Below are 50,465 nucleotides of genomic sequence, written 5' to 3' on the forward strand. Positions count from 1 at the left end.
AAACACAAAAGTGTACATTTTCCAATTATTTTGTATTGTTTATACTCACTTAAATACACAGTTTTACTTCAAAACTTTACATTTAAGCAGAATTATCTATTAATTCAGCAGTGAGCAGTAAATACAGTTGATTCTGAATTAATTAATTATGAAAATTAAAAAATGTAAAAAAAAATTTACTAATTTGTGATATAAATTTGACAGATTATAAATTAAGATATAACCTACCTTCTCTCTCCCTTCCTCCCTCTCTCTCTCCCTCTTTCTTTTTTCTCTCTTCCTCTCTCTCAGCGACTTTTCTCTCACTCACTCCTTCCTTCTCTCTGCCACACTCTCCCACTCCCTTTCTATCTCTCCCCCTCTCTTTCTTTTTCTCTCTATCTCCCTCTCTATCAGCGACATTCTCTCTCACTCTCTCCTTCTTTCTCTCTGCCACACTCTCCCTTTCTCTTTCTCTCTCTCCCACTCTCTCTCAGCCACCTTTCTTTCTGCCACACTCTCCCTCTCCCTTTCTCTCACTCTCTCTCTCTCTCTCTCTCTCTCTCTCTCCCACTTTCTCTGTCAATCTCTTTCCTTCGTTCTCTATGCCACTCTGTCTTTCTTTCTCCCACACTGTCTTCTCCCTCCCTCCCTTTCATTCACTCTCTTTCCCTCTCTCTCCATCTCTCTCTCTCGTTCTATATCTCTCTCTCTCTGTCTCTCTCTCTCTCTCTCTCTCTCTCCCTCTCCCACTCTTTCTGTCACTTTCTCTGTCAATCTCTCTCCTTCGTTCTCTATACCACTCTGTCTTTCTTTCTCACACTCTCTCTTCTCCCTCTCTCTCTCTCTGCCACATTTTTTTCTCTACCTCTCATTTTCTCTTTTACCCCTATGTATCTATCTATTAATTCAGCAGTGAGCAGTAAATACAGTTGATTCTGAATTAATTAATTATGAAAATTAAAAAATGTAAAAAAAATATTTACTAATTTGTGATATAAATTTTACAGATTATAAATTAAGATATAACCTACCTTCTCTCTCCCTCCCTCTCTTTCTCTCTCTCTCTCTCGCTTTCTTTCTTTCTCTCTCTCCCTTTTTCTTTTTCTATCTCTCTCCCTCTCTCCTTCTTTCTCTCTGCCACACACTCTCTCTCCCTTTCTCTCTCTCTCTCTCTCTCTCTCTTTTTCCCACTCTTTCTGCCACTTTTTCTGTCAATCTCCTTCCTCCATTCTCTCTGCCACTCTCTCTCTCTCTCTCTCTCTCTCTCTCTCTCTCTCTCTCTCTCTCTCTCTCTCTCTCTCTCTTTCTTTCACACACACTCTCAAAATAAAATGATGCCTCATATATCAATCTTTTTTGTTAGAAGTGTTTGATATCTTGTCTTGCTCTCCTGTGTTTGTACATATTTTGTAAATAATTCTCAAAGTAAGGAGAAATTAACTTTTTAATTTTTATTTATTTTTTGTCAAATTAATCTTATATACGTGGTTTTATTTATTAATGATTTATGAAAAAAAATTGTTTTGTTAGGATTGAGTAGTCATTGAAATCTACCATTGTATTTCAGATTTTGGGTGATGTATCCAGTATAAATAAAATGGAAATCAATCAATCTCTCCCTCTTACTCTTTCTTTCTCTTTACCACTCTCTAGCTATCTGTCTATCTCTATCTATTTATCTATCTGCCTCTATTTATTTATTTATCTATATTTACCTCTCTCTCTCTCTCTCACATTCTCTCTATCTCTCTCTTTCTACCTCCCTCCCTCCTTCCCTTACATACTGTATTTATCTATCTACATCTCCTTTCTGTTTTTCTGCCTGCTTGTGTCTATATCTATTTCTTTCTCTGTGTATTTATCTGAAATATTAATAATTTTTCACTCAGCTGTTAAGAATGGAACCAGGCTCTTTTACTTCAAATAACTCTTATGTACAAGGAACATTGTCTTAAACAAATAAGTGATCGGACTCTAAGCAAACAGAATCGTTTGTTTTGGAGGTGGGAACAATGTGAACACAATCCTACGGCACAGGCAATAAGTACAACATTAAAAAAAAAAAAATATTTGTAAAGTGGATAATTTGATTTTTGTATTTTGTGTTCTGTATTGCATACATATGAAAGCTTAAGTTGAAATTTTGATGTTTTATTTTATAGTAGACAATAATATTTAATAAACAAAATTTAATTATTTCCTCAATTTTTTTCAGGGTGTCCAAACTATATATTTAACGCTTATGGTGTTTGCACATTTTTTGAATATATTCAGATTTGGGCAAAAATCAGCCAGCAAGCTCTACTCGGTGGCGGATTATTTATTTACATCTGTAGCCACACCGATGGCATTTGTAAGTATCTCATTCAATACAACTGTTTGAACTGTTTTTGTAAATTTTTACCATTATCTGGCCCCTTTTTTTAGTGAATACCTACAATATCAATTACTCTGATAAGCTCAGGGTTATCACGTATAAAAGTGACACGGATTGTAGATAAAATACTAATTTTTACAAATCTGTTGTTTTCTGTTTGTTTTTATATCGGAGACTTTTGTTTTAATTTAAAAATTCAAATTTCAAACTTTATATTACTTTTTCCTTGATCTTCCATTCTTAGTTTTTACATAACATAAATATATATATTTTTTTATATGGATTCTCATTTTGAATTTATTTTTTCCAGCTAGTAAGTATAGTATTTTGGGTTCTTTTCACCATTGACCGAGAGCTTGTGTTTCCTAAAGTTTTGGATATGGTAATACCAGTTTGGGTGAACCACTCTATCCATACTTTTAACTCGCTTATTGCGATAGTGGACATGGCCTTAGTCAATCACAAATTCTCGAGCTGGACTAGCTCTTTGAAAGGAACGTTTACTTATTTAGCACTCTACGCCGTATGGTATGCTTTTTATTTCTTAATAATATTTTTTTTGAAACAAAAGTCCTATTTATTTTCAATTGTATTTCTTTAGTTTGTACGGGACTTATTTTCAAACTGGGATTTGGCTCTATCCCGTCCTTAAGGAAATGGACTGGCCAATGAGATTCGCCTTTTCTTTAAGCAATCTTTTCATTGCAGTCTTTATGTTTGCACTTACAAAAGGCGTACATAAAGTATTCTGGGGTAAGTTTAATCTAATAAAACTTTTAAAAAAAAGTTTTCTGTTATGATAATAATTTTTGCAATATTTATTGTAGGAAGTGTAGCTCCAGAGAAAACCAAACGGAGTGGAAAACAGAAGAAAAAGTAGATACGAGTTTGAGTAAATTTTTTAACTTTTTTTAAATTATTTTTTTATTTGTTTAAATTTAAACAATTGTTGGTTGAATATCGAGTTTTTAAATTGTGCTATTTGTTTCTATTTTCATTTTCTACGGTAATGTTTACTAGAAAACTATTTTGCATAATACCTTCATCTTCTTGTAATTTATCAACTTGCTATGAGGAATATTAATCTTTGTGATAATACAAAATTGTTGAAGTCTTGAAATAAAACAGGAAAATAAGGATGTGAACTTTATTCCATGTAGCCAGATTTTTCATCACAGATCAATGTTAAACAACTGTACACTTTTCATTACGAGAGGACAGTTTGTTTAATAATTTGAAAATCTCATTTGTGTGAATTCCATTATTCTAGAACATACACATTCATTATGTAGTAGGTGTATAAAGATTACTGTGTATAGATCAGAAATAAATCATAAACACAAGGTTGTAAGCGTAAAAAGCTATTAAATTATAATCTTTTATGAAACAGGATGTGTACAAACTCCATTATTTAGTTTTGGAGAAAAAAATCTACCTATCAAAAATGATAATGTAAAGATAAAGTTTGGCATGTCTAAGTTTTTTTTAAGCTACAATTGTCATTCATGTGTTTTTCTTGAGTCTGTTTTTATTTTCAAATGAAAACTCAAAAGTGTACATTTTCCAATTATTTTGTATTGTTTATACTCACTTAAATACACAGTTTTACTTCAAAACTTTACATTTAAGCAGAATTAGCTTTACCTAGACCAATTTAGTTCAATTTTTTTTCAAAATTATTCACTGATTTTCTGAAAAATTATTCGATTTTATTGTTCTGCTCTTACAGAATAAAATTTATTTTTTAAAAATTGAATTTTTTTTTAGTTGAAAAATATATGATGTTACTTTTATTTAATGGAGAACTAAATTAAATTATACATCTAAATAAAAATAGCTTTTTCTAGAATAATAGCCAAAGGTTTTGGGTTCGAGTTCCGCTCATGGCAATGTTTTTTCTTCTCAACCACACTTTATATAAAAATTATAAATCACTTTGAATAATTGCTATTTGGTCAGATAAGACCAACTAAATGATATTAATTTTTATATATAGTTATTAGCGCCAGTGGCTCCGTATTTTTTTAATTTGTAAATACAGATGATTGNGTGCCAGCAATAGCCCAGGCAGCTAACCGGCCGGGGGGGGGGAGAAAAAAATCTATTAAAGGCCATTGATAAAAATGAGACACATACTCAACCACTTAATTCGATTAAATGCTGAAACGTTGGAAAAGATCAGAAGATTAAACTACACAATTTTCAAATTAGAATTTTTTTTAAATTAACTTTTCATCAAGGTTTTATCATTGAAATGAACATAAATGCCACTATGTACACAATTTAATTATTAAAACAGCAGATCTATGCAATGAACTTTATCATGGATGGAACAGTACATACATACCATACACAGACACCAGTACATACAGATGCACAGACAACAGTAAAAAATTTATATTCACATTTAGCTCCTATGTTGCCTGTCAAACACTCAACAAAATAAAGCTCAACTGTATGCTGAATTTAAACTAAACATGCAGAAAAAAAAAATTTTTTGGCTGAAATATCAGGTCTAAAACAATTAAAATGCTTTTACTATTTGCATATCAAATTCGATTCTTCCCATCACTCCTATTTTCTCACGCAACCCTTTTCCCCCGACTATTTATAATGAAATAATCAACATAATCAAACTCTGGTTAATCTGCTAGCTCATAAGACAAAAAAAATCACATTCAATCTTTCATTGAGAAGATTTAGATTGATTATCAATTTCCCAAGAACCCTACAAAGTGTTAACTACCTTAAGGATGGTAAATTTTTTTCAGGCTTGGTTATAAAAATGGGTGGACTCCACAATAAATTTTTTACTGTAAGAAAGACAGGCAGGTCACCAGTGACATCGAAAAAAGAATCTCCTGTTATTTTTTGGGCAAAAACCAGGGGTGTTTAGTAAAAATGAGAAAAGACTTTTTGACTTTGGTGACATTCGGTACTATGTTAATACCTTCCTCAGGCTTCTACACCCACAAAATAACGCAGGATGCAACTAAGGCAAAGAAAGTATGTAAATGCCTAAGATCAGTGCTCTTGCCATAGTATTGGACTACATTAGATCTGCTTACATCAAATTGGACAAGGAAATTTTTAAGAATGGTCAATAAACTCCCAAGTGAGACATTATTGACATGACTAACATTTAACAAGAAACCTGTTAGTTTTAACTTGTAATAAATCAATTACTGCAACATGAGGCTTAATTTTCTCTTGAGGAATGCAGTATGAAAGACCTGAATATGGCAAAACAGTCCATAGCAGAGGTATGCAGAACAAAAATTACAATCCTTGCTCATTAAGCAACATCAAGTATCACACTCAATACAATTCATTTTAATCCATATATGTTTAGTTGTCATAATTGACATTATACTTTTTACCTAAGGTGGTTGAGATGAAAAAACCACTATCACGAGGGGATTCGAACCCACCTTGAAAATATGAAAAAAAGAGGGAAAATTCAAAAGGTTGTAGGTTGAGATGAGGAGTTGGTGTCTGAACAGAAAGTGATTAGAGCAGCGGCATAGCATATTCAGCAGAAGGTCGTGGGTTTGAATCCCTCTTGACACTGATTTTCTCATCTCAACCAAGTTCTTAGATAAAAAGTATAATCAATTATAATAATTCATTTGTTCAGGAAGATGGTGGTAAGGTGATATCTGACAAGCCAAGACAGCAAGAATAGACGAACCAAAGGGGCGTCGGTGGCAACGGTTTAGGCATTGACACTGCGCTCATCACTGTAAGGTAAAGGTCCCGGGTTCGAACCCAGTGGCCTTGCATTCAAGCCTGATATACTTACAAATGGGCTTTTTTCAAAAACACCGGCACCCCAAGGGTTGGAAAAAAAAGCCAATCATCAGGACTTTGATACAAAGTATATAAATATGAACATCTACAAAATTGAATTCTACATCGTGGTTGGTGTTTCTATCTTATTTCAAACTGGCCTTCTCTGATATTTTAAAAATCTAAATTTGTTACAAGTTCCTCCTCGGACCGTTGACAATCCACCCTGGCTATCTGGGGTTGTGGAGATTTTTTTTTTCCATGGCTGCTTCATCTCCAAAAATAAAATAGTCAGGTACCACACTGTTTTTTCCTTTCCTTTTCAGAAAACAGTGAACCCTCAGGTGAAATAAAAAAAATAAAAAAAAATAAAATAAAATATCAATGTCCTCTGTATTGTGACTAAAATGTAAAAAAAAAGAAACTGTGCACGCGCTGGTTGGTCGCAATAAAAATAAAATAAAATACTATCTTGTTAACTGTTGCTTGATTTTCTCGACAACCATGGAGGAGAGCCATTTATAGCTAAAACCTGCAATAACTCTGGCCAAAGGTAAAACAGAATCCTAGTCTATTAATTACCTTCGGGGCTCTGTCCAAACCCTGGATGATGTGTCGCATTAAGGATGTGGGGGGAGACACTCGCGTTATTTTGAACGTGATAATTAACAAAACGGGAAAAAAAAATGTTTCTTGAAAATAAGAGAAAAACTGAAAGAAAACCACTCTTGGAGGCTAATTAATAGTGGACTGATTGGAAGCAACACGGAAGCGCACAGGACAGGATTGTGGGGAGGGAACAGAGCTACGATAAATTCTAGATTAGCGGCATTTCGGAAATAAAATAAACAATTATAATTTGTGATATTTGGCGCGAACAGAAACAGTCAGAAAACAAAATTGCATAAAAGTTAATGAAAGTTTAAACCTTGTCCCGGTCATTTTCCTTCTCGTTCCAGGGCATTTTTTTTAATAGAATGTAGAATTTTGGGGTATAACCATACCATTCATATGCTATTTATACGTACTTTCTTTGGATGAAATGATTATTTACTCGACGGTTGTCAGAAAATGAATTATCGCTTCTGCACCTGCAGTACCTAAACGTCGAGACCAATCTTCTTCAGAGGTATTTTGAGTTTGCACTCTCACAGAAGTATGAGTGTGTTTCTTCCTTCTTTCAAGTACGTACTTTGTGTTTTATTTTTTACCTTCTACTTTGATGTATTATTTTTGTAAATTCCTGTCCTGAAGAATGGGTCTTTGTGTCTACCAGATTCTATCGGGTCTTAAAATAAGTCTGTGATCTGTGATTTTTTATGATAGATTAAATAAAAATTTCAGATATTTGTGAACAGATTAATCAATGATATATGATGACTATATGTTACCATCTTCAATGGAATCTTGTAATTCCCTCCTTCCAGTTTTTCAGGTTTTTGAAAAATGAACACCTTAGTGTGTTTTCTGCAATGCTCAAGTGAGGTAATTTTTTTTCTTTTTAATTGTTTTGCAGACCTGAAACAAGTGCAGTGTTCCTGTATGACAGGTCGAAAAATTGCAATCAAATATATTAAGAAAATTACACAAATTCTTCATCCACATAGACAATTGACATGTTTGATAAAATAAAACTATAATTGGTAAAGAAGAAACAATAAAAAAAAAAAAGAACAATTATAATTTTATGATTTATTTTACAACTAAAATATGAAGCTTTTATTCTTTTTTTAAACAGAATATCCAGTATAATTCTGGCAATGAAATTTATACAAAAGGAAAGATGTATTCTAAAACCCTAAATTTGATTAATTAAAGACAGACAACTTTTAAGGCACTTGACACAGCAGGGGACCAGAAAAAGCATACCTTCTGGTTCCTCTTCATATGGAATTGACGTTTACAAAAGCTCAATATTAATGTTTCAAGTCATAGTCTTTGATATCAAATCAATTTATTCCTAATCTGTAATAAATGCGAGTGAACTCACAAAAATTATTAAAATTGGACTCCAATTTTGGTGCAAAAAAAAAAATTAAAACAAAAAGAAAGAAAACTATATACAATATGCTAAATACAAAGAAAGCATTGGTTATCAAATCAGTAACTGCTTTCACAAGCTTATATGATTTCATATAACTTTAAATAATGAATAGGATAAGCAATTAAGTAGGTAAAACTACTCGAGGTACTTTAGTTACAATAACTTATATGCAGTAAGTACTAAATTTCTCATGGTACGGATTTCATATTCAAGTGTATATAAAATAAAGTTATATATAATTACTTCAAAGCAGTAATCATAAAGGTGAACAAGAAACTCATAAATAATTATAACAGGTAAGTTATGGCAATAATTTACACAATAAATAGTGTTAAGGAAAAAACTTTCAAATATTTATTTTTTTATGTGGTTAGCTATAGTTGTCCACATAGCGTTTTTATTCTTCGATAGACACTCCTATTGGAATGGATGTTGTAAATGTTGGGGTTTCGAGTTCTTCATGCTTTTTCAGTTTCATTCCCTAAAAACGATGAAAAATTGAATAAAAATGAATAATCCAGGCTTCTATGATTATAGGGATAAATTAATACCTGTTGGTGTTTGTAGTGGTTTATTATATCTTGATCAGCGGGGCAGCTCTCAGTAAACGCATCCAGCTGATACATATTCAGCATATAACGCCATAAGTGGTTCAATTCAATTGGAATTTCAAAATCCATGAAATATTTTCCTAGAAGGACAAGTCAATTTTATACATTTCTCTAAGATACACAACACCAGATAAAAATTAATAAGATGAAAAAAGTTTAAAAAATATAAATAAAGATGTTTTTAGATGGCTCATTGTCATAACAGAATGCCACTTAAATGATTCAATAATATTTTATCTTTTTTTTTTTTTTTTTTTTTTTTCAATTTTATCTAACCTGCCACTCTAATATGCTGTAGCCTTGGCATGAGCTCACAATCGAAACAACACATGGTGTCTCCAGTCAAAAATCTTGTCGCTTTTTTTCCAAGGTGATCGTTTATTTTGCGTAGGTGACTAAGAAGATTGTTTGTCGTGACATCGTTTTTGTTTAAAAGCATTAGTTTGAGTTTCTAAAAGGAAAATTCATAACTGATTTTTATTGAAAAAATTAATTACACTAGTTAATACTTACGCTGTATAAGTTCTCGATCAAAGAAGCTACTTCTTTATCTTGGACGAAAAGATTGTGACCTCCAGGGACGTTCTTCATGATGTGCCTTTCAATTTTCTCATTTTCGAGCACTGCTAGTCCGTTATCGATCAAAATCGGCGGAGGCGTTGCTTCAAAATTAGTTCTAAAAATGATTATTAGGAAATTATACAGGGAACTATATAAGGAAATAATGAAAATTAATAATGCTTTACCTAAAATCCGGTGGTGGTTTTTGCATATCTACCGTTGTGACTTTTAAGGAGATAGTCTTCAGTTCAGCCAAAAGGTAAAGATCCATAAAATACTCCTGGCAGAATAGGCATGCTCCTTTCCTTCTTCCATCAATCGTGGAAGCCTGAAAACGAAAATATTTTTAAAAATACTAGAATAAAATTAATTCAAAAGTTTTACACAAGAAATTTAAATTTTTTTAAAAATTGGGAAATATTTCAATGAAGTGTGTGAGAGGTTGATCATATTTCGATATTTTATCGCCCTCTATTTTGCATTTTTATGCTATATTTCACAATCTTCAATGGTTGGTTTGTGCATTACTTTGTCAACTGTTTTTCCGATCAGATTTTTAAAATGTGAAGGAGAGCCTTAGATCTTTTAATGTTTTTGATGGACTAGACTCATTTGTTCCTGGTTGTGTTATTAAACTATCAGTGTTTGTCAGTTCATTTTCTTTTCGTATCTGAATTTAACTTTATATAATGCTAAACCAATAAGAACAGGCAGATAATGATGATCAAAGAAGTTCAAGAGGGAGTTTTTAATTACGTAAAGTAATTCCTGCCATATTGGAGGACTTAATGTCCAAATACCCATTGGGTTTTGCAGGTTCCAGAAACTGCAATATTTTTTTCCAAATTAACCCAAATAACATTCCAAGAGCTATGTTGAGATTCAAACCAAGAACCGCTAGCATGGCAAATATGAGTTGAAGACAAACCACTTGGCCACCACAGTATTTTAAAGTTCTTAATATGTTATAGATTTTATACAAAAAATAAATAAATAAATAAAAAATATGGCTGACAAACTACATAGATCATTACTGGTCCTCTTTTTTTCCCTTGCCTTTCTTGTATTTCAATCCAACTAATTTATTTTCCTGTTTTTCCAGCCAAGTTATGATCAGACCGATTAGGTAACATGTTCCTTTGCATTAGTTTAAATCAGGCTGGTGACCAACTCTCCCTTTTCTTTATTCTATTGCTTGCTTGCTCTGTATCTCAGGGCTCTGTCAAATTGTGTAAAAGATAGCAAACACAAATAAACATAAAAATGGAAACAGGATAAAACATGACAGTCTGGTTAGCATTCACCCCTGAGTACTCGATATTCCTCGAGGGGAGGACAAGCCGTTTCATTTGCGCTAATAAATTATATTCACACTACCCCCATTGTTTTCGTTATTCCTTGAATTGGGGATAAGCATCTCCATTTGCGATAATAAATCACACTGACAATAACCCAGAGTACTCAATAATCCTCGAGGCAAGTGGGGGATAATTCCATTCACGCTAATAAATACATTCTTTACAATTAATAACACATATCACAAACATAAAGGTACAAATATCTAAGCAGGTAAAATTATTTGTGGGCCTGAGATATATCAAGTTGAGTATGACCTTATAACTTTACAACACGTAAGCATGAATAGAACAAACCAATGTTCAAAAATATATTTTTTGAATCAACTTATTCAATTTATTACTTGTGTAATGTAAACCCAATTCAAAGTCTTACTTTTTTCATTTTCTAGTGATATCTGCTTATTTTCAAAACCATCAGAGGTTGATTTTATTAATTAATATTATTGGGAATATATTTTAATCGAATTTAAGCTTTTATTATATAATTACTCAATTAATTATACACAATTTTTTCTAAATGAAAAATTTGTATCACAGGTGTGGTTCTAACCCATGACTTTCAGCTAAAGTTGCTGCTGCTCTATCACTTGAGCGACCATGACTTCGATCATCCATGCCACAATCTTCCCATTTCGAAAAAAATTGTGTATAATTAATTGAGTAATTATATAATTGAAAATAAGTTGATAAGTTAGTATTAAGCTTTTATTGTTCATTTCTAGTGTTAATTTATCTTTTTAACACTTAGACCACCATGTTTGAGACATACATAGATAATGATCTGTACAGCTAGTAACTTTTTTTTTGATGGTGGGATAAAAATCAAGTTTATATTTAAAGAAATATGTAATCAATACACAAATTTAATAAAAATATCATAAAATTAATCAGGAATCAATAAAGAAAAAGACAGGAAAAAGAAAAGTTGGATAAACAAGTATACAAAATTACTCAATTAATTATACACAATTTTTCAAAATGAAAAATTGTGTATAATTATTGAGTAATTATATAAGTAAACATAAACTGATCAAATTATTAAAAAGTTAGTATTATACAAAATGTTATAAAATGTCTCTCCTTGCTTTTAGGAGGGTTTTTCTTTCAGGTTCCGAAAAAAAAAAAACACTGAATAAAAATATACTAGTTGGAACATAGTTGTTACCCGATATATGGACACCTATGAGGGGACATAGGCTGACTGAAGACAAATTGAGCCTTGAAAACTCTGGTCACCAGCAGATATTTGATTCAGGATTTGTTGCCCCGAAGATTCAAGTTTTAAGCTAAAAAAAATAAAGCTGGATTGACAGTGAACGATCCAACGAACGATCCACCAATACCAACATCTTTTGGGTCAATAAACTTTCACGATTACAAAGCCCTGAACACATTTTCCAGATAATAAATAATCTATTATGCAACACACAATGATATGTTTCATAAAAAGCTGTAATAACTTAGAAGATATCCACTCGGTACATTGAGCTTTACTTCTTATATTCTCGAGGCCATGGTTATCAATTATTTTTATCAATCAAGGATCTAAGAAATTTTATAAAAGTCGAAAAAAAAGTTGAATGTTTAAAAGGTTGCTGTTTCAAAGGCAATAGAGGAGGAATGGCAAGAAGAGATTATTTTTCACGGATCCATTAAGTTATTCAACATGAGTCATGTCTAACAATATAACTGTCCTTGGATCGGAAAGCAAACAGACCTGCAGATGGGCCTGAATGTTTGAACCACTGTCATGCGCTATCACCGGGTGAATTTTATGGGCTGCGGTCTTTTCACACGTTATGAAATTCTATGTTCCGACCCGACGGACGACACTTCAATAAGGGGTTTTTCAACCGGCACGCAAAACATCGTGGTGTACTACGTTCCAAGAAACACCCCCCTCGCTACGAAATTCTATACACGAATTGTAAAAACGTGAAACAAGATCGATTTTTACAAAGGGGAAAACGCTAAAAATCTCTGGCCGTAAACAGATAATGAACAACCTCGCATACCGAAAGGCGATTGCTTTAAATTGATGAAGCATTCTTAGAAACGGCTGCGAGCAAGCGTATGCAATCTTAACTTCGATTTGAATAGCTTTCATCCATCGTGAGATCATCGCTTAGACAAATTTTCAACAAAATTGTTTGAACGTCAATCAAATTATAAAGTTTACATGTTGAAAAAAGAAAAAACCTAAGGAAATCTCTCGCCATGAAATAAAAAGGATTTCACAAAATGAAAAAACAAGATTTTGCTTGGAAAATTGATAATTAAGGATAACTGATATCAGACTCTTCTGATTGACAGCCGTGCGAGCAGAAAGAGAAAAATTGAAATCGGATAAATAAATTTATAAGAGGACAAAGACTGAAAGAAAGAAAAAAGAAAGAAAGAGAGAATGAGAGTGTGAGAAAGAAAGAGGAGAGAGAGAGAAAGAAAAGTGAGTGGCAGTGAGTGAGAGATAGAAAGGGAGAGGGTGAGAAAGATAAAGGAAGAATGAGAAAGTGACAGTGAATGGGAGAGAGAGAAAAAGAGCGCGAGAATGGGAGTATGAAAGGGAGAAAGAGAAAGAGAAAGAGAGAGAGAGAGCGGAATTGTAAGAATGAGTGATAAGATAATTAAATTTAGAGAAATAGTACATTGATAAAGAAAGAAAGAGTGATATGAAAAGATAAAGAAAAAAAGAAAGGCAGACAGAGAGAAGAGGGAGAGAGAGGAATTGTAAGAATGAGTGTTAGATAATTAAATATAGACAAATCGTGGCATTGATAAAGAAAGAGAGAGGGAAAAAGGGAAAAAGAGAAAATGAGAGAGAGAGAGGGGGAGAGAGAGAGGGGAGAGAGAGAGAGAGAGAGAGAGAGAGAGAGAGAGAGAGAAATTGTAAGAATGAGTGATAAGATAATTAAATATAGAGAAATAGTGCATTGATAAAGAAAGAAAGAGTGAGATGAAAAGATAAAGAAAGAAAGAAAGAAAGGCAGACAGAGAGGAGGGGGAGAGAAAGAGGAACTGTAAGAATGAGTGATAGATAATTAAATGTAGAGAAATCGTGGCATTGATAAAGAAAGAGAGAGGGAAAAAGAGAAAATGAGAGAGAGAGAGAGAGAAAATGAGAGAGAGAGAGAAAGAGAGAGAGAGAGAAAGAGAAAGAGAGAGAGAGAGAGATTGTGATTGTGAATGAGGGAGAGTGAGAGAGAGAACTCAACCACCGACAAAACGCACACAAATAAAAATTCAAATTCAAATTACGGTAGAAAAACACAGTCGTGAGAACTGGGTTTATAAAAGAAGCAATTCACTTGATTCAGCTTAAGAATGAAAAATTGCTTCTAAAACCTATTAAACTGTTTCATCCTAGTTGAAAACCCGCAGTTCTGCACAAAAATATGACACATGTTAGCATAAAATGATCAGTTTTTGTTATTAGCACCACTCGAAATGTGCAACGCCGTGTCAGTAGAATTTTACCCTGAAGTCATCACTATTGTTAGACGTTCTTACAAGTTCTAAATATAAATCTACAAGTATTAATTTTGTTTCTGTTTTTATTAATCCGACCTGTAAAGCAAAACGAAATATGTAAAGCTATACATAAAACAAATAAATAATAAAATTCTTATGAACTCAGATTTCATTGATATTTCGATTTCAGAAATTCATTATTCTCCTGTTACATTGTATCACGTAACTTCGAGTGACTGAACAAAATCTAAAACAAATCGATGGGAAAAAAAGGATGTTGTTTAAATTACATTTTTCAAGCTTAAACATTGTTGTTGTTTTTTTACAAAACACTAATTAAAAAAGGAATTGTTGCAAATTATAAATTGGCAAACAAATCGGTACCAAATTAAATAAAGTTTATTGTATTTGATATATATAACAAAAACCATAACCTTATTAGACTCAGGGTATAAACCAAATCAAGCGAATTGTGAAATTATACCGGGTTGAAAAGAAAACTAGGATCGTCAGCAATTTGATCAGGAATAGCGGAATAGGCTGACCATGGTCAGTTTTGACCACACTGAAAAATACGCGCGTGAAAAAATTAAGTTTACATTTCGTAAGGTTTCTTTCCCAATTCGTTTATCTCGCATCTTTAAACAATTAAAGCAAATCGATTTTTTTCCCTTCAGAAAATCTTCAATTGTGCTTTTATCTATTTTAGTTGTCGACTAGGAGAGCGGGATTAGAATCTATCACAGCACTCACGTTTATGGTAATGAAGGATGATGGAGAAAGTTTAAGAAAATAATGTTTATATAATGCTAGTCTTATAAGAATGTTAATTTTTCTTTTCTTTGGCCCAATAGTAGAAAATTACTTGTACATACTTATAAACTCGGGGAAAACATATTCATGCAAAAATTTCTATTGTAACTTTCTTCTTTCAATAAAATTAACTATTGTAAGATTTCCTATTCCGGTCTTCTGGGTTAAACGTGAAGTTTGCTACTGTGGCCCAGCATGACCAGAAACTGCCAAACTACAAATGGACTGAATAGAATAGGTTGCAGAACCCACCACTGATGATACGAGTAGCTGAAACGCGACTGACAAAGAGCGAGGATATGCGGAACAAAATGATTGGAAACGACTAAACTACAAAGAGACCGGGGTTTAAGCAGGAGAGACACCGGCAAACTGCCCAATGAAATTAGGAAGAAGTTTAAACGTATCTAGCAGGCCAAAACAGCGAGCAGGACCAAAATGTTTGGGAACTACCAAACTACTAATAGACAGGGTTGTACTGAAGGTGAAGCACCGATAAACCCACCACTGATGATAGCAGAAAGCTATTTGTCCGACTGACCTAATTGATTGGGAACGACCAAACTACAAATAGTCTGAGTTGTAAGCAGGGTGAAGCACCAACGAACCTACAACTGAAGCTAGTGAGAAGCTTAAACGTGTCTGACAGACAAAAACAGAGAGGATATGCGTACTAAAAAGATCTGGAACGACCCAAACCTACAACTGAAGCTAGTGAGAAGCTTAAACGTGTCTGACATACAAAAACAGAGAGGATATGCGTACCAAAAAGATCGGAAATGACCAAACTACTAATGGACGGCGTTATACACAGGGTGAAGCACCGAAAACCCCACCACTGAAACGAGAGAGAAGCTTAAACGTGTGACAGACCAAAACAGCGAGGATATGCGGATCAAAATGATCGGGAACTACCAAACTACTATTGTACAGGGTTGTACTGAAGGTGAAGCACCGAAAAACCCACCACTGATGACAGCAAAAAGCTATTTGTCCGACAGACCTAACTGATCGGGAACGCCCAAACTACAAATAGTGTGAGTTATAAGCAGGGAGAAGCACCAACAAACCTACACCTGAAGCTATGGAGAAGCTTAAATGTGTTTGATAGACAAAAACAGCGATGACTTGCGGACCAAAATGATCGGAAACAGACCAAATTGATCGGGAATGACCAAACTACAAATAGTCTTGAGTTGTAAGCAGGGTGAAGCACCAACGTACCTACAACTGAAGCTATTGAGAAGGTTAAATGTGTCTGACAGACAAAAACAGCGAAGACAAGCGGACCAAAATCATCGGAAACGACCAAATTACTAATAGTCTGAGTTATAAGTAGAGTGAAGCACCAACAAACCTACCACTGAAGCTAGTAAGAAGCAGAAACGTGTCTGATGCGTTTAATATACCAAAAACAACGAAAATAGGCAGACCAAAACCCCACAAAAGGAGAAATGCCTGAATGTCCCTTTTTTAATTTATATATGCGACCACCTTGCTTATATCCCTGACCAAGTGTGATCAGAAATAAACAAAGTGCAAATAGTTAGGAATATAAGCCGGGCAAAGCACCACACAATCATTTATAATTTGGCCGTTTCAGATCATTTTGTATCTGTCAGATGTGTTTCGGTATTTCGCTATCTGAGATGGGGCATAAGAAGGACGAAGTACCGACTAAGCTAAAGACTAGTCAAAGACTTGCTTGACTAGCTAAAAAAGCCTCTCACAGACCAAAACTACATTAATTCTTATTAATTTGTCTAGGAAATCCAGTTAATAAGTATCATCAAGCTTCTCGGAATAGATCTGCAGCAGCTTTATTTTCTATTAAACTCAAAATTTATTGGTCATCAGACCAATTTGAATATTTGGTTGTGAACTTAATGATAAACATCAATGACCAAGACAAGTCGAGCAAAAATGCAAAATTGACTACACCAATTTTTACATCTATATGTAAAAATGGACTGAACTTAAAGACTGATGTCATCTCTACTGCACACATTAACCCAAACCAAAATGCTTGCACAATGACGAAGATTAAAGAAGAAAAGACCCAATGATATTGCTAGATGGCTAGAAACTATCATGCAGATACCACAAACAAATGTTATCCTCTAATCATAAGCACTATCACTGAAGCATAGCACCACATATCAATTAAGGAGGCCGTATCGTTCCTAACTAAAAATTGTTTTAAGCCAAACTATGTAATATTGAAGATTAAATAAGCCCAACGATATTGGTAATGGACTCAAACATCAACTAATTCATTTGAAGATATCTTCTTGGGGTCTGAAGAATGGTGGACATGTACCTTGGTCGTTTCCGATCATTTTGGTCTGGCTGACTTCGATGTTTGATCCCAAGTCCACCACTAAACGCCGAAAAGCTAAATCGCATCTCATAGGCCAAAATAGCAAGTATAGGGAGAGAAAAATGATCGGAAACGACCAAGATCTAATTTATTGACATATTCTTATAATAACCTACAACTTATATTATCCTCCAATGCTAAGGACTGTCATATGTCAATTAAGTCATTTCTTGCTAGAAAATGTTTTAGCCCAAACTAAAACTTGACTCTACATCAAGATGAGATTTTTTTTACAATGGATACCAGGAACTCCCTCCTGAGCACTGCAGCTTTACAGTTTATTGTACTTTATCCCAGGCTCCATTTTTGGCGGCTCGCAACACAAGTGTGAATTTGAGCCCCCGGTGTGCCTGTGTTCTTCCATCTAAGAAACTCATTTTTGAAGGGGGTTGGGACCAAATTCAGGGTCGCTGAGATCTGATCCCGCTCCTTCCATTGATGAGTGCCGTGTCAATTTCTTTCAATTGCGGCCACCGGTCCCCTTAGCCGTCAGAAAAAGTCCAGAGGCGACGGTGGGGATCGAACCCACGACCACGGGATCTACTAGCCGAGAATCTGACGCCTTAAGCTCTCGGCTACCGCGGCCCCCCTAAGATGAGATTCACTCTTGAGGTATGCAGGATGGTGAACGTGTAGCATGGTCGTATCTGATCATTTTATTCTGGCTATGTTTTGTTCACGAAAAGTCGAACCGCGTCTAGCAGTCAATATTGATCGGAAAAAACAAGGCTCAACTAAATCATTCATATATTCTTCTATACACCTACAACTTGTCATCTAATGGAAGGACTGTCACGTGATAAAAGCCTTATAACAAGTCATATGTCAATTTAAAGCAAAACTACAACCTTTCTTTAGCCGTATTAATACTGTGTAATACATTATAAACAATGAAGTTAACTATTTAAAAAAATTAAATTGTGTGTTGGGCAATAAAAGAAATCTATATTAATCCATTCAAGATTTCACCTCCAGATTGTTATCTGAATTATCTGATGCAATAAATACTCCAGCTTATGAAAGAAGTTCAAAGGAGAAGTACGTTTAAATTAAAACGATTTAAATTTAGTTATTGTAATTCCAAGGATTCTACATGTTTAAATGTGCCTGTTGCGCAAAGCGAGATATGTTTATGACATCACGGTTTTTACCCGGACTGAAGTCAATGTTGAGTGGGGTCCTCATCGCTAACTAGTTTTTCCGTTACCTTTGACTCATGGGTAAAACATCTCTTCCCTCGGGACAGGGTCTTATGCCTGGAGAAACCGGGGCGTTTCCACCGTGCCCAGTGAGTCAAGTGGCATCTTGTGTACTCGTTGCGATTTCTCTCCCACGCCACAGGCCCGTTCTCTTTCTTCCATTAACATTCACTTTTTCATTATACGTACTACTATTTCCACTGCTTTTGTCGAGACTTTCTTTCTCAAGAGTTGATGGTAGAAGTATCGCTAGGGTCACAAGGAAGGAAGCAATTATTTGGTCATTTAGCAAGCAGGCGAATATATAAAACTACTTAAGTTCTGTTTAAAAAAAGGTAGACTTAGGAACACTCAGCAAAATTCAAAGAAGAGGAGCATAGAAGTTTAAATTGTTAGATTACTTTGGCTTATCGTACATTCGAAACTGACAGGAAGTATTTAGATGAAAGATCAGATGAAAAGATTTAAATATCAAAAAGTTCGTGGACTCCCCACTTGCTTAGTTTATTCTAATCCAGATAAAGTAGTCGTAAGGACTGTGGTGCATAAAAAATACGACCCTGCACTTGACGATGGTTAAAAGCTATATAAAATTACAATTTTCACGATCATAAAAATGTTAAACTAGCATTGGCTCACTAAGAAACACTATACTGAAGACTCAAGTAGGATGATTTTTTGTAAAACATATACTGGGGCAACCGACAACTTGGTCCATTTCAGCCCAGATCGCATGCGAAATATTACAACACACATTCAATATGCATTCACACAAATAAATACATTGATTTATTCTATTTGGTAGATGGAGTACAAACTGTTCCTGCATCGACCTGCATACAATAACAAACTAATCTAATTGGGGTGGATGGGGTACTTTTATAAATATTCCGCCATTTACCCGTCACATACACAGCTCGAGGGGCGATATGGATGTTATTCCACCATCAGCCCCTCCCCATTCACTCTAATAAATACACTCGCTCATACAAAACACAGAAACACAAAACACATATTTTGAAGGCTATATACAATAAAACATGCCCAATTCCCCTAAAAAGCGGAACAGGGGACCCTGAAGCTCGCCACCGTGTCCGAGAACCATTCTTAAATCCGGCACCATGCCTACACGCTCTCTGTAAGGAGCCAAGGCATGACACGCCCTGTTAAGTGGGACACATCGAGCAACCTTTCTCTGCATAAGGGGCACCTGCGCGGGGGTGTTGCCTTAAGATTTCTGAAAACAGTGTTTATTTCAAGCCCTACAAAAATTATTTATTACAGTTCGTTTTCTTTTAATTATATCCATAAGACGTTAGATACAAAACATACCGCTAAGAGAAATCGAAAGATAAGAAGACCTTTCAGAAGGCCATCACCGAGTGGTACCAAATCCAGGTTCCAAGCAAATTAAAATCCTGTTTAATAACCGAAATGTACCAAATAGAAGAGTACGAAAAAGAAAATCTAAGAAAATTTGACCTTGTTTTCGGTCTGAGATCAAAAAGCGTTTTGGCTAAACGCCACACTGAAGATCTCTTTGTACAATTCACCCACTCGAGAATGAAGCTAATTTTACTTTTTTTCTTTATAACTCGGTAGCTTTTTTATTGGCTTCCGTACCCTTTATAGTGGCCCCTCGGTTATATAAAACTTTTATTGTTAGGTTAATACGCCTGTTCTTCTTCTTCACGTACGTTATTTTCACCTACACTTAATGTCCAGTCAACACTGCAACGATATCTTTGTACTTGGGGAGTATGTTCATTTTGGTCGGCCTGTTCTCTGTCAGACCCAGCACTGGAGATCACTCCACAGGCTGCAAAATGCATGTTAAGTTTCTTTCTGCTCTGCTGTTGCATCAAGTTTGAGCTTAGGCGAGACTTTCTTTACAGGCTTTTGTCATTGTCCTGGGATGTTGTTCTTTATCAAATCAACGATGCTCCCTACATAGAATGGTTCTGACCGTTTTGACCTGTCCTATTCACTATTGACCTTCCCTGGCTTAAGTGGCTCCTCTATCAGCCTCTTTGTTACCCTTCTGTCCACCGCGTCCCTCATTCCAGACAAGAGGCAGTTTGTCCTTATTTATTTCCCACTGCACTCATATTCTTCATATTCATATTCCGTGATTCTCTAGGTGAGGCCACTTTGAGCACAGATTGCCTTTAATGCCAAATCTTTGATCTTTTTTGCTAAGTTTCAGCACGAAATAGCGAGGCGAGTTTTCCAAGAGCTTAAGAGCTTTTTGCACTGCGTCAATCAGGTAGAAAGTACTGTTCTCCTCGACATGTTCCCTTCACTAGCTTCAGTGGCTCCTTAGTTATATTTGCTGCATTCAGCTTTTCTTGCTTCTTGCATTGCTCGCATGTAGAAAACCTCTCACTGTTAGCGTTGGTACTGCTGTTTTCTCCGCTTCTTGATGGAACATAACATCTGTCAATATGCAATGCCCAATCAAGGCTGTAATAATCATAACTTTGTAGTACGGTCCGCATGTTCTCGGTGAATTTCAGACCAAGAACTGAAGATGGAAAGATGGATCGATGATACAACCAAATTAGAGGTCCATCAGCCTTCAGACGTCATGAGGAAATCTCACAATCCTTCGTTTTTTCAGGTCAGTTGAGAGCTTGACTTTCTGAAGTCATTGACCTGGGTTGTTTTCAACCAGGTCTAAGTAACCTTGATTAATCGTCAATTGCTCCTTTTTTATGGCAGGTTGAAATTTTACAAGATTCGGGTTCAGGTGTTCATGTGGAACCTTCCATGGCTACTTATCAGCATCTTCTTTACATTTCTGTCCTGGAACCCAGAAAAGTGGTACCTAGTGAATTGCACAGTCTTATCCTGATACAGTGATCCTACATTCATGCGACTTTATTTTAATTATCATTTCAACACTTAATTTCCTCTGATAAATACCAGCTCCGGAGCAATTTGGTATAGGGGTAATAGTGTCCAAAAGATAACAAAAGAAAGTTCAGAAGCTATTTAAGTAAGACATGTCGATTTTGAGGAACATTTATTGATGGAAACTTGTTTCCAACGTTCAAAAATCTAACCATTTTTTTTAAACATTGTTTTAACCACAGTAAAACAATTTATTACTTTCTTTTCATAATCCTTGAGTTTCTTGTTGAATTCTTAGTATCAACCATGACCAGATGAAAGTTTTAAGTTTTATAAATGATCCCGAGACTGGAATGATTTTCAATGTGCAACTATGACACACCCACGTCAGAACCGTTGCCCCAGTTTCTCGGGAGGGGACTTTGAATATAATTTGCCGTACGTCGATCATGCTTCGCCTTGATAAGCCCACATGAAAAGTGCCGTTATTATCCGAGAGGACAGCCCACGGAAGTGCGCGTGAGGGAAATGACAACGGGTACAAATTAATGTTCCACCCAAGAATAAGGACAAAAATAAACCCCCTCAATTTCCCCCCCAAAATGTGAAAAAAAGTTGAGTCAAATAAATACAGATAAAAAATTATATAAAAACGAAAATATGCTTATTCGGTTAAAAAATAACAAGGGTTGTCTCAAATTTGGTCCAGCTTACCATTTAAAACCAATTGCTCTTCGTTTTACTTTTTGTCCCTTTGTTAAAGTTTTGAACGAAAATTAACGCTGCGCGTTACGTAAGAAAGTCTAAACGACAACACGGATCCAGCCAACGAGAACGTCATGTGTACAAATTATAAAAGGACATCCTCCATATCATTTATGAAGGAAAACATTCTCAGCCTTTGTTCTCCAAAATTTTTGAAAAACTTGTGTGGCCAAAACATGAATATTGTTTATCAAACGAAATTACTGATTTCCATTTAGTTTCCGTCCGCAGCACTCGTGATAGAGGTACTTTTATTTACAACATTAGTAGTTCATACAAAAGAAAGAAAAATGCCGTTTCATTTGACATAAGATTATTTAAGTTAAGAAATCTACAGCCCAGGAAGGAGGGTATAAATAAACTGGAAGGACATACAATTGGCTGATGACTGTATGTACATAAATTATAACGGTACCAGAAAACCTAAAATCAATTTTGTGACCCATGATATTCCACTAGAAAGCATAAAGAGAACCACCCTTAGGTCTCCCAAAGTTAGAACTTTTTTTGCGCTGGTAGCCACTTTAAAATTATAATTCTCATAAAATTACACGTAGTCTTTTGGAATTATAAACAAAATGAATGTTTCTAATAAAAGGAAAATGTTTGGAATTGTAATCATAATACAATTAATTAAGGTTTTTAGTTGAGATAAAAGTAAATGGCACGAGCGGGATTCGAACCCACGATCTTCGGCTAGATACGCCGCTGCTCTACCTCTTGAGCTATCGATCCTCTCGGACACTAACTTCCCATCTCAGGAATCAGCCTTGCCAACGTTCAGATCCATTGTAGAAGAATTTGACAACAAATTTTGAACAGTGATCGAAAAGTTACTATTTACAAGTTTATTAAGGATTGATTTAACGAAAGATTTAACGTTTTTAGCACCACATTTCAAACCAGACTTGGGACACCACTTGAAGGAGTGATCTTCAAGTTTAAAGCTGTCCGCAACATCCGCCACAAAACAGCTCCATAGAATAACTGACACAATTAAAAAAAAAAAACTTTTAATACGGTCTGGGCTTTTAGTCTTCTACTCAAAATTAAGAATGAATATAATTTTGTGAAATCATATCTGACCAATAGAACTTACATCAAACAAGATTTCAACAAGATCTATCCAAGCCGTGGTTCCGCATGGACTTGTCGATGACATCCCCAGATCAAACTTGACAACGTAGGCCATGTTTGCAGACGATCTTGCTTTACTAATCAGAGGCAAATAAGGTCTAATCGCGTATAAGCAATTTCAAAATCATGTTAACAAATAGAATAAATAATGGCGTATGAAAGTAAATCCAAAAAAGTCTAACCTAGTATCGCGGATTTAAAACGACACCGATAATCACGGATGCAGTTCGGGTACCCTAAGTTGATTCCGTAAAATATTTATGAGACAACCTCATTAAAAGGTTAATGAATTCAAAACATATCTGATTAAAAGGCTTTTTGGACGAACACGTCTTCTAAAGGCAAGAGTTCTTCACTTTCACTCTTCAACAAAAGGTGGTTACACCTATCAGTACGTTTTACTATTCGAGTTCTGCGGATTATCATCAATGCGCCTAGGTACGATAAATACGGTACTACACCATGATAAAAATATACTATACGTCACCTATATGGTGAAAAAAAGGACCCACTGACTGACCAATCGAATACCACCTTCAGTGATTTTATACAGTCACTCCCGTCGAAATGTGAACTTAGAAGGCTGAAAAGGAGACATGTCCTTGCTGTGCAATAAATTTAGTTTAAAAAAATTTAGTTTCTGAGAACAGCCACTGGGTTGAAACATCATCACAGGTTTCATGTCAATTAGCGAACGCTACTGTATATATTTTTCATTATTTGCCAAACTGTATATTACTAATGACCAATAAAGTTATCTACATTAAAAAACCTTTAAAATGAAAATATTAAGATTATAATTTTTTAAAGAATACTTTATCCAAATGTAAGCGACAAATAGGCTAAAAAGTAAGCTTGTATGTAAGGAAAATACCCCTTGAATTTTTTTAAATTAGCTTAAAAGCATTAAAATTTGAAGCAATAGGAAATCATCGACATCAAAATTTTATTTATTCAAAAAATTTTAATTCCTTAAGGGTTACGCAGTTTTTAATTCGCAGATGTTGGAACAATGTGCAACAAGCCTTGTCGAGTTCAAGAGGTCCAAGCAAACTAGATCAAGGTTGGCTTCTATTTAATTTCAAAATAAAAATAAAAGGAAAGTGACTTTATTTGAAAAATTAATATTTATAATAATAATTCATCATTCTTTAACAACCAGTAAGAAGCCTTAAAAAGGTCATTTATAAATAAAACTTCGTAGTTAGGAAGTTTTCAACGTAATTCCAAGGTTGTTGCGAAACTTAAATGACCACATCTTTTTGAATTGGTAAACAGCGTATCTTGAACGACGAACATATCGAAATACGCCTTTTAAATACAAGTGGAATTTGTTTTTTACCGATTTGTACAAACTGGCTGAACAATTGTGAGAAGTGAAAGTTCTTTAGGAGAGAATTAACACAAGTAACAGTTATTTAATCAATTTGCCCTGCCTTGTTTTATTAATACCTAGACGGATTCTCTTTTAGCGATAACCTTTCGAAAATGAGGGCGTACTTTTATTGTTAAACCGACTTGCCAAATAAATCCCGACTGGGACACAGTCGACGCTTTCATTTTTACAAAACAATGGAAAGACGTAACCAAAAACCAAGTCAGAGGTGAACATGTAACACCAGGCTGTTATATAACTCCTAAGACAAGAAAAGTTTTATTCTTATAAATATTAAAACCTCTCTCAATTTAGGAAAAATATTACTGTAAAGTGAGGGAAAGGAAATAGAAAATGATAAAATTATTTACATGATTTAGATTGAACAATCTTTTGTTAACGATTTCTGAGAAAAAAGGCCGGAAAATGCAATCTAAGAGGTGTGGAATCTAGTAAACACAACGGGGAGGATGTTTGCAGTTACGTTTATAAACGATCTATTTTAATCTGTGCTTTGTATAAGGTTAAAGGTAGTTGGAATTAAGAAGTGGCAAATTAAATCCTGAAATATTTATATATAGCAATACAGAAAAGATCGTTTAAAAAAATCAGTCATAAAATTTGTCATGATGGTTCATATTGCACAATATCTTCTGGTTGTGCAATATAAAAGCTAGTTAGAAATGGCAGTTTGTTGTGAAGATACTTCCACGTTCTGACAGCAACATTTTTGCATGCACATTTTGTAAATTTTTCTGTTTTCAGAATTAGAAAAATCGACCACTTTTTCACTTACGACTTGATCAAGGTGTGATCTTGAAGGAAAAAAAACATATTCAGTTGTTACTGTCAAGCTTTCGATCTAATTTAAGGACATCATCAGGGCAAAACAACCTTAAATGTGACAATCTGTAGACATTATGGTTGTTTTGCCCTGATTATCACCTTAAACTAGGTCGAAAGCTTAGCAATTGCAACTAAATTTGTTTTCTTCTTCAAGACGACACCTTGATCCAGCGTTCTTAAGTGAAAAAACGGTCAATACTTCTAATACTGAAAACAGAAAAATTAACAAAAGAGTAAAAGGCTGTCAGAACGTGGAAATATCTTCACATCAAACTGCCATTTCCAACTAGCTTTTACATTGCACAACCAGAGGATATTGTGGAATATGAACCATCATATCAAATTTTATGGCCGATGATTGTTTTTTTAAATCAACTCTTCTATATTGCTATATATAAACATCCCAGGACTTAATTTGCCACATCTTAATTCCAACTAGCTTTAACCTTCTGCAAAGCTGCTTGACAGTAGCAACTAAATTTGCTTTCTTCTTCAAGACGACACCTTGAACCAGCGTTCTTAAGTGAAAAAAACGGTCAATATTTCTAATACTGAAAACAGAAAAATTAACAAAACGTGCATGCAAAAGAGTAAAAGGCTGTCAGAACGTGGAATTATCTTCACGTCAAAGACTAGCTTTCATATTGCACAGCCAGGATATTGTGCAATATGAACCATCATATCAAATTTTATGGCCGATGATTGTTTTTTTAAATCAACTCTTCTATATTGCTATATATAAACATCCCAGGATTTAATTTGCCACATCTTAATTCCAACTAGCTTTAACCTTCTACAAAGCTGTTTGGCGGTAGCAACTAAATTTGCTTTCTTCTTCAAGACTATACCTTGATTCAGCATGTTCAGTTTGTTAATATTGTAATTATTCATGACTCTTTAAAAAAAAGACAAATCAGAGAAGTGTTATAAACGCACTTTTACAACCTTTCGTGAACATTATAAAAATTATTTTTTTGTATAAAGTTAACTTTTGTCTGACTTCCTTTCAGGTGTTGGCTCAGATTCGGCCAAATATTTACCCCAGCCCCACCTTTTCTTTAATCTCTTCGTTTCATAAAAGCATTTAGTCCCGGAATGGATTTCTGTTAGATAGTATCGACCCAGCTGACCATCCGAGCGAAAAAATACTTTTAAACGTAAATTACCCGAGACTTGTTAAATCAAACGGGCGAGAGAGAGATAGATAGATAGAGAGAGAGAGAAAAAAAAATAGAAAGTTATTTCTTTTCATATCGCATATGCAGATTCTCTTTCGCTCACTAGTAATGGCGATCGGCCATGAAGAGCCGACAAACTTAGAAAGGGAAAATTTTCACCAGTGATGGTCCAGTTGCTCTGTGATATCGTTGTTTGATTTAATAATATGGTTTTTTAACAAGACATTGGATTAACAAAACATTAAAATATCCCAGTAAAATCCCATAAACACTGGGCATTCTCACGAAATTATACATAATACCTTCCTTCCTAACTTCCGCGTGCTCAGTTATCTATCAATATCACCTCAAATAAAAAAGTAATAATGAATCAACGATTAAACCCTCATTAAACTTTCTGTGCGGAACAGCCTCCTTAATTAACTTCAACTACAGCCATTGATCTCTGGAAAGTACTAAATAATAATAAATAAAATACAAAGCTGCAGGTCAATGGAAGGGGTCAATAGTTGAGGAAAAATTGCCTTCGACCTGCATGTACCATAATCTCGGTTACAACTAAATAGATCTCTCATGCTTTTGACTTACAGTTTTCTAACCATTAAAGTCTCATGCCAGAACTAGTGGAAAAAATTCTGGTAAACTCTTCTAATCTATTCCCAGACCAAGAGCTTTCACTATCAGAATTTTTCTGCACAGTTGTTTCACCTTGTAGATTAATCGTACAGGAGCCTTTCTTGACATTGAGAAAGGTCATTACGTAATTAAAGCATGTCCTTCCGCGGGAGTAGCGCTAGGCACCGTGTTTAGCCAATCCTCAAGATAGTTTATACTGCACATACCTCAACTGTTCTACCATCATTCTTCCAAGTTCTCATGTATAGCAAATCGGTGTAGACAATGAAAAATTAGTATCAATGAAAGCAAATTGATCAAATAAAGCGAGTCTTTTCAAACACCCTTCGACTGTTGGATAAGATTGCTGCGACTACTGGTCTCTGGTCGCGGGAGTAATGCATGGCAGTATGTTTGAACCAATGCTTATCTTTATACCGAATGTCCAATTTACACCTACCAATCTCCTTGCATCCTGCCGATTATACAGCAGTTCATCTTCACTCTGATCCTACAGTTGTTTCGGTATATCTTCATTGGTGTGTTATATAGTAGATTGATATACACAACGGAAAATTAATATCAATTGTCCCATGTCTTTAAACAACAGGGATGCTTGGACCAATCCTCTATTATCCTTTACACAGCAGATGGCATAACTGCATCTATCGTAACATCCTTTCCAGTTGATACACTAGAACTGAAAAAATCGATCCTACATCACGCCGGGAACTTACCGAGTTATCTCACAAATAGAATATAGGTATGGTTAAATTACTATCAATTAAATCAAATCTGTCACGTGACAAGTTAAACAACCCTATACTCGATCTTCTGTAAGGGACCATTCTTTCGCGTCCGGTATAGATTCGCTGAAACAGACTACTGCTCTCTGGTCGCGGTACCACAAGGACACTGGGACCAACCCCTATTATCCTTTATCCTTCACTGATTACATATAAGTATTGAAACATCATTGCTCCAACAGCACTCTAATCACAGTATCGCAGGGATGTTACAGTAGAACTGATCGATCCTATTCCTAGTCGTGATAACGAAAGGCAGATGTCCAACTTCAGTATCGCAGGAATGCTTTGGTCAACCCGCTATTATCCCTTATTCTTCACTGATGTACATCAGTATTGAAGCATCGATCGTACTGCGATGGCAGCGGTACATGGACCAACCCACCATCTTTAACTGATGATACAGCAGTCCAACTTAACCTAGGATCCTGCGCTGTTGACAAGCAATATCTCTACCCTGATAATACAGTTGTTTCGGAAGACCTGTAGGCAAGAGGGATGAAAGATGATATGACCCTCCGAATCAAATTCGACAAAATCTTTTTCAAAAGTTACTATCCAAAAATATGCATACGGTTTGTTTTTTAACTAGATTCAAGGTTAACATAAGAACTAAGCAGAAACTGCGGACTTCTTTACAATCTTATAGGAAGACAATCAAATCTATTGATGAAAAACAGACTAAAAGTACTTTAAAACATTACTAAAACCGATTTGGTTGTACTGTTCAGAACTGTGTGAAAGTGATAAACCTACACGTTTGGAATTTAATACTACCCTCCAGGACGAGCTTAAAATAAATTTTATACAAAATATTTTGCACAGATCCATCCTATAAGGCGGCTGAAGCGAATGGCCTCATTTCTGTGGAATAGTCATCGATGAGAGTGCTAATGAAATAATGTCATGTGCTCCCCTCAATGTTGTCTTATATGTTTATATAATTATATTTAAGTATAATGAAATTACATATTGTAATAAAATAATAACTTTTAATTTTTAGGTAACTCAAATTTTCCACAGATTCTTTTGTTAGATGCCTTCCACAAGTCAAATTTTCTTTTATAAATGAATTTTTGAATTGATGTTTAACTTATACAGTCAAAAATAAATCTGATGTTTGCTTGCCGATAAAAATTTTTTATTTTATTTTTAAAACTAAAAAACACAAAATTCTTTCACGTTCCAAAATTAAGTTTAAATAAACAATTCACCAGTAATTTCCGCGGCAAATAAATTTTAAGAGTAGAAGCTAAAAAAATAATCAACAATTTTTTTAGTCCCGAACAAGGGTCTAATTTAATTACTTTGTTAAGTTTAAGTGTTAAATTTCTCAAAGACCGTTACTGACGGTTAATGTAGGTTGAGAATGAAAAGTGAAAACGTGCCCGGAATGGTTTATAAAGGCGCGTCTCCACCCACACGTCTCTATCATCAAATAATTGCAAAATATCTAGTTTTACAACAATGCCCCGATAAGGTCAAGGGGAAAAAAACGACATATAAATTTGATAAAATTCTAATCATATCGCAATTAAATGCAACATTATACGACAATCATCCCATTTGAACGTTTTTTTTTTTACTTTTAACCTTAGTCCAAATGTTAAAACTTTCGGGTAAATTGTTCAATATAAAACATGACCGGGGGATTTTTCGATAAGCCGAGAGCTCGATTGGTGTCAAAACATCAAATAACTGGAATTTCAGTGATTGGAGAAAGACAGAATATACCTTTCTATCGATTTGTGATCGTACTTTTTCTCCCAATCATCTGAGGAAATTCTTTTACCTGATTACACCTCTCAATTTCTTGTTAGCCGGCTAGAAAATCCATTTAAGAAGATAAATAGTCAGATGAATTTTAATCGGGTACCTTGTGAAAACATAAAAAAATCTATAAATTTAAAATTTTTCAAAGTAATAAGCTTCTTTTTTTTTAAATTGTATCGGTGCCACGTTTCACCGGCTAAACTAGCACAACTTTAAGGTCAACTGGGTCGAGACCTCCGGTAATTTATTCATTCCAGTCTCGAGGTAAAGGCGTAGAAAGAAAGAGATGGGTAAAATTCGCTTTCGTTTTCTTAAGGAAAAAACAAACACCAAATCCGGTTTTTAAATTTCTTTTATTTTGAATCCAGTGAGTCAACCTGGTGCTTAAACGGCCCTCCGGGGGGGGGGGATCGGCTATATATGGTGTAAAACACACTCGTCTCATGACCTTACTTGAAGACGCATTCAGGATAATAAGCTTATTTAGACCAAGGACTTAATAGCGTTAAAAGGAACAATAAAAGTCCTTTTTAATGGAATTTTAACAAAAAACGAAGCATTAAGGTATACTTTAAGTCAAAAACCTGTCAAAACGTCATCAATTTCTGCAAGGTTACATAAAGATTTATTTATTTCCAAAGGCATGATAAACATTGACTTATCTTAAAAAGCAATGACGTGAGCATTTTATTTACCTAAAACGAAGTAGCTACAAAAACACCTACAAATATTTTTTGCTGTGCTACAAAATTTCTTTACTTTTTAATAATTTGTAAAGGAAATATACATACATTATAATAATTACAATTTATCGGCTTGAACTTAATCACCGATTGCTGTTTTCAAACCGGATAAGAAAACTACAACAAAAATTTTCCAATAAAACTAAATGTTAGATTTTCCCCCTGACACTTTGCAATCTTATGGCATATATCACGTGCGTTATTGAAATAGTTGAGAAACAAAAATTATTTTGTATTCTTTCTTTGAACATAGGTGTATTACAAGGCTTGTTAAACCCGATTTACATAATAATACTATCCGTGCGTGTTTTTCCAATTTCCTAAAGACAATGAACAACGCATCCAAAAGGCAGACAACAAGGCAGATTTTATGTCGAGACATGCCCACGTATAATAATTTTTTTTTATAAAGCAAACAGAGATTTTATCAATGCTTTCTTCAAACAGAAACGTCCTTACGTAACTTAAAGATGAAATTCCTTGGTAATTAGCATTGAAAATCTGTTGACATTTACAGAAGAGAAATCGAGGGGGGGAAGGGGAGATTCCCGATTTTTATAAAATGGATTTACGCTGTTTCCGAGGTGAAATCAAATACGATAAGTTAAATATTTTGACTGTAGGTAAAATTCGGAACAGGAACAGTTCGAAAGCTGACTTTTTCCACATCCGATTGATACGGTGTCACCGTTGGATTATGTGGGTCAACCGCACATAGCACTAGTGGAAATAATTGCCGTTTGAAGGACAAAGACTGTTATTGTACTTGATCGAAGTGGTAGGACAGAAACACAGTATCAATCATTCCATACTTTTGCCTTTAAATTAAGCCAACTGGAATATTGTAAGCATTCCGCATAATTGAATGAACTGTTACGGTGAACATGTACATATTTACTTGTGTGTCTTATAGCGCTAGATTTCATTTAAAAATAAACCTTTATCTCTGCAAAACGCTTCACAGTCAAATGAAAGATAAAAAGTGACCAGTGATACGTTAAGGATGATTTGTTCCTCAGTGAAATCCTGAATCTACTCACACGGAAATAGAGAAACTTTCCACGCCAACAATTAGTCATAGTGACAATTAATGCTTTAAAAAATACATTCCCGTGTTGAAAAAAATTAATACAGGTTAAAAACGCTATATGATCCTTTTCAATTTCCTTCAATGAAAGTTTTTACAGGTATGTAAACAGAAATAATTGCGAATCTTGTGTGCGTGAAAGTGTTTCGTTTCTCTCCATCTTAGTCTAACCACTCGTTGACGCTCTCACCCAGGGCTTCCTAGTTGTACGTGCACCCCAAAGAGAAATTTACAAAACTAATAAAACGTTCAACGGTAGCTGCAGTTCAACTTTATACTGGAAGATATTTAGAAAGCTAATGAAATTTTGAAAAGTGAAGAGAAAAAACCTCGGTTTGTGAGAATTTTTCGATGGAACTGGAAGTTACGTGTAGAATTATTATATACAACCGAAAATGTATTTCAATTTGGTTCATTAGTATCTCAGTAACGTTATTTTTACCAGAAGTGTATTACAACATTACACTGGAATGTACGTGGCAAATAAATACACATTGTATTGATAAGAAAGGGTTTATGTAAAGTTAGTTCTACCGAAGATGTATTTTTTTATTACAAAAGAAACGTTATTTCTACAAAAGCTGTGTTACAACTAAAACTGGAAAATGTGTGGAAAAGAAATACACATTCAATATAGAACTACTTAGGTTTATGAGCATTTATACATCTTTTCTACATAAGCTGTGTTCCAACTTTAGCTAGTAGAAATATGTGAGAAAAATTATACGCATTCAATAGAGAAGAACTATGGCTTATGAGCATTTACACATCTTTATTTCTACATAAGCTGTGTTACAACTTTAGCTTGTAAAAATATGTGAGAAAAATAATACGCATTCAATAGAGAAGAACTACAGTTTATGAGCATTTATAGAACTTGATTAAACCTGTGTTTCAACTAAAACTGAAATGTATGTGGAAAATGAATTCACATTCGGTAGAGAACAACTTGGATTTATAAGCATTTATACAACTTTATTTCTACATAAGCTGTGTTACAACTAAAACTGGAAAATGTGTGGAAAAGAGATACACATTCAATGTAGAACTACTTAGGTTTATGAGCATTTGTACATCTTTATTTCTACATAAGCTATGTTCCAACTTTAGCCAGTAGAAATATGTGAGAAAAATTATACGCATTCAATAGAGAAGAACTATGGTTTATGAGCATTTATAGAACTAAATTTCTACAGAACCTATGGTCTAACTAAAAATGGAAAATATGTGGAAAATGAATTCAATAGAGGACAACTTGGGTTTATGAGCGAGCATTTATAGAACATTATTTCTTTATAAGGTGCATTCAAACTTTGTATACAACAGCTTGTAAAAATATGTGAAAAATACTACTTATAGAGAAGAACTACGGTTTATAGAACTTGATTTAACCTGTGTTTCAAAACACAACAACTGAACTTTTTTTCAACTGAAAAATATGTGGAAAATGAATTCACATTCGGTAGAGAACAACCTGTGTTTATGAGCATTTATACAACTTTATTTCTACATAAGTTGTGTTGCAACTTTAGCCTGTAGAAATATGGAAAAAATAATACAGATTCAACAGAAATGAACTATTCTTTATGAGCATTTATAAAACTTGATTTCTAGAGAATCTGTATTTCAACTAAAACTGGAAAATATGTGGAAAATAAATTCACATTCGGTAGAGAACAACTTGGGTTTATTAAGGTTTATAGAACTCTATTTCTACATAAGTTGTGTTCCATATTTAGCCTGTATTAATATGGAATAAATAATACACAATTCAACAAAAAAGAACCATGGTTTATGAGCATTGAGAACTTGATTTCTATAGAAGCTGTGTTTCAATATTAGTCTGGAAATAGGTGAAAAATAAATACTTATGTATTCAATAGAGAAGAACTTGGGTATATGAACATTTATGAAACGTTATTCCTACCGAAGAATGTACCAACCTTAAGAAATGTGTGAAAATAAATACATATGCATTTAATACAAAACTTGAGTTTATGAAACGTTATTTCTACAGAAGCTGTGTTCCAACTATAGACTGTAGAAATAAGTAAAAATTCAATACATTCGATATAGAAGAACGTGTGATTTACGAGCATTTATAGCTACATAAGATGTGTACAATTTTCGACTGGAAGAAATGGGTGAAAAATAAATCCACATTTTATAGTATGAACGAATGAATGAATATCTGCGAGATGTTATTTCTACCGAAGATGTTTTTTATGTTTATACTGGAAGATGGCCGGAAAGTAATAAAAATTTGATAGAGAATATCGATTTATGATTTTTGGAAATAACGGTTTATCTACTTTAGGTGTATTTCAACTTTGAACTGCAAAATCATCAATCACGTTGTGATTCATCATCATCAAAATCATCAATCTTCACAAGAAACGTTCTTGTACCTAAGCCTTACGATTCAATTGCTGTAATATTAATATTCAATCATCATAAAAATTATTGTTACTATAATGTCATTTATTTATTACTCTACATAATTATTATCATTAGGTTTTAGGTTTCATTTGCTTGAAAAAAGGTTTCATTTGCTTGAAAAATGGTTTCATTAGATTGAAAAAAGGTTTAATTTGATTGAAAAAAGGTTTAATTTGATTGAAAAAAAGTTCCATTTGATTGAAAAAAAGGTTTTATTTGATTGAAAAAAGGTTTGATTTTCTTGAAAAATGGTTTCATTTGATTGAAAAAAGGTTTCATTTGATTGAAAAAAAAGTTTCATTTGATTGAAAAAAGGTTTCATTTGATTGAAAAATGCTATAAACTGGAAAAATGTAGAAAATAAATTTTAAAAATAAATAATAAACCCATTCGATAAAGAAGAACTTGGTTTTATCAGCATTTATGAAACGTTATTTTTATCGAATCAGCATTTCATAATTTTCAGATCACTTTTCCATTTTATCATAGCTCATATTCGTTTGAATTTGTCACAGTGAAATTCACTATTTTTTATAATTGTCACTAAAATCATTATTACTACATTAATTACTTAATAACTATTTGAAAAAGTTGCCAATTTCATAATGGATATACTGAGACAGAATCAATTATTAAAAACGCGTGTATGTTAAAATGGTTTTCATAAAAAGAAACCACCTTAACACGACTGAATGGGACTGTTTATTTACAAATACACTTATACATTTTATTCGCGAAAATAAATTAAATCTATGAAGCAAAAGGTTTTTTTAAATATCTTACATTAAGAATTATAGTAATTAATAAAAACTATGTTTCCTTAATAACAATTAAGACGATACATAAGCAATACAATATTCCGAAAAATTGAACTAAAATCATAAAAATCAGTAAAATCTAAGCGGTGGATTGAAAGTGTTCATTTTCATTAACATGCGCAATAAATAAAAAAAACCGTTCAAGATACGATCAACTCGTACATTTTTTCAAGAAAGGATTAATTGATCTTTCTTTTAACAATTACATAACCTTTCAATGCTAAATTATTTTTACACTTTCAGACTTGTTACACTAGGAAATACTATTTTTGAAAGAAATCCGAGAAATCTAGATTCGGTGCTTTTTTTTATCCAACAACCAGTGTATTTACGGATGGTTAGGACCTATTCACGACGCAATAGGGTGCAGATTTGTTTATTTTGGCTTTAAACAAATCAAGGGAAACTTGGCATACCAAGAACATCCACGCTTATCTTACTCTATTACAAAGTAAGTCAAACAGTAAAGTCAAAATTTGAACACTTCCTGCACTTCTTGCTTGGAACAAATTAATCTGTACAAAAAAAAAAATTAACCGATCACGCAATCATAATAAATGCTCAAAAGTTCAAGACGTTAAATCACTAAACGCCAGTTTTATCTGTTGGGGCAAGAAAATACAAGATAGCTAAGTTCTTAGAGCTGTGCTTATTTTTTTTTTTAATCTTAATATTTCCGGATTTTAACAATCTTCAAATTACTATAAATTTCAAAGAAGTTTTAAGATAATAACTTTAAGCGAAAGCTCCAGATAATTTTATTAAATCCTCTTAAAGATTAAAAAGTTTTGAATAAAATTTCTCTTCGTATCTGCGATTTGGGCGATCTATGGTCTTTAAGGTGAAAATAGAAAAAAATCGCTTGTTAGCACGAAACAAACAATCGGTTATAGCCAATAAAAGTGATTACAATATATAAACACTTTTTTCCTGCAGAATTCACTTTCAAAAACTTCGCAATCTTAAGTACAAACCTAGTTTGGTTTAAAAAAAAAATGTTTTGGTAATAAGTGTTACTACTGCAAGTCCCAATGATGCAACTGGCCAAAATTAAACAAACAATTCGTGTAATAAATCATAACAGGTTAAGTAGAAATCGCATGAGCGTGACATAAAATAATAATTTAACTTTCTCAACTTTTTAGTTAAACAATTTCACAGATTCGCATCGATAAATACAATTTCTTCAATCTCCATTTAACTTTAGTATTATTTAACATGCAATAATAGGAATATTTTCTACTTGTCCCATCCAAGAAAAAGAGGAATTATCGCGTCAGAGTGATGGGCCAAATTTAAATCCGATCGTCGGGAAAATTGTAGATTCAGCCTTAGAAAAGAGAAAAGTAAGAAACTGGGGGAATGAAGGGTTTTTGAACTTTCGATTCCCTCCCTGGGGAAAGTATTGAAACTATGCATCTTTTTTCCTGCATTTTGCAATGTTTGAAACACTTGCATCTACTCTGAAGACTATGAGAAAAAAGGACGAGGGAATTAATTTATTAATTAGTCGAATCGTAACGTGACGATTTAGTTTCAGCAGTGCCTTTATTTTAATATCTTTTTTTTTTAACAAAGTATATTTTGTTCTTTTAATGGTTTTGTCCATACAAACCTTAATAAACGAACTCAACTGTTTTAAAACTTTATTTATCTGCATGACTAGAATTAAAAAAATTAAAAGTCTTCTAGATGTTAAGGGGATTTAAGTTCTGAATCGAACAAGTCGAATACTATGATTTCATCATAAAATTTTACTGGTGAAGGTTCAGTACGATATGAATTAAAAATCAAAAAATGAATGCAAGTATGACAGAGAAGAAATTGTGAACGTTATTTCGACAGAAGCTGTTTCATCTAAACTCAAAAATATGTGAAAAGTAAAATACACATTTAATAGAGAAGAACTTGTGTTTACGAGTATTTATGAAACGTTATTTCTACAGATGCTGTGTTCCATTTAAAACATGAAAATATATGAAAAGTAAGATATATATTTAATAGAGAAAACATCGGTTTATGTGAATTTATGAAACGTTATTTCTTCATAAGCAGTGTTCCTTCTTAAGACTGGAGAAATATGTGAAAAATTTATACACACTCGATAGAGAAAACATCGGTTTATGTGAATTTATGAAACGTTATTTCTACAGAGGCTGTGTTCCATTTAAAACACGAAAATATGTGAACAGTAAGATATGTATTCAATAGAGAAAACATCGGTTTATGTGAATTTATGAAACGTTATTTCTTCATAAGCAGTGTTCCTTCTTAAGACTGGAGAAATATGTGAAAAATTTATACACACTCGATAGAGAAAACCTCGGTTTTATGTGAATTTATCGATCTTTATTTCTACAGACGGTATGCTTCAACTTTAGACATGAGAAATGTGAAAAAATAAATAAACATTCCATAGAGAAGAACTTGTGTTTACGAGTATTTATGAAACGTTATTTCTACAGAAGCTGTGTTTCATTTAAAACACGAAAATATGTGAAAAGTAAAATACACATTTAATAGAGAAGAACATGGGTTTATATGCATTTATGAAATGTTATTTCTACAGAAGCAGTGTTACTGTTCAACTTTAGAAATATGTGAAAAATAAATACACATTCGATAGAGAACAACTTGGGTTTATTAGCGTTTATAAAACTGTATTTCTACAGAAGCTGTTCCAAATGTAGATTGGAGGGAAATAAGAATTTATTGTTTTTTGATTATGTTAGAAAATATTTCCATGTGTTTTTTTTTAAATACAAACTTATTTATTTTCATTTATTTGGAAGGTTCGGGAATTTACTCACATTCAGCATCTTCTTTTGTAAAATCCCGAAACGCCAAATAAATGAAAAGAAGTAAGGTATTTCATTTTTTATTTTTCATTAACAAAAAAATATGGAAATGTTTTCTAACATAAACCAAAAAATTTAAATAAGACAAATTAGTTTTAAAAATTCCGTGTTTAAAATGAAACGCCTTTAAATGAAAACATTCGATAGAAAAGAACTTGGGTTTATGAGCATTTATGAAACGTTATTTTTGCAATGTTTGAAACTCTTATATCTACTATGAGAAAAAATGACGAGAGAATTAATTTAATTATTCCGATCATTCAGTTTTATGCAATACTTTTACATTTATTATCTTTTTAATATTAAAAAAATATATTTTGTTTTTCATTTCATAGTTTTGATCATCAAAGCGTTAATAAACAAACTCACCATGCTTTAAACCTTTTTTATTTATCCGCATGGCCAGAATTAAAAGGCTTCTAGTTGTTACAGAGATTAATTTCTGAATCGTAACTCGAAAACTATGATTTCAGCATAAAATTGGCTGGTGAAGGTTCAGTGTGATATGAATTAAAAATCTTCCTTTCACTAGTTTCCCTGCTTTCCCCGGAGGGTCAACGCAAAATCTTGAATCTGTATGGATACTTGAAAAGGCTCGACTTATGAAACATTATGAAAAAAAGTTTTATTCGTATAATCAATGAATGAACGTTCAATTATTTTCCCCCAACTATTTTTTCGCAAGCCTTTAATTTTGTTTTATCGTCTTTTGTGATTACACGCCTGGCGTACAGTTTTACATATGACCTTATGCGAATGGAATAGTAATGCCTATTGCAATTTGTCACAAAAACCAAGGCTCATGATTTAAATTGATAATATAATTTTTTTTTTTACTTTCTCCATTTTTTAAACTTTTTCGAAAGATAATGCCTGCGATCCATGCTTCACCTAACAACTTTCCTTCTTCTATTTCCCTTTAAAACCTGATTCTTTTTTCAAACTTGTGATTTGCATTCTTGCAATCAATCGTTTGGCAACGGTCCTTCCAGGCGACACGGTTCGTCACCACCAGTGAACACGGGCAATACTTACAATTCACCCGATGCTGAATTAAAATAGTGGCGTGCATTGCCATTCGGTTATTTATTTGGACTTCTTTACACGCAGTTAGTTTCAAAGCCGACTATATTAATTATTAATGAAAGAATCGTGATGGAATAATTATGAAATACCTTTGGTTCCAAGAGTAAGGATGTTCAAACCGCCTCCAGACAAGTAATATAAAGTACATTAGAAAGAAATAATGCTTAAGGGTCCTAAAATCTAATACTCGGAACTCAACTTGCAACCTTAGCTCGCGTCAATGAAAAAGATACTCCAACAAGATTTATGCCATCAGGACATTGAACGTCATGGGGTCGAAGATGATTTTGAATTGACCAAACTTAACTGGGTTTCCGAGCACCCAAGAAGGAAATGAAACAAACGAATTTTTCCAAGCTGACACACCGCTGACTACACAAAGAATCAGCTATAATGTCTGTGACTACCAAGGAAAAGGGAGATCTATCGATGTGAAAAGAAAGAAATTTCGAAATGCATAAAAGGGTCGAAGGACGGAAACTGGTGTCTTGACAGACTTCAGACTCAATGAGTTATATGAAAAAGACGCATTGTAATGTTAATAAACACATAAAAGAACACGAGACAGATTTACTATCTCGATTGATGAACTATACTCCATAGATAAAAATATGTACCTATGTCAACCATTGAAAAGTTGACTATGGAAAAGAAGCTCTTAAATCGAGAATGACATCCCCCAAAATATTGCAGATTTAACTCCTGGGTGATGAATTTACTTTGAACTAGGAGAATGAGATGGCTATAGCTATTGGACCGTGTCCATCGAAATAGATCTATTTTGCTCTTAATTTGGCCTTTCCGATCATCAGTTAATTATATGTAATAAAACAGTATGTGTAGATTTTTCCAAGGATTACCATCTCGACTGCTGAACTCTACTTCACAGGTGAAAGTGTGTACCTTCGTCAAACAGGGAAAAGTGAAAAACACACAAGCTCTTAAAAGAAGTATCTCCTATTTCTCCTGGAGTATGTGGGGTGATCCACCTGCACTTTGGTCGTAGGTAGCTCTGTGCGAAGTAACTATAGGACCTAATGCACTGTGTCCATCAATATAGGTATATTTTGCTTTTAGTTTGTTCTTTTCCTTTCATCAGTCAATTAATAAAACCAGTATGTGTGGATTTTTCAAAGGATTACGAGACATATTTACCATCTCGACTGCTGAACTCTACTTCACAGGTGAAAGTGTGTATCTTTGTCAACCAGGGAAAAGTGAAAAACACACAAGCTCTTAAATGAAGTATCGCGTATTCCTCCTGGAGTCTGTAGGGTGATCCACCTGCACTTTGGTCGCTTTGTGCGAAGTGACTATAGAACCTATTGCTCTATGACTATCATGTGGTATTTTGCTCTTAGTTTGGTTGTTTCCTATCATGTTGGTCTATAATCCGAGTTTCGGTTTCTCGCCATCTTCTGTGCTAGTTTTACTAAAGTTTTAACCAAGATAAGTCTTTTATTTAGTGAAGATTATCATACTGATTCTTCTTCTTTAATATATCAGTAAAATATAGTACCAACTTCAATCTTAAAATAGTTTTACAGTCTGGTGCATCTATTATCTTTGAAACCGTGTTTAACTTCGTCTAAAGTGAATAAATTAAATTTGCATCGGATGAAAGCACACATAGGAATGTACAGTCTGTTCACTGATGTAGGCGAATTTACGGCAATGCAAGGAAAGTACAAGTGTCACTTGCTAAATCATAAATGAAAACCGGATAAGTTCAAGCCTATACTTTCACGCATGACGGTTATCTTCACACATAAAATCATCGGCTGTTATGACTAAGTCACCGCAATTAAACTTCTGGTTCATCTGAAACGAACGATTTCTGGTTGAAATCCCAATGAGATGTCAACTTTTACTGATTTTGGAATATTGTAGAAGGCCTAATGGACTTAGTAAAGATTCTAGGTCTTTGAATAATTTTGTTTTAAAGTTTTTAAGATCAGGTTTCAAGGGAATTAGACCTTTAGGTCTCTTGCACGTCCACACTTCATCTTCACCGATCATCTTCGCCCTGTTCATCTTAAAGGCTCACCTACAAGGTCGAGGTACACAGGTCACGCCCATATTTCGGAAAAAAACAATTCCTACCATGCCCACTGCCAGGAAAATGAAAAAACGACAAAGCATAAAAGCAAGAAAAACGGAAAGATTGCAGAAAAAGAACGCCAACGATAAACGAATCCGTTTTTCCTGCTGATTCGGACAAACTGGCACGTACGTGACACCGGGAGACGGTTCCGGTCACACAGTGGGGAAAAATTTTACCGGAAAAGTTTTTCGAATCATGTTCAACTGTGGCACAACTTAAATAGTGTTAAGTTGTCTGATCTTAAAGATAGCCATCATTCCGCCAGTGAGAGGGAAAGGTTTTTTGAAATTTTTACACCTTACTTTTTGGTTTAGCAATGCGAATATAAATCGAACAAGCTAACTTTAATCTGAAATAATTAAGGACAGTATGATAATGGCAAATATTTTTTTTGCGATATCAAAGACAACAAAACACTCGAGTCTCGATTAATTTAGACAGGATAAACACGTTTTGTACAAATTAAAATTCTTATGAAACGAACGGTCGTACAGGTAGGAAAAGAAACGCTTTGATCAAAGGCCAAAGGACGTAGGAGTGAAACGAGAAATTCATGCTTTGCAACTTAGAAATGGGTGCTCTTCTGACTTTCCAACCGACAAAGGGCAAGGTCAAAAAGTCAAAGTTTTCGCGACAGTACAGGTAGAAAGTAAAAAAAAACCGTTCACGCCCAGATTTTGTAAAGAATATTTTTTTTTGTGTACCTTAATGATCAATTCGATCTCCGGGACGTCGCCGTTCTCGACTCCGTTGTGGTTGTTCATTTCGTCGGACATTTCAGTAGCACAGGTCACACACTCACAAATGCGAAGGTGGTTTTGAATGTGGGGGTAAAGATTGTTGCTTTGAAACAAAAAAAAACCCGGCGGGGAAACAAACAAGACCACGTCTCTGCACAGACTGTTGCACACTCTCGCTTCTGCAAGGGCGAACGGCAATGGCGGTTACACGGATTCTCCCACCCAGTGCTTTCTCGATTAACACCAAGCCCGCAATTATTCGAAAACTGACAAAGTCAAAGAACAAACTTGCTTCTGGCAATAGTACACAACAAGAATATTCACACCACAATATACAATTTTCGCATCGGTTTAGAAAACTTTGCTTGCTTGACTTTTCCATCTTCAATGAAGTACAGAGTGAGATGGAAAGCATTGCAGGTGGATTGAATCAAGTAACAAAATTGCTTACTAATTTTTTCTGAAATTTATTTTAAAAGTCTTTAAGTTTTATTATTTAATTTTATAATCATAAAAAAATTGTAAAATTTACTAATTTTATTTATTAATAATAGCAATGTGTAATATTTAGTGACCATTAAGTAATGATTATTTAGAGATTGTGAGATGCGGTCTGGTGTGATGTGTCATTTTCTTTATAATGCCAACGTTTTAATCTTTATTGAGGCCTGGGATTTATAATTGATTTAAACTGTACAAATACATATACGATATGACTATGAATTTATACAATGATGTTCAAAATAAAGAAATTTTAGATTTAATCAAAGTATTTGGTTATTTTTATAATGGATTTAGTTTAAGTGTGTTTTTTTTAAATACATTTTTTAATACAATTTAAGTCTAAGAAGACAAACTTTGAAGAAAGCTCTATAAAAATTTACATACTTATTCTGGAAATTTTGTTGTCTATATTTTTATTTTATGTTGAAAAGGGGAACATTTGAAAAGGAAATACGATACGACTGAAATATTTGTAGTTTTGTGGAAAGTTGTACATCTGTGTATTGTGTATTTGCTGATACACATTTTTTTTAAATATTATAAAATTAAAATAAAATATTATAGTTATTAGTATACAAAATAATAATGACAATAAGAAAAAATATAAATGTAAATGGTAAAACTGTTATTACTGATAGGAAAAAACCATAAGATTACCCATCAATAAAAATGCCTATAAAACAATTGATATATTTCTTTCATTATATTCTTTAAGTAAACATTCCACCAAACCAATAAAAATTGGTTATGATGAAGAAGATAGAACCTAGTCAAAAAAAACCTAGCCAGGTTCAAAATATTAAAATGTTTGTTCGGAGTCTGAAAGACTTAAATATGTACCACACTGGCTCTTTTTTAAAATAAACTGTTACAAAATGTTAATGACTGACGACCACTGTTCTAACCACTGCGTTAACTCACCTGAGGAAGGATTAAAATAAATCCGGAACGTTGTTGATTAAAAGAAAAACTGGTTATTTTTTTTTAGATGACCTATTATCCCACCTTCGAGAAGAAAATTTCATAAGTTAATGTGTGTGTCTATTATATATATATATATATATATTTTTTTTTTTTTTTTTTTTTTTTTGGGGGGGGGGTTTGATGCAGAATACAATTATTTATTTCCTCCACTGCTCTATTGTGGAATCCCTATAGCTTATAGCCACAAATTGAAAAGTGCACTATTCCTTATAAAACTTGAGCACTTTCCTCGGTGCCTCTTTGTGGATTTCCTTGGGTAAAAGAAATGTCCTACCGAAGTGGCTGTACTGTAAACAGGCTAATGCTTTACGTTCGAAAAGGATATATGCCGATGCCTCTGGTTCCTCGTGGCAGAGCCTGTTAACTTACAATATTTTTAACATGATTTGAAAGTAAAATGTGCTAACACGTTGACTGCTAATGCTACAGTAGAGAGAGTCCCTTCCCTTACGCTACTGCCGTAGCCAATTCACCGCGTAGCATAGTGTGTTTGGAAGGGCACAGAAACACTTAACTTCAATATAGGCATTTGTGGTTTTGCACTCGTGTAGAAGAATCACTCTGGATACCAATCTGCCGAGATCGAATGCCATTTGTATGCTTTCAGCAATTATTAAAAAAAAAAAAAAAAAGAGGTAAAACAATAATTCAATATTATTTTTCAATATTTATATGTTTTGTGATTTATTATGTTGCAAATTATGAAAATATTTCGGATACGGAAACTATCAAATATGCAAACATTTTAGTTTTATGTGTGGTTTGGCTTTGTAAAACATTTAACAAACATATTCTAGAAAACGTTTTGTTAATGTTTGTTCTTTTTATAATGGATTTAGTTTAAATATAATGTTTGTTTTTTTAATTTAAGTCTAAAGCCCTTCCCCCATACACCTACGATCAAATTGTGCAAACGTACGTTGTACAACAGGCTTGTGCAAACAAAGTCCCCCATACACTATAAGCATTTTTTTGCAAACACCAGTTGCTTTTGTCTTGTTTTAATGGTACTGCTCTAGTACAGTTGCAGAATGCCACTCGTGCAGTTTTGAACTTCTGCAACTAGTTGCACAGCACCCAAACAACACCATACACTATACAATTGTTGGCACAACAGCCTCAGTTGTGCAGTTTGTTCGTAGGAGTTTGGGGGAGGGCTTAAGAAGAGAAACGTTTGAAGGCTTTGTAAAAAAAATTACATACTTATTCTGGGATTTTTTAAAATATATTTTTATTTTACATTCAAAAGGGAAACATTTGAAAAGAAAATACGACCGAGATATTTGGATTGTAAAAAGCTTTACATTCTGTGCCAATAAAATTTATTTTGACTTTTTGAGCTTGGTTAATATAATTGATTTATTTTAGATTATAACCACGAATATAAGTTGTAAAAAGCAAAAACTATCAGTCAAAACTGGAATAAATAGTACAAGTTTGTATAAGGCATTTATTGTGTTGTACGGGGTTGCATAATGAATCTCTATTCTGATGCTACCACCGAATACACTATGACACTAGTTTTTTATTTAAATTTAAAATATTTAAAAAAACTTCATATGTTCATACCAAGGTAAATATTGTATAAACCGATTAGTAAAAAAAAGTTCCCGCCCTAGAAAAAGGTAACGCTTTTCCCCCGGCACCGTCAATGTGTTAAAAAAACGGTGATAAATTTGACAAAAATAAATAAATAAAAACAGTCTGCAAACTAGAGTATCATTATTTTGTCAGATTATTTTTTAATAGAGAACCCACAGTTTTGCACAACTCGTGATAATTGCAGGTTTAGCATTGTTTCTAATTTTTTTTTTTTTTTTTGTAACTTCTTTACAGATAAGTTATTCTTGTGATGTGACAAAACGCTGAGACCAAACTATCTGTCAGACAAAACCGACAAAGGAGGATGACATGAAATGATGAAGCTGCAGGTTCATTGCCATGCCCCACAAAGTTTTTAAATTTAGAATTATTATTAGAATGACAAACTAAAATTATCCTTTCTTCTTTATAATAGCTGCCAAATTCTTATTCTTTAAAAAAAAATTTAATAAACCAGAAAATGGCATATGCCTACTTGGAACTAGCTAAGCATGGTGTGTTCTGACAAAAAGAATACAATTAAAATTTTAATCTGTTTATTACCCATCAGTAAAATTTATAATAGAACATGTCAGATCAGTCGGTGGACTAAAGATTTTTTGGGATTTAACATTAAAAAAAATTGTCTGTAACTTGTATTGGGGATTAAAATAGATTTATTATATTTCAAAATGCATTTCATTATGTAATAAAAACAATGGCATTGATCAAATACCATTTAATGCTAAAATGTTGTCCCACTCAAAAATGAGTATAGAAAATTTAGTAATCCCTTTTATGTCAATCACTCAAATCTGCTTTGTTTTTCTTAGAAATAGATAGTGTTTTATTCTTCTTTCTATTTTTACCTTCACTTTCCGAGTTTGAAGAGTTTTCAGAATCATGAGCCTTTTTCTTTTTACTCCTTTTTGAACTGTCCTTCCTCCTTTTCCTGTTGTACTTATCGTGTTTTTTCTTCCTTTTTCTTCTTCGGCTTGCATCCTCAGAATCGTCTGAACTGGAAGAATCGCTTTCACTATCGTCTGAGCTGGCATGCCGCCTTTTTTTAATTACTTTGACAATTTTTTTATATTTAGGCTTTCGTCTTCGCCTGTCTGAGTCTGAACTTTCGGAAAAACTCTCAGAATCTGAAGATTTATTTTTCTTCTTTTTAACTACCTTGACGAGTTTTCCCCGGTGGTAATATTTCTTTGCCACAGTAAGAGACCTTTTTGACCGTTTTGTCCGTTCCATTGAAGTAGAACTGCTAGACGAAATGCTGCTCTCACTGCTTGAACTTCCTGAAGAAGAACTAACATGCCTTCGCCTTTTCTTTTTTCTTTCGATACTGACTGACTTAGTAGCGTCCGTTTTAATAGGACTTTGTGATGCATTGTGTGCTACATCATTTTCAGTAAATCCTGTATCATCTTGTCGAACGTCTGGAGTATGATTAATGTTATTTATTGGTGGTGTGTCCTTGTAATTTGACTTTTCTTTTGTAACATCCATCATTTCAGGCTCTTCGGGCTTCTTGGAGGGTGCTTTCTCTTTAGATGTTTTGACTTCCGATTTTGGCTCAGGTTTCATTTCATGGTGGTCATAGTACTTACTATGGCCTTCTCTTGACCTGTCTTCTTTACTTCCAGAAGAATTCACTTCATCACGCTTCACATCTTTTTCTCTTCTATCTGAGGTTCCATTACGCTTTTTTTCCGAATCCCTTCTTCGATCGTCTTCCCTCCTTCTTTCATCTCGCCTACTATTGTCATACCTTCTGTCTTCTCTTCGTCTGTCATCTCTTGATTCTCTTCGCTTCCTGTCCTCCTCGTATCTATCATCATCCCTCCACATTTCCTCGTCTCTTCTTCGACCATCGTCTTTCCTTCTATCCCTTCTCCTGTATTCATCGGATTCTCTGTCACCTCTCCTTCTTCTATCGTCTTCCCTCCTTCTGTCACTCCTTTCTCTATCTCTGTCCCTTTCTCTGTCCCTATAATAATCTCGTTTACTTCCATATCGATCGCCACCACGACCAATTTCCTTCTCATCGATCTAAAATGTAATTGCACATTAACCAACAGATGTACATAAAACAATTAAATTAAATTACCTTATCTAGAATCTCAACACCTCTTCCTTTACCCCTCCATTTTATCTTAGAGACACTCTGGCTAAAATCAACATGGATACGCCTGTCATCAATTAAAACATTATCCATTTTTAAGTATGCTTGTTCACAGGCTCTTTGATCTTCAAATTCCACAAACGCATACTGAAGCGAATCACCGGTTGTGTGATCTCTGATTACTTCACAACTAAAAATATTACATAACGGTTATAAACTCAATTGATTAATATGAAAATAAGATGTACCTTTTGATCTTTCCAAATCTACTGAAGATAATCTCCAGATCAGAGTCATCTGTTACAGGATTTAACTTGCATACAAATAAAACATTCTCAGGAGGAGCGATATCGGCGTCTGGCAAATCGCCGACGATTTCAAGGATGGTGGCCCTAGCTTTTGCTTCTCTGTCGGCTTTTATCTCCTGCAACTGAGCCTCCGTCAGTCCTTCCTCGTCGTTTATTTTTTCATCTGCTCCAATCCTACCGTTCTGAAAGTTCGAGACACTTTTAAACATTTGAAACAAAACAAATGAGGTGAGGACAATATAAATTATAAACTTACAAATTCTTGAAGCTGAGATATATCAGGGGAGCCCAAAGGAACAACCAAACCAGGTAAATCTTCAAACGGATCGTCTAATATTACAGTATGAGTGATTCTAGACGTAAAAATCAATTATTATCACAAACTATAAATCAAATTTTATAATTGTTTAATATTATTGAGTTACCTTATATCCTGGTATGGTCTGTGCTGGTTATCACAGATAGCATCATTTAATTTAACAAGTATGTCATGGCCTTCAGTGACTTCAGCAAAAACACAATGTTCTTCTAAGGATTGGAGATCAGCTCCTAGTGTAACAAAAAACTGTGATCCAAGCCTAAAACGGGCATTATAAATTAATTATTTTAATTATTACAAATTGTAAATAAAACTTGAGGACTTACATATTGTTTCCGCAGTTGACCATGGACAGAAGTCCCGGTTTGCTGTGTTTAATTTTTGGCATCTTTTCAGCCTCATAGTATTTCGAATCAATGCCGTAAGCCAATCTAATAAAAAACAAAATAAAATAAAAATTCAATTTTACACACTTCATTTTGCCATATAGCCTAAGAAATCAGAGTGATGTAAGTATCTAAAATACAAAATTGAGATCATAAGAACGATTTTAATGTTTCAAAGCATTTTCCCAATGAACTACCACACTGGCAAGACTATAAAGTGAAAGATAAAAACAAGGAAATTCACTTATAAAGAAGTGGTTACTAAACAACAATTTAAAATTACTTGTTAATTCACCTAAGAAGGAAATGCATTAAACAAGGATGTCATTTTATTAACATGTCATAATAATTAATAAATTAGAAAAAAATTACTAATATTTTTATGTTGGTGTGTTTTCTAATCAAAATATTTTTTTCATTGGGCCATCTTCAGTGCTAAGTATATCAATCAATAGTCACCTTGAGTCCTTTGTCCATTTTTATTTCAATCTTACATTCTTACCATCTAAATTAATCAATCTCCCAATTGTGATAACTTCGTTTAAACGATACTGGTGTACATGCCCAAGGGTTGGGGGGGAACTATGTGAATCCATGGCTTGGGACAAACAGGTTGCCATCGAAACTCCTCACTGCTTACTGGATGGTGTATTCATCTTAGACCTTGCGGTGGCGTGGAATGGATGGTAGACCTCAAAGCGCAAAAATGTAGGGTATTGAGGAAAACCCTCACAGAGCTACACCACAAAAATTTATTTAAAGCAGTGGGTGTAGTAGTGGGGGCAAGAGTGACATATATGAGTATACTAAGACGACACTTAGTGAACTCACGATCAAACACCTCCCATTAATGCTCCTTACCCTCTAACTAACAGTGCTGAGGTCTTCATTCTCCACAGACTGTACTCATAGGGACAGCGATCGCAGCTTTTTAGCCATTCGCCCAATGAATCCGACTGGTGAGCAAAATATGCAACAGTCCCTGGCTAGGATGATGGTATTCGCAATAGACCTAGGTGCGGGACCTGGTGGATGATCTGCCCTAAAGAATACGGAAAGGGGCAAGCACCGGGTAGAGATTTATTGCTTAAAATCAGGAAGAAAATGTATTTAACTTACACATAGTTTAATGTCTCACAGAATCGTACATGACTTAAGAAAATTATAAATTTGACTTGCAAACAGGTGGATTTGATTTGTTAAAGGTTGTATTTGACTTATACACGGTTAAATGTCTCACAGAATTGTAAATTGATTAGAAAAATAATGAATTTGACTTTAAGGTAGTATAAATGATCTCCGAGTATTAAAGAGTTGAATTTTGTTTAAAATATATTAATTGAATTGAAGTGTTTCCAAGAATTTGTTCACTTTTCATCTACACGTTCAATCTTATTTTCTTTCTGATATTTTTAATTTCATGATTTTCAGTTTAAGTTCAAATTTCTAATTTTTAAATGGCTCTGACCAGCCAAAGGTTGACTTTAAAAGAAATGACTGATTTTAAAGGAAAGTTCGGGAGACCTACGGAAATTTTAGAAGATTGTGAAACCATTGAAAATGTACTTCTAAATCTACACCTCACATACTAATATACAGACTATATTATGAGTTTATCAAAAAATTCTTTCTTTAGAGATCACTTCTCAAAAGAGGACGAAAGGAGTGACACGATGACTTCTTTAGCGAGACGTTTCATTGTATTATGTAAAGTGTGGTGCAATTGTCTTAATTTTCTAATAAAAACAAATTTTGTTGGCAAGCACTGTCAAACATTCAGTCTAAAATGTGATCGACTCAGAAGAACGTAGCATGGATAAAGCAATATTACAGTGTAATTTTTCAACTCAACCGTAAAAAAAAACAATAAATTGATTAAAATAATTACTTTTGTTAATATGTCCACTAAAACACATATATGTTGTTACAGTGTAATTCAGTTGTAACATATCGTTTTGTTCTGCCTGTAACAGAAATCACACATGCACACTGAAGATGGTGTGTCGCTATGCATCTCATAGACCGACCCAGCAAGGAAAGGCAAACCAAAATGATCATTTATGACCAAATTACACTGTAATATTGCTTTATCCAACTTTCTCCTGAGTGGTGTACATTTTGTACCAAGTTTTCCTGATTTGGATGTTCTAAGCATTTCACGGTGCTTACCAACAAAATTGGTTTTGAACAGATAATTAATTAAATTCCACAACATTACATACACATATGTAGCATGTAATGTTAATTAATGATTATTTAGAGATCGTGAGATGTGGTCTGGTGAGATGTAGGTTTAGAAAAACGTTTTCTTCATCGTGCCCATATTTCGATCTTTATTGAGATCAGCTTCAGGGCCTGGGATTTATAAATATTGTTTAAATTATACAAATAAATATAAGATATGACTATGAATTTGTACAATGATGCATACAATATAGAAATTTTACTCA

General features: G+C 33.8%; 3 protein-coding genes across 3 annotated transcripts; 1 reads left to right on the top strand and 2 right to left on the bottom strand.

Moving 5' to 3' along the window:
- Nucleotides 1-2,171: 2,171 nt before the first annotated feature.
- LOC106670246 (androgen-dependent TFPI-regulating protein-like) lies at nucleotides 2,172-3,509 on the top strand. Its single transcript, XM_024229842.1, has 4 exons — nucleotides 2,172-2,335; nucleotides 2,670-2,887; nucleotides 2,961-3,112; nucleotides 3,187-3,509. The coding sequence occupies exons 1-4, from the start codon at nucleotides 2,225-2,227 to the stop codon at nucleotides 3,237-3,239; spliced, it is 534 nt and encodes a 177-aa protein (XP_024085610.1). The 5' UTR covers nucleotides 2,172-2,224; the 3' UTR covers nucleotides 3,240-3,509.
- A 4,373-nt stretch (nucleotides 3,510-7,882) lies between these two features.
- LOC106670249 (chloride intracellular channel exc-4) lies at nucleotides 7,883-42,012 on the bottom strand. Its single transcript, XM_014400421.2, has 6 exons — nucleotides 41,770-42,012; nucleotides 9,550-9,692; nucleotides 9,317-9,479; nucleotides 9,080-9,254; nucleotides 8,744-8,883; nucleotides 7,883-8,673 (listed from the first exon to the last, which is right to left on the bottom strand). The coding sequence occupies exons 1-6, from the start codon at nucleotides 41,839-41,841 to the stop codon at nucleotides 8,590-8,592; spliced, it is 777 nt and encodes a 258-aa protein (XP_014255907.1). The 5' UTR covers nucleotides 41,842-42,012; the 3' UTR covers nucleotides 7,883-8,589.
- A 3,402-nt stretch (nucleotides 42,013-45,414) lies between these two features.
- LOC106667451 (peptidyl-prolyl cis-trans isomerase sig-7-like) lies at nucleotides 45,415-48,122 on the bottom strand. The gene is made up of 6 exons (XM_024229841.1): nucleotides 47,956-48,122; nucleotides 47,736-47,888; nucleotides 47,567-47,663; nucleotides 47,251-47,492; nucleotides 46,988-47,192; nucleotides 45,415-46,929 (listed from the first exon to the last, which is right to left on the bottom strand). Exons 1-6 carry the CDS (start codon nucleotides 48,105-48,107, stop codon nucleotides 45,676-45,678), a joined length of 2,103 nt encoding a protein of 700 aa, XP_024085609.1. The 5' UTR covers nucleotides 48,108-48,122; the 3' UTR covers nucleotides 45,415-45,675.
- Nucleotides 48,123-50,465: the final 2,343 nt, after the last annotated feature.

The sequence above is a fragment of the Cimex lectularius genome, unplaced genomic scaffold, assembly GCF_000648675.2.
Source record: "Cimex lectularius strain Harlan isolate CLEC.00 unplaced genomic scaffold, Clec_2.1 scaffold520, whole genome shotgun sequence".
Classification (NCBI taxonomy): Eukaryota; Metazoa; Arthropoda; class Insecta; order Hemiptera; family Cimicidae; genus Cimex; species Cimex lectularius.

Coding starts and splice junctions, on each gene's coding strand:
- LOC106667451 (XM_024229841.1), bottom strand. CDS start 48,107: ATGAAGTGTGTAAAATTGAATTTTTATTTTATTTTGTTTTTTATTAGA. Junction 47,193..47,250: donor AGATTTGGAAAGATCAAAAG/GTACATCTTATT, acceptor TAATATTTTTAG/TTGTGAAGTAATCAGAGATC. Junction 46,930..46,987: donor GTGTTGAGATTCTAGATAAG/GTAATTTAATTT, acceptor ATTACATTTTAG/ATCGATGAGAAGGAAATTGG.
- LOC106670249 (XM_014400421.2), bottom strand. CDS start 41,841: ATGTCCGACGAAATGAACAACCACAACGGAGTCGAGAACGGCGACGTC. Junction 9,255..9,316: donor TGATCGAGAACTTATACAGC/GTAAGTATTAAC, acceptor TTTTCCTTTTAG/AAACTCAAACTAATGCTTTT. Junction 8,884..9,079: donor ACAGCATATTAGAGTGGCAG/GTTAGATAAAAT, acceptor TTGTCCTTCTAG/GAAAATATTTCATGGATTTT.
- LOC106670246 (XM_024229842.1), top strand. CDS start 2,225: ATGGTGTTTGCACATTTTTTGAATATATTCAGATTTGGGCAAAAATCA. Junction 2,888..2,960: donor TTAGCACTCTACGCCGTATG/GTATGCTTTTTA, acceptor GTATTTCTTTAG/TTTGTACGGGACTTATTTTC. Junction 3,113..3,186: donor CGTACATAAAGTATTCTGGG/GTAAGTTTAATC, acceptor TATTTATTGTAG/GAAGTGTAGCTCCAGAGAAA.